The sequence below is a fragment of the Neopsephotus bourkii genome, unplaced genomic scaffold, assembly GCF_033783945.1.
Source record: "Neopsephotus bourkii isolate Nb327-2 ecotype Australia unplaced genomic scaffold, CSIRO-AGI_Nbou_v1 NB_29, whole genome shotgun sequence".
Lineage (NCBI taxonomy): Eukaryota > Metazoa > Chordata > Aves > Psittaciformes > Psittacidae > Neopsephotus > Neopsephotus bourkii.
The window spans coordinates 61,493-133,581 of NW_026900546.1; the positions used below are offsets into that span (position 1 = coordinate 61,493).

Below are 72,089 nucleotides of genomic sequence, written 5' to 3' on the forward strand. Positions count from 1 at the left end.
CCAGTGGATGTTTAGAATTGTACGGAGGCAGCGCTGATGAAAGCATTCGAGGAGTCACAGGTGATGACGGTAGATGACCCATGATTCAGACCCATATAAAAGAGTAGACAATACAATGGCTCTATAGACACTGATCTTTGTACTTTTCTTCAGGTGTTTTGATTCAGAGAAAACTCCAGGAACAAACTTGCCAACAAAATTTTCAAGCTGACAAGCAGGTATTCTTTATTGCGGTGCCGGGAGACACGGGGGATAAATCCTCCTAACTTGTGTCCCCGTATTGCTATACAAGCCATCCTTATATAGTCCCTGGGCATACATACATATTCATGAGGCTTCGTATGGATTACATCATTTTCCAGAGAGTTCCCCTCATGTGTACAGAATTGTGGTGGTGGTCTCTGAGGTTCGTTTACTTCTTCCAACAATCTTCATCACTTCTGGCAGCCTTTGAAGCACGCGCAGTAGATGCTCATACCAGTTTAATTGGTTCGTTAGCACCAGAGACATAATAATCCTCTTATCCTCCTACTTATCAGTTAGTTTAACTGCAGCCCATCCTGGACACCTGCTATTCCCAGATACTCCTTATCCCTGTGTCCTGTTTTTCTAGACTGTTTTTCTTAAAACTAGGCCAACTATAACGATTTATCTTGTGAGAATTCTGAGTATGTTCTCTAGTTGTACTATATTTTTTTTCTCTATGTATCATGCACCTCAGTAATTTTCCATTGCTACTGTTACAAAGCCATCAAACTTAACATTACTTAAAACTACTTATAAAGGTTTCGTATCCCATTTTGTGATTTTGTGCCCCTTTGTCTCAGTTTATTGCACCAGACTCTTTTATGGAGTTTTCCGAAGGCTCTATATGCCTTTGCTATTCTGTTGTCTATCTCTTTGTCGATCGTGGCATCCGAGGAAATGATGCTTCCCAGATAGCTGAACTGCTGAACTGTCTTAAGCTCTGACTCGCCGATGGTAATATGGGGATGGCGATAATCTTCTTGCGGTGCAGGTTGGTAGAGGACTACTGTCTTCTTCAAGCTGACTTCCAGCCCAAAAACCTCAGCCGCCTCCGCAAAGCAAGATGTTAAACACTGCAGAGCTGCTTCTGTGTGGGCAACAAGGGCGGCATCATCAGCAAAGAGCAGTTCACGGACAAGATGGTTTAGGGTCTTAGTGTGGGCCTTCAGTCGCCTTAGATTGAATAGGCTGCCATTGGTACGATATCGAATATAAATGCCGTCTTGTTCGTCGAGGTCTGCCGTAGCCCTTTGGAGCATCATGCTGAAGAAGATTGTGAATAAGGTCGGTGCGAGAACGCAACCTTGTTTCACACCATTGGTTATTGGGAAAGGCTCAGAGAGTGCATCGCCATACCTGACTTGGCCTTGCTGATCCTCATGTAACAGAATAATCATTTTGAGGAACTTGGGGGGACAACCTAATCGTTCCAAGATCAGCCACAGGCCTTTTCTGCTCACAGTGTCAAAAGCTTTGGTGAGGTCAACGAAAGTTACGTATAACCCCTTATTCTGTTCTCTACACTTTTCTTGCAGTTGTCTGAGAACAAATACCATGTCTGTGGTACTTCTATTAGCCCTGAAACCACACTGACTTTCAGGTAGAAGTTCTTCTGCGATAGCAGGTACTAGTCTGTTCAGTAGTATTCTTGCAAGAATTTTACCAGCAATGGAGAGCAGAGTTATACCACGGTAGCTTGAGCAGTCTGACTTGACACCTTTTTTCTTATACAGAGTGACGATGATTGCGTCACGAAAGTCTGACGGTATTTTGCCTTGTTCCCAACAGCACACAACTAGCTCATGAAATTTAGCGTGAAGTGCTTGGCCTCCATGCTTCCATATTTCAAGTGGGACTCCGTCAACCCCAGCTGCCTTGCCAGTTTTCACCTGCTGTATGGCCTTAAGAGTCTCTCCCATGGTAGGGGCTAAATCCAACTCGTTTTTCACCGGATGTTGCAGAATGTGCTGGATTCCTTCGCCTTGGACTACACGATTAGCACTAAAGAGGGTTTGAAAATGTTCAGACCAACGATTCAGGATGGAGATTTTATCTGTAAGAAACGTTTGGCCATCTGCACCAAGTAAGGGGCTTTGAACCTGGAATGTGGGTCCATACACTGCCTTCAGAGCCTCATAGAATCCTCTGTGGTCACCCAAATCTGCACATAGTTGAGTCTTTTCTGCTAGGTTGAGCCACCATTTGTTCTGGATGTCTCTAAGTTTCTGTTGGAGTTTGCTACATGCAAGACGAAAGGCTGCTTTTCTTACATGGCAGAGTGGCTGAGCGAGGTGTGCTTGATGAGCAGATCTCTTTTTTGTCAGCAATTCCTGGACCTCCTGGTTGCTATCATCAAACCAGTCTTTGTTTTTCTTTGAGGAGAACCCAATGGATTCTATGGAGGACTGCAGGATGCTGTTTTTAATATGTTGCCAAAGCGCTTCAGGAGAAGAATCTATAAGTTGGTCTTCAAGCCTCGTTTGAAGGTTAGCGTGAAAGCTGTCCCTCACTGCAGCTATTTGGAGATTATTAACATTGAGCCTCCTCCTTGGAATGCCGCCCCTTTTAGGTTTGGGCTTGAGGTGGAAATTAAGTTTGCAACGCACAAGGTGGTGATCTGTTTGACGTTCTGCACTAGGCATCACTCTGGTCTGGCAGACATCACGAATATTTCTCTGGCGCACTAAAACATAATCAATGAGGTGCCAATGTTTAGATCAAGGATGCATCCAGGTTGTCTTCCAGCTGTCTTTCTGCTGGAAGATAGTGTTGGTGATGGTAAGCTGTTGCTCTGCACAGAACTCTAGTAATAGGTGACCGTTATCATTGCAGCTGGCAACACCGTGCTTGCCTAGTACTCCTTTCCAGGCTTCAAAGTTCTTACCTACTCGATACCTCCTCCAACCCTGCAGTCCACCCCTGCAGTCCCCCTAGCCCTTCCGGGTAACCCCCAGTTATATCTGAGCATGACGTGAATGGTATGGAATAAGGGGTGGATAATGTCCTGGGTTCAGCAGTAGCAGTCATTTTTCTCTTTCTTGGTAGGTGGTGCAGTGCTATGTTTTGACTTTCAGCTGGGAACAGAGCTGAAAAACAATGATGTTTTGGTTTGGCCAAGAACTTTGTGGGCCTCATGCTCTGCCAGGGAGGAGGGGAAGCTGGCAGGAAGCAGAGACAGGACACCTGACCCAAACTTACCAAAGAGGTATTCCATACCACAGCACGTCATGCCCAGGATATAACTGGGGGTTACCCGGAAGGGCTAGGGGGAATGCAGGGGTGGACTGCAGGGTTGGAGGAGGTATCAGTCGGTGCTTGGTTGGGGCTGGGGGGGCAAGTTATTGGTCGCCTGCTGATGGGGTGTTGTATTCTCTTCCCTTGTTATTTCCTTTATCATTACTATTATTGGTGGCAGCAGCAGTGATTTGTGTTATACCTTAGTTACTAAACTTTTCTTATTTCAACCCGTGGGAGTTGCATTCTTTCTGATTCTCCTCTCCGTCCCTCCAGGAGTAAGGGGAGGGCAAGAAAGGGGGGGAAGTGGGTAACAAGCTGTCTGGGTGGGGTGAAACCACGACACTCGGGCATTGAAGTCACCAAGGATTATGATCTTATCTTCTATAGGAACCTTTTGAGTGAGGTGACGCAGGTCGGAGTAGAATTTTTCTTTTTCTGCAGAATCAGCTTGCAGAGTTGGAGCATATATACTGAAAAGAACAACATGTTGCTTATTGTGTAGTGGAAGACAAAAGGAGATGATACGATCGGAATGACCTATCGGCAAATTTTCAAGTTTAGAGATGATGGAGTTTTTAATCATGAAGCTGACTCCAGAAAGATGACTTTCAGTTTTGGGTTTGCCTGACCAGTAGAGTGTATAGCCAGCACCATGTTCTTTGAGGCTACCTTCCTCATGAAGGCGAACTTCACTGAGAGCAGCGATATCGATGTTAAGTCGTGACAATTCATGGGCAATTAGTGCAGAACGGCGCTCAGGACGCCCACTGTTCACTGTATCAAGCATGGTTCTGATGTTCCAACATGCGAGTGTCAATCTGGACACACCTTTGGAGGCAGGTGTATGCCTTTGTCTCTTTGTCTTTAATTGACCGCAATAGAAGATGCCCGTTGGCCGCGGCTAGCCAACCAGGTGGAGGGGGAGATGAACTTTGGTTAGGCCACCTTTTCTAGGCCTCTCTCCATATGGAGCAAGCAGTGCTGTCCTTGAAAAAGGCTGCTTGGTCATTCAGGATGCTGCCGAACAAGACTGTCATCTCCTGGGTCAGACTTGAGCGACCAATGTCCTGAACCGCCTGCATGCAGGGTTGGGTCTGCGACTTCCAGTGCACCTTATCACCTGCCGTTTCGTCCCTCGCCTGTCGCTACAGGGCTTTGCAAGTGTGGGTAAACCCTTCGGGCCTGCGCAGTGGATTTATTTTAGGTGAGGCACAGCGTGCGCAGAACTGGCCTCACCCTTTACACCTGAGGTTTATCTGCCAGGGCCTAGCGAGCTTGGACAGTGACAGCAAAGTCCTCAGGTTGTAGGTTTGATTAGAGTATCCTTCTCTTAGATGGATGGCCTTACAGGGCTACACGAGCTCCATCTGCCCGGGTTTGAAGTTGGAGTTGTCCTCCTAGGATGGTTGCCCGAAGGCTAGTGAGCCCATCCTGCCCATGGACACACTTTGTCTGACCCTTCATTTGAGAGCTGACTGGCATGGGAGACCCTACCGGAAGCATAAGCCACCACCAGCATAACTCCCAACTTCACAAGGGCACGCAAGCTCTTTCCCCACGACAAGGGCATGTCCGTAAAACAGCCAATACCCCCCTAGGACCTCAATAACACCCTCAGGACCCCAAATACCCCCCAGGGACCCCAGATACCCCCCTGTGGCTCCAGTGCCCCCCTGGTGCCCCCCACCGGGCATTGGGCTGCACTGCACAAAAGAGCGGAAAGTATCCCGGGGCACTCCTCTATAACATCTTTACTTGTCTCCCAGGCCCACCTACATACCACCATCTCTCTGTCCCCTTTATAATATCCACAGCTCATAGCAGTTTCCTAAGCTCCTAGTTCTGTCTCTTGGCCATACTTTTTTTCTCAGCACTCGCCTGCTACCTCCAGTTATCACTGGTTAGATGCAAACTGCCACACGGATTTGCATAAAGACCTGACACAGTACCACACCTCAGAAGGTTAAGTGCTACTGTAGAAGTGCTACTGTGCATTTGTTTCTCCTTACCTACAGACACTTGTGGAATTGCAGTAGCTTTGAGATCACTGATGTAATTGCTTAATGTTTGCAAGCAGCTTCAAATGCTGCTGGAGAGGCCTAGCAGAACAATTCCCTATCTTTTCTTTAGGAAATCATGTGGAGACAGTGTTCTCACGGGAGAATGGATAATTGGTACATAAACTCTGAATAATCCTGAAAGATACAGCAAGGCTGTGAGAGGCCCGAGGAAGTTTAAGCAACCAAGATAAGAAGAAGCTGTAATTCACTGAGTTAATGAGAACTGTGGACTGTTGGCAAGCTTTCGAGGTCCAGTTCTCACACCTGTGCTTAGCCAATTATGTGTGTCATGGTTTAACCCCAGCCAGACAGCTTGTGAACTCACTCCCCCTGCCTTCTTGCCCTCCACCTACTCCTGGAAGGACGGAGAGAAGAACCAGAAAGAATGCAACTCCCACGGGTTGAGATAAGAACAGTTTAGTAACTAAGGTATAACACAAATCACTACTGCTACCACCAATAATAGTAATGATAAAGGAAATAACAAGGGAAGAGAATACAACACCTCACCACCCGCCGATCGATAACTCGCTCCCCCCAGCCTGATTAAGCACCAACCAATACCTCCTCCAACCCTGCAGTCCAACTAGCCCTTCCGGGTAAATCCCAGTTACATCCTGGGCATGACGTGCTGTGGTATGGAATACCTCTTTGGTCAGTTTGGGTCAGGTGTCCTGTCTCTGCTTCCTCCCGGCTTCCCTCCTCCCTGGCAGAGCATGAGGCTCACCAAGTCCTTGGCCAAACTAAAACATCATTTTTCTCAGCTTTATTCCCATCCCGAAAGTCAAAACACAGCACTGCACCAGGTACCAAGAAAGACAAAAAATGACTGCTACTGCTAAACCCAGGACAATGTGTTAGTCGCTAAGGGTCTTCAAGACATGTATCCAATCATAATATGCCAAATCACTGTAAGTGCCTGTAAGAAATGGTATATAAGGAGTTAAAGCTTTGTAATAAATTGGCATTCGCTAATCACATTGATCGTTCCTGCGTTGTCCGTGACTCCCGCGTCGACAAATGGCGACCGAACAGGGACCCTCAGATCAGTAACTTGCGGCATGCAAGTTTGAAGGTCTGATCAAAGAAGAGGGGGAAGAGAGCCAGCTGAAATTCAGCGCTGCCCCGGCACTGTGAAGTCAAACGTCTGCAAACTGTGGGATCTCGCCCTGATCAGGTGAGCGGCCGGGGAGGAGAAGGGGCACTTGCTATCCAAAAATGAACAGGCAGTGATGGGGCTCCTCCAACATATTCTCTCTAAGAGAGGACTGCAACATGATAGTGCCGCCTCACAGAGGCTGTTAAAGTGGGCCCCACAGTGCAAGCTACTTTTGAGGTTTCTGAATGGGAATGTATAGGCCTAGCTTTGTGGGATGAGATTAGTAAAGGGACAAAGGAAGCTCTGAAGTATTCTACATTATGGAGATTGATCATTGAGACTTTAAAGGAAATGAAATCGGAACAGGCAGCAGTGGCATCTGTTTTCCTGGCCACTGCTCCTTCACAAAGTCAGTCAGAGGTAGAGAAGAGTGCTATGTCTATGGTATTTATCCCCCACCGTTGTGCCTGGCATGGCATTGCAGAAGCCTCCTTGGCATAAGGGGGAAGATAAACTGAAACGGCGCTTGCGCCCGAAAGTACAGGCAGAGAGTGCAAATGCGGTCGCCTCCGACCCAGAGGAAGGAGACCCCGAATTGGAACCCTCTGCCCCATCCTCCTACAATACAGTAGTAAAGAAAGGGGAGTGGGAGGGGGGTGTTGGCACGGGGTAGGGGATTATGATAATAACCCTTCTAAACGTTGGCCTGGGATGACCAAAGATGCAATTGTTATGGGGGAATTTTCGGCTATGGGTCCCTCCGAATTCTCGGTGTTTAACACTCCACAGGGGGGAATGGAGTGGGAGGCATTGGATTTAAAGGCAGTAAAGGAGGTGCGTCAACCGGTAACATCCTACGAGTTAAAATCATCATACACTCAGGAAAATATCGCACATACTTTTTCTGCATATATCCTAGCGCCATATGATATCTGTATGATAGCTCAATCATTGCTTACTCCCCACCTTCAGATATGGTTTAAAGGGACCACAGCAGAGGAAAAGGCTGGATACATGGGTATTGCCTTCATCACTGCTGTTAAATCCCTTCTACAATAAGGCTAGGGCGATTGTGGGGGTACTACAGGTATGAGATGTTATAATTGTGGACGGACAGGACATTTTAAAACAAAACAGTGTACTGTAAAGGAAATTAGTTCAGCAGCCTGCCCCCCCCACGGTGGGGTTACTGGTTTTGCAGATAAATGTATTAGATATGACAAATTTGGACACAAGACAGTTGAATGTTGTTGCTTTGCAACCTGGCTTGCCTAGCCCCTCAATGATACCTCAGGGTTGGGATTTAATAATTGATTTAAAAGGCTGTTTTTTCCCAATTCCTCTACACCCAAGCGATTGTGAAAAATTTGCTTTCTCTGTCCCAGCAATTAACAAAGGAGAGCCTGCTAAGAGTTATGAATGGGTTGTTTTACTTCAAGGTATGAAAAATTCTCATGTTTGTCAACTGTATGTTGCTTGGGCACTGCAACCGATCCGAGAAAAACTGCAAAAATGTGTAATCTATCACTATATGGATGATATCCTAATTGCAGGCAAAGATTTAAACAAGGACCATTTGCTCTGCCTGCTACAATCAGAATTAGCGAAAGCAGGACTGGTAATTGAACCAGGCAGGGTGTAGCATGAAGCCCCTTGTAAATATCTGGTGTGGATTATTCCCGGAATTGAAATGATGCCTCAAAAAGTTAAAATTACCACACAGATAAAAACCTTGTCTGACGTGCAGAAATTGATGTGTGATAATAGATCTGCCCTTTGTGTGGAATCACAAATGATGATCTCACTGATCTCATGCCCCTTTTAAAGGGTGAGTCAAAGGCAAAATACAGGCCATAGATGGCATCATGACAAAAATCACCACCTCTTATGCTTCTCAATGGAATCCAGATTTATAGGTTATTCTGTTTATTGTCAACAGTGAGTATTATCCATTTAGTCTACTAGCACAGTGGGATCTTCAAAAGACTGATCCTTTATGCATTTTAGAATGGATTTTCCTATGTAAAACTGTAACTACTCGGTTAGTAGTATTTGCTCTTTTGTGCAAGGTAGTTCACGTTGTCAGGAAATTATGGGCTCTGATCCATCACAAATTTGTTTGCCACTTACCAGGGTATGCTTAGACTGGGCACAACAATCTAGGTCTGTTTTTCAGTTTACTCTGATAGGTTTTGTTGGTCCTCTTAATATACGTTTTCCACCTCATAAGATGTTTACAATGCTAAAGAATAATCAGTTTGAAGATGTTACCTTTTATCCTAGTAAACCCGTTGTAGGTTTAACTGTCTTTACAGATGCAAGCAAAATCAATCACACAGCCAGATATGTTTGGCAAACAGACGATGGTTGGAAAGAGCAGAAGATATTTGGTCATTTTTCCAATTCACTACAAACACTAGAGCTAAGTGCTGTTATTGCAGTATTTCAACGATGGCCTGACACCCCTCTTAGTATTGTCTGCGATTCTTTATATGTTGTAAGCATTGTTCAACGTATAGAAAGAGCAATTTTACAAGAAGTCACTAATCACAGGTTGTGGATCTTGTTAAAAACCTTATTATATCTTGTGAATACTCGTAAATGTACATATTTTATTATGCATATTTGCAATCATTCAGGCCTTCCAGGAAGCCTTAGTGAAGGCAATAACAAAGTGGATAAATTAGTTGCCCCACCATGGGCAGGACTCTCTGTAGATATCTTTCAACAAGCTCAAGCATCCCATGCCTTCTTCCATCAATCAGCAAAGATGTTAGTTCAACAGTTAGGACTGTCCCTAACAGATGCCAGAGGCATTCTGCAATCTTGTCCCAATTGTCAAGGCCAAGCAGTAGGTATAGGCCTTGGTGTCAACCCTTGAGGCCTCCAGCCTCTTCAGCTTTGGCAAATGGATGTGACTCATGTACCCTCTTTTAGGAAATTGAAATATGTCCATGTTACTATTGACACTTTTTCTCACTTTGTCTGGGCCACTCCCCTGGCTGGTGAGACTGTGCGCCATGTAATCATATATCTACGTGGTTGTTTTGCAGCTATGGCAGTACCTTTACAGCTAAAAACAGACAATGCATCTAGCTATACTTTCTAGATTTTTGAATACTTGGGGTATTTCTCATATCACTGGTATTCCTCATTCTCCTACAGGACAAGCTATTATCAAAAGAACACATCAAACTTTGAAAGAGATGTTGGAAAAACAAAAAACAGGGGAAGGACTTACACCAATAGCAAGAATACAGAAAGCTGTATATGTTATGATTTTTTTGGGGATTGACAGGAGACTTTAATGACTCCCCTGCTATAATACATGGTCAGGCATTAGGTTCAGGTTATATGACTGAAACTCTGGGTATTCTGGTCAAGTACAAGGATTTGGAAACAGGCATTTGGAAAGGTTCTGTGGAAGTAAAACTAACTGGTCAAGGTAATATGTGTGTAATTACAGATTCTGGTCTGTGGTGGGTGCCAGCTCCATGGGTGAAACCCTGGAAAGAGGCAGCACTGCCCCAGGACACCCCCTTGTCAGTGATTGAATGAATTGAAATTTGAGCTTAAGATATCCATTTTATGGATGTTTTCAGTCTTTCTTAAAGTGAAGGGAGGAACCTTTTCTACATTAAAGTAAAACAAACAAACAAAAAAAAAAAAAAAAAACCACCACCCCCCCCCCCCACTCCCCCTTCCCCAAAACTCCGCTGGTTGCCGCCGCGGCTGTAAAGACTGAGGACAGAGATGAAGATGATCCTTTTGACTCAGGCCCTATTGACCCCAAGAAGGAGCCTGTGCACCTCCATCAGACTGCTGTTGCTGCTCCTGAGGTTCTGATGCCTGATAATTCTGATGCTGACCTGGATGGTCCTTTTGACCTGGAGCCTATTCATCTGGAAAAGGAGCCTGATTTATATCCCCCAGATCCTCATGTTAAATGCACAGCTGTAAAGGGAGAAGTGAGACCAGTGGGGGATGCAGATGTATTGTGTGCTTTCCTGGTGGTGTATGTTCTGCATCAAGACCCGCAGTGGGAAGGTCTCCCGTATGCTCTTATCAGGGGTATTGGGCAGACTGTGATGGACTGTGGACTTATGACCCCATATACAACTCATTTAATACAGTCTCTCTGTGATACTCATGTACTAGATGTTGGTAAATATAAGTATGTCCAGGTTTCTATCTACCTTTGGAGACCTTTATAAATACTGCTAGCCACTTCTTCCAACATAGGCTGGATACCTGTGTCGGAATGAGTGTGTATTTTGGTAAGTATAAAAGCCCAAGCCTCATACGATGTGGGGGAGGCAGAACATCTGCGGGGATGCCCGCTAAGGCTGAGCCTGCCATCTCGCACTGCGATGATGCTTCTCGGAGCTGGTTTCCTGTTAGTCTCCACAGGGTCCTTGTGCCACGTTCTGTATGTGGGATTGTGTAGTGGAAGTAATGATTGTTGGGATTTTGTGCTTCAAATATTGTAGTTGTGTGGACTGTGCTTGTGGGATCCCATATGTGTGTGTGTGTTGAGGGCAGACAGTGTTCTGTGTATCTTTTGTTGTTGGGTTCATGTAAAAATTTTTAACGGGTAGCAGTTTAACATTTTGGGCAAGAAATGGTTAATGCAAAAGTGCAGTTGCTGGCAGGTATTTATGGTTGCTGCTGAAGCAGGCAGGCATTTGTAGCCCTGCAAAGCAGGGTGAGCAACATAAAAAAAAAAAAAAAAAAAAAAAAAAAGTATTTGATGACAGTTTGGTCCCTATGTTCAAAAGCAGCTGCCCTCCAATTCGGCTCCTGGTGCTCCACCAGTGGAAGGGCCAGGATGGACACCAGAGCCGAGGAGTGAAAAAACAAAACAAAACAAAATCAAGCTTAGCATATTTAAAGTAACCTGGGGATGAATCCATGACGTGGAGGAACAGATAGATCTGTTGAAACAAGAACTGCTAACTGAAAAAGCCTTATGAGCTGTCACCTAAGCAGCATCAGGGTGGCAGATCAAAAAAAAAAAAAGGGGGGTGCGGCAAACTGCTCGGTTAACCTGTCTACTTCTCAAGAACTGATAACCTGGAGGGCGGCGTGTATTTGTGTCCTCCTGACTACAGGTCCATGGCGACTGCCTGCAAAGTTTGTCAAGCCTTGCCATGAGCTGGACAGATGAATGGAGGAACCTGATGCCTCAGCTACAGGAGCTGACCATGAATACCCCAAGCAGAATGGGATAGAGGAAGAGAAAAACCAATGATTGCTAAACATCTTTTGGGGGCAACTGAAAAGTAACAGCTTGAATATGTGTGCTTGTAAAGTAGCTATTATTAAAGGCTTTGATTTTGTGAATGAAACCACCTGTATTTACTAGCCGGTTGCTAATAAGAAACTACGCCTTGTACTGTATGGATTTGTCACTTGTAAAAGACATGTCAGAGTATGCAAATTTGTAGTAGCTGCTAGAAAATGCTAAGGCAAAAGATAGAAATATTCTAATACAATGGTACTGTTATAACCAACAACAAACACACCAAACCACACAACAACAAACCCCCCACAAAAAACACCCCCACCAGCAGGCGTGGAGCGGTGGGGACACATGCCATGCCAGACCTTGATGTGAAGAATGGCCTCCCCTGTCACCAGAGAGCCATACAGCAGAAAAAAGGGGAAGGCCCAGCAGCCTGTAGTTGGCATATGTTGAAAATATGATCTAGCCCAAATCCCCTGCTCAAGTAGGGTCATCCAAAAGATATATAAAACAAAAAGGGGGAGATGTGGAGACAGTGTTCTCACGGGAGAATGGATAATTGGGACATAAACTCTGAATAATCCTGAAAGATACAGGAAGGCCATGAGAGGCCCGAGGAAGTTTAAGCAAGCAAGATGAGGAAAAGCTGTAAATCACTGAGTTAATGAGAACTGTGGACTGTTGGCAAGCTTTCTAGGTCAAGTTCTCACACCAGTGCTTAACCAGTTGTGTTAGTTACTAAGGGTCTTCAAGACATGCATCCAATCATAATATGCCAAATCACTGTAAGTGCCTGTAAGAAATGGTATATAAGGAGTTAAAGCTTTGTAATAAATTGGCATTCGCTGATCACATTGATCGTTCCTGCGTTGTCTGTGACTCCCGTGTTGACAAAATTGTACTGAAAATTTCTCACCATTTCTCATGTGAGTGGAGTAGTATGCTGACGAGAAAGAAAATAATAATGACATGTACCTAAACAGCAATTTTCCTCTTTTAATAGAAACAGATATCAAGCTATATCTAGGAGTACCCTTATTTACTTCATCCTATTCCTCCCTTAAAGGATCACAGTATCACAGTATGTTAGAGATTGGAAGGGACCTCAAAAGATCATCTAGTCCAATCCCCCTGCCGGAGCAGGAACACCTAGATAAGGTTACACAGGAACGTGTCCAGGCGGGTTTTGAATGTCTCCAGAGAAGGAGATTCCACAACCTCCCTGGGCAGCCTGTTCCAGTGTTCCGTCACCCTCACTGAGAAGAAGTTTCTTCTCAGGTTTAAGTGGAACCTCTTGTGCTCCAATTTGTACCCATTACCCCTTGTCCTTTCATTGTTTGCCACTGAGAAGAGCCTGGCTCCATCCTCGTGACACTCCCCCTTTATATATTTATATACACTAATAAGGTCACCCCTCAATCTCCTCCAAACTATAGAGACCCAGCTCCCTCAGTCTTTCCTTATAAGGGAGATGCTCCACTCCCTTAATCATCTTAGTTGCCCTGCGCTGGACTCTCTCCAGCAGGTCCCTGTCCTTCTTAAACTGAGGGGCCCAGAACTGGACACAATATTCCAGATGAGGTCTCACCAGGGCAGAGTAGAGGGGAAGGAGGACCTCTCTCGACCTACTAACCACCCCCCTTCTAATACACCCCAGGATGCCATTGGCCTTCTTGGCCACAAGGGCACAGTGTCGGCTCATGGTCATCCTGTCGTCCACTAGGACCCCCAGGTCCCTCTCCCCTACACTGCTCTCTAACAGGTCGTTCCCCAGCCTATACTGGAACCTGGGGTTGTTCCTGCCCAGATGCAGGACTCTACACTTTCCCTTGTTATATTTCATCAAGTTATTCCCCGCCCAACTCTCCAGCCTGTCCAGGTCCCTCTGGATGGCAGCACAGCCTTCTGGCGTGTCGGCCACCCCTCCCAGCTTAGTGTCATCAGCAAACTTGCTGATAGTACACTCAATTCCCTCATCTAAATCATTGATGAATATATTAAATAATACTGGTCCCAGTACCGACCCTTGAGGTACTCCACTAGATACAGGCCTCCAACTAGACTCCGCCCCATAGACTACAACTCTCTGGCTTCTCTCCTTCAGCCAGTTCACAGTCCACCTCACTACCCGATCATCCAGACCACACTTCCTCAATTTAGCTGCGAGGATGCTGTGGGAGACTGTGTCAAACGCTTTGCTGAAGTCAAGGTAGACCACATCCACCGCTCTGCCATCATCCATCCACCGTGTTATTTCCTCATAAAAGGCTACGAGATTGGTCAAGCATGACTTCCCCTTGGTGAAGCCATGTTGACTGCCCCTCATAACCCTCTTATCCTTGATATGCCTTAAGATGGCACCAAGGATAAGGTGTTCCATCACTTTCCCAGGAATGGAGGTGAGGCTGACCGGTCTATAGTTACCTGGGTCCTCCTTCTTGCCCTTTTTGAAGACAGGAGTGACATTTGCTTTCCTCCAGTCCTCAGGCACCTCTCCCGTTTCCCAAGACTTGGTAAAGATGATGGAGAGCGGTCTAGCAATGACCTCTGCCAGTTCCCTCAGCACCCGCGGGTGCATCCCATCTGGACCCATGGATTTATGGATATCCAGATTGCTCAACTGGTCTTTAACCCATTCCTCATCGACTAAGGCAGACCGCTCCGTTGACCTATCTTCATCCGAGGTCTCAGCGGTACAGGGCTCTTCAGGACTGCCTCCGGCAGAGTAGACAGAGACAAAGAAGTCATTCAGTAACTCTGCCATCTCTGTATCTTCTGTCACCAGGGCACCCGTCCCGTTCATCAGCGGGCCTACATTGCCTCTGGTGTTAGTTTTATCTGCCATGTATTTGAAAAAGCTCTTTCTGCTGTCCTTGACCCTTCTCGCCAGCTTTAATTCCAAGGAGGCCTTAGTCATCCTAGCTGCTTTCCTACATCCTCTAGCAGCAGCCTCATATTCTTCCCAAGTGGCCAGCCCTTCCTTCCATGACCTGTAAACTCTCCTCTTCCACTTTAGCATACCCAGCAATTCCGTATTTAGCCACGCAGGTCTCCTGACCCTCTTCCTTGACTTCCTACGTGTCGGGATGCTCTGATCTTGAGCTCGGAAAAAGCAGTCCTTGAACGTCAACCAACTATGTTGGGCCCCTTTCCCTTCAAGCAGCCTATGCTTAGCCACCAAGCTAAGCAGATCTTCTACCTGCTCACACCTCACGCAGGTTGAATGCTGTCCTCCCTCCCCCGGCAGTAGCAGGCTCTGGCACTCCCTGAATCCAGAGACCTGAACAGCCATAGATCATAGAAAGATCATAGAAAGAAGAATCAAGACCTCCAAATCAAAGCACTAAATTGCCTCCCCATCCTGTTCTGTTGTCTGCAGGTGTATTTTATCTGTAATCACTCTGCTTAGACAGCAGCACATAAATCATCTTGGGTAAGCAAAACACAGGTGACTGACTTGTGCAAGATTTGCTGCATTACTTTGATCCTGTTTTCTGCTTTCTTGCATGTTCAGTATTTTAGATGCACAAAACTGAGGGCTTCTGGTCCTTACAGCTGCAAAAAGAAGAAAGAAAATATCTCCAGTGAGAGGAGAGACAATTACCTTGATTTTGTACCTCAGTCCAGTCCAGTGGCACCGGAGGCTTTCTTTTCTGCCACAGCTTATCCATTGTCAGCAGGTATCTAATGTCATCTTTGAAAAGCTAGGAAACAGAAAAACAAAGAACAACAAAAAAAAAAAAAAGCACATTAAAATGAAAGGTAAAAAAAAAAAAAAGGTATATTTTATTTTTAAAATTGCTGTGAAATTGAAAAATCAGTATTAGATTTATGAGGTCTTGCTCTTCTCCTTGAAAATATTTTCAACCACACAGAATCATAGAATGGTTAGGGTTGGAAAAGACCTTAAGATCACCTAGTTCCAAAGCCCCTGCCATAGGCAGGGACATCTCACACTAGACCATGTCACCCAAGCCTCTGTCTAACCTGGCCTTGAACACTGCCAGAGATGAAGCATTTACTACTTTGGGCAACATGTTCCAGTGCCTCAGCACCCTCACACTAAAGACCTTTTTCCTTATATCTAACCGTAACTTGCCCTATTTTAGTTTAAACCCATTACCCCTTGCCCTATTGCTACAGTCCCTGATGAAGAGTCCCTCTCCAGCATCCTTGTAGGTCTCCCTCAGATATTGGAAGGCTGCTATGAGGTCACTATGCAGACTTCTCCAGGCTTAACAGCCCCAACTTTCTCAGCCTGTCTTCATATGGGAGATGCTCCAGCCCCCTTACCATCCTGGTGGCCCTCCTCTGGACTTGTTCCAACAGCTCCATGTCCTTCTTATGTTGAGGACACCAGAACTGCACACAGTACTCTAAGTGGGGTCTCACAAGAGCAGAGTAAAGGGGCAGGATCACCTCTTTCCACCTGCTGGTCATGCTCCTTTTGATGCAGCCCAGGATACGGCTGGCTGTCTGGACTGTGAGTGCACACTGCCGGCTCATGTTCAGTTTCTCATCCACCAACAGCCCCAAGTCCTACTCCACCGGGCTTATCTGAATCACTTCACTTAACCTGTAGCTGTGCCTGGGATTGCTCCAACCCAAATATAGGACCTTGCACTTTGGCTTGGTTGAACTTTACGTTGTTGGCATTGGCCCACCTCTCAAGAATGTTAAGGTCCCTCTGGATGACAGATTTGAAAAACTTCTTATTCCCCATTCTCTAAAACTTACTACATAAGGTACGCTCAGCTCTACTTAATCTGAGGAGTAAAGTAAAAATCAAGAAACAATAATCCAAACATGTGGTGGGTTCATGTGCCTACTAAAGCCATCACTATAGCTCTTCACAGCTCCCCGAGATAATTCTTACCTACATGCCAGTATGCTTCCATGTCTTGGCAGATCCTGTGGTGTTGACCAACCAGGTGGTCTTTGGTAAGTGTGTATCCCAGTGCTTGAAAGATCCCCCACCCATTGCTCTCGGTGTAGTTTTTAACAGCCCATTGTACCTTTCGATTTTCCCAGAGGCTGGTGCATGGTAGGGGATGTGATATACCCACTCAATGCCATGCTCTTTGGCCCAAATGTCTATAAGGTTATTCCAGAAATGAGTCCATTGTCTGACTCAGTTCTCTCTGGGGTGCCATGTCGCCACAAAGTCTGTTTCTCAAGGCCCAGGATAGTGTCCCGGGCAGTAGCGTGGGGCACAGTGTATGTTTCCAGCCATCCGGTGGTTACTTCCACCATGGTAAGCACATGGCACTTGCCTTGGCAGGTTGGTGGGAGTGTGATGTAGTCAATTTGCCAGGCCTCCCCATATTTGTACTTCAGCCATCGTCCTCCATACCAAAGAGGCTTTAACTGTTTGACTTGTTTAATTGCAGCACGTTTCACACTCATGAATAACCTGGGCAATAGTGTCCATTGTTAAGTCTACCCCTCGATCACGGGCCCATCTATATGTTGCTGATTATATGGTGGGGCCTCTTCAGCACGCATCACCTCCTCCTCTGGTGACATTCCAAAATCTTTGCCCTCTGGCCAGTCCATGATGACTTCTAGAATGCCTGGACAACTGGGATTTCCTATTCGAGCTCGTTGTGTAATTAGTGCAGCCCATTTACTCCATGTAGCATCAGCTGCATGATGTGTAGAGGAGACCCTGCCTTTGAACATCCAGCCCAGCACAGTCAACCGGGGTGCCAGGAAGATCTGTGCTTTGGTGCCAATCACTTCCGAAGCAGCTCGAACCCCTTCATAGACTGCCAGTATCTCTTTCTCAGTTGGGGTATAGCTTGCCTCAGATCCTTTATATCCCCGACTCCAAAAACCAAGGGGTCGACCTCGAGTCTCCCCTGGAGCTTTCTGCCAGAGGCTCCAGGTAGGGCCATTCTCCCCAGCTGCGGTGTACAACACATTTTTTACATCTGGACCAGTCCAAACTGGTCCAAGGGCCACTGCATGAACTATCTCGCGTTTAATTTGCTCAAAGGCTTGTTGTTGCTCAGGTCCTCATTTAAAATCATTCGTCTTACGGGTCACATAATACAGAGGGCTTACAATCAAACTGTACTTTGGGATGTGCAGTCTCCAGAACCCCACTGCACCCAAGAAAGCTTGTGTTTGTTTCTTATTAGTTGGTGGAGACATTGCTGTTATCTTGTTGATTATGTCTGTGGGGATCTGTCTACGTCCATCTTGCCATTTTATTCCCAAAAATTGAATCTCCTGTGCAGGTCCCTTGACCTTACTTCGTTTTATGGCAAAACCGGCGTTCAGCAGGATTTGGATTATTTTTCTTCCTTTCTGAAAGACTTCTTCCGCTGTCTCGCCCCACACTATAATGTCATCAATGTATTGCAGGTGTTCTGGGGCTTGCCCCTGTTCCAGTGCAGTCTGGATCAGGCCATGGCAGATGGTAGGGCTATGTTTCCAGCCCTGGGGCAGTCGGTTTCAAGTGAACTGGACACCCCTCCAAGTAAAAGCAAACTGTGGCCTGCACTCTGTTGCCAAAGGAACTGAGAAAAATGCATTGGCAATATCAGTCGTGGCATACCACTTGGCTGCCTTTGACTCTAATTCATACTGAAGTTCTAGCATATCCGGTATGGCAGCACTCAATGGTGGTGTGACTTCATTCAGGCCACGATAGCCTATTGTTAGTCTCCACTCTCTGTTAGACTTTCGCACTGGCCATATGGGGCTATTAAAGGGCGAGCGGGTCCTGCTGATCACTCCCTGACTCTCCAGTCTACGGATCAGCTGATGGATAGGAATCAGGGAGTCTCGGTTGGTGCGATATTGCCGCCGGTGCACTGTTGTGGTCGCAATTGGCACTTGTTGTTCTTCGACTTTCAGCAGCCCCACAACAGAAGGATCCTCTGAGAGACCAGGCAAGGTGGACAGCTGCTCAATTTCTTCAGTCTCCAAAGCAGCAATACCAAAAGCCCATCGGTACCCTTTTGGGTCTTTGAAGTACCCTCTCCTGAGGTAGTCTATGCCAAGGATGCATGGAGCCTCTGGACCAGTCACAATAGGGTGCTTTTGCCATTCTCTCCCAGTCAGGCTGATTTCAGCCTCCAGTACAGTCAACTCTTGGGATCCTCCTGTCACTCCAGAAATATAGATGGGTTCCACCCCTTGACAGCTCGATGGCATCAGGGTACACTGTGCACCGGTATCTACTAGAGCCTTATACTTCTGTGGGACTGATGTGCCAGGCCATCTGATCCACACAGTCCAGTAAATCCGATTGTCCCCTACCTCCACCTGGCTGGAGGCAGGGCCCCTCTAATAGTCATCACAGGATTGGACACTTAAGTCATGTTGAAAGGGATTATTTTTAGTTATCACAGGAGCTGGAGTAAAATCAGCTCTTCCACTCCACCTGGGAAACTGCTCACCAGAGACTGAAGCCATAGCTCTCATGGGACGATCAGTCTTGGCCTTTGCTCCTCTTTTCAATTCACTCACCCGTTCCTCCAAAACTGAAGTAGGTTTTCCATCCCACTTTGTCATGTCTTCTCCGTGATCCCACAGGTAAAACCATAGGGTAGACCGTGGTGTATACCTCTTGTATCTCCTTTCTCGAACAGTGGGACGCCTTTTGTTAATAGCTGAAACGTGTGTTGGTACACGCGAGGAGTTGGATAAGTCAGATATATCGTCCCTCAATTGTTTGAGATCCTGGGACAGTTTTTCCACAGCTGAGATGATGGAAGGGGTGAGATTGTCTTCGAACTCTCGGAGTTTATGAACCATTTCATCCACTGTTAGTGGTACTATGTCATTCCAGGTTACTGTTGCCAATGAATGGGCATATGATGACGGTGCAGCCAACTGTTCATAGCAAGAACTGTAAAAGCTTGTCATTGTAGCAGTGAAACTCTTTCTGTAATGCCTCTAATTTACATCTTTATCTCTTAGACTTCACTCATGCTAGCCAAGAAGGAACTAACTCAAAAGGATTTAATTTCACAGTGAAATAGTATGCCTCCAAACAAGCCATTGCATGACTTACCTAGAAGAAGAGATAAAAAATTAATTGAATTAATAGAATTATTGTTTTGCACTGGATTGACAATTTAACACCAGCGATGATATGGGCTTTGTATCAGACAGAACCGGATGCAGGAACCAAAACCGATCAAGATGCTTGTATGCGTTTGCTGGTTTGTTGTTTTTTTTTACATTATCAGAGTAACTATTACAGGGTGCAGCAGCATGTTGAAGATGCTGATGCCAGCAAGGAACTATCCAAAGAAATTTCTTACCAGTGGAATTCTCTCACCCTCTTAATTTGTTCCATTACCTGTTTTATAACACTACCATTGTATTAGAATATTTCTATCTTTTGCTTTAGCATTTTCTAGCAGCTACTACAAATTTGCATACTCTTACATCTCTTTTACAAGTGACAAATCCGGCATATGGGTCCCTCGGCATTCCCTGTGTTTAACACTCCACAGGGGGGAAAGCAGTGGGAGGCATTGGATTTAAAGGCAGTAAAGGAGGCGCGTCAACCGGTAACTTCCTACGGGTTAAAATCATCGTATACTTGGGCAATTATCGCACATATTTTTTTTGCATATATCCTAGCACCATATGATATCTGTATGATAGCTCAATTGTTGCTTACTCCCCACCTTCAGATGTGATTTAAAGTGAGCACAGCAGAGGAAAAGGCTGGATACATGGCTACTGCCTTTGCTGCTGCTGTTAAACCCCTTTTACAATAAGGTTAGAGCGATCGCGGGGGTACTAAAGGTATGAGATGTTATAATTGTGGACGGACGGGACATTTTAAAAATAAACAGTGTACTGTAAAGAAAATTAGTTCAGCGGCCCACAGCCCTGCTTTGTCAATGATTGAATGAATTGAAATTTAATCTTAGGACATCTGTCTTATGGATGTTTTCAGTCCTTAAGGTGAAGGGAGCAACCTTTTTTACGTTAAAGTAAAAATTCTGCATCAAGACCTGTAGTGGAAAGGTCTGTGATGGACTGTGGACTTGTATACAACTCACTTAATACATTCTGTCTGTGATACTCATGTACTAGAAGTTGGTAAAAATAAGTATGTCCAGGTTTCTATCGACCTTTGGAGACCTTTATAAATACTGCTGGCTACTTCTTCCAACATAGGCTGGCCACCTGTGTCGGAATGAGTGTGCATTTTGATCAGTATAAAAGCCCAAGCCTCATGCGATGTGGGGGAGGCAGAGCCTTTGCGCGGACGCCTGCTAAGTTTGAGCCTGCCACCTCAAACTGCGATGATGCTTCTCAGAGCTGGTTTTCCTGTTAGTCTCCACAGGGTCCTTGTGCCATGTTCTGTATGTGGGATTGTGTAGTCGAAGTAATGATTGTTAGGATTTTGTGCTTCAAATATTGTAGTTGTGTGGACTGTGCTTGTGGGATCCCATATGTATGTGTGTGTGTGTATGTTAAGGGCAGACGGTGTTCTGTGTATTTTTTGTTGTTGGGTTCATGTAAAAGTTTCTAATAGATAGTAGTTTAACATTTCAGACAAGAAAGGGTTAATGCAAAAGTGTGGTTGCCGGCAGATATTTATGGTTGCTGCTGAAGCAGGCAGGCAGCTGTAGCTGCTGCCGAGCAGGCAGGCGTTTGTAGCCGTGCAAAGCAGGGTGAGCAACTTAAAAACAAAAAAAAAGGTTATTTGATAAACGTTTAGTCCCCATGTTCAAAAGAAGCTGCCCTCCGATTCGGCTCCCAGTGCTCCACCGGTGGAAAGACCAGGATGGACACCGGAGCTGAGGAGAGAAACAAAACAAACAAACAAAAAAATAAAACAAAACCAAGCTTAATATGTTTAAAGTAACCTGGGGATGAATCCAAGACTTGGAGGAACAGATAGATTGGTTGAAACAAGAGCTGCTAATTGGAAAAGCGAGAGGGGTAGTGCAACCACAAACCTTACGAGCCGTCACCTAAGCAGCATCAGGGTGGCAGATACAGAACCTATCTACTTCTTAAGAACTGAAAACCTGGAAAAGGGGGTATATTTGTGTCCTCCTGCCTACAGGTCCATGGCAAATGCCTGCAAAGTTTGTCAAGCCTTGCCATGAGCTGGACAGACAAATGGAGGAACCTGATGCCTCAGCTGCAGGAGCTGAATGTGAATATCCCAAGCAGAATGAGATAGAGGAAGAGAAAAGCCAATGATTGCTAAACATTATTTAGAAGCAACTGAAAAGTAACAGCTTGAATATTTGTGTTTGTAAAGTAGCTATTGTTAGAAGCTTTGATTTTGTGTATGAAACCACCTGTATTTACTAGTCAAATGCTAATAAGAAACTACACCTTGTATTATACGGATTTGTCACCTGTAAAAGAAATGTTAGAGTATGCAAATTTGTAGTAGCTGCTAGAAAATGCTAAAGCAAAAGATAGAAATATTCCAATACAATGGTAGTGTTATAAAACAGGTAATAGAACAAATTAAGAGGGTGAGAGAATTCCACTGGTAAGAAATTTCTTTGGCTAGTCCCTTGCTGGCATCAGCATCTTCAACATGCTGCTGCACCCTGTAATAGTTACTCTGCTAATGTAAATCTGTGTGTGTGCCTTGCCATAATAACAACTTGTTATTGAATGAAGCAGGTGAAACTGCATTGACAAGGTGCAAGGACTGAGGCTGACCAAATGCCTGCTACCACAATCAAGGGCAAGACTGGGTTGGCCTCTGCCTGCCACCAAGAAGAACCTTTAGCTCCGCTGCTGGCTGCAACCCAGCAGGCGTGGAGCGGTGGGGACACATGCCATGCCAGACCTTGATGTGAAGGATGGCCTCCCCTGTTACCAGAGAGCCATACGTGTTGCATGAATCTATCAGGCCATAGTAGCTCTATACACAAGGAGATGCAACAACTCAAAGACAACTTGCACAAATTAAAAGAAGGTGACTCATGGGACCTCACCTCCTGGTTAAGATCACTGTGACAAGGATCCTGGCTAAGCAGTATTTTAAGTCATTTTTTACCTGTATGCATCTTGCTTTTACTTAACTTAATTTGTTTGCCTTGTATTATTCAACGTATTCAGCAAAGCCTTATGAAAATTGCAACAAATATGCTTGAAAAAGAAAAAGGGGGAATTGTGGAAGCGTGGTTGGCAGGCAAGGGTTACATTCCCATGGCTGAACTTGGCCAGGGACCAGTTTTGTAAAAGTCAGTGAGAAACCCAGCTCGGTAAAAAACACCAGCTGTGCAGGGGGGTAAACTGACCTTGTAGTTAATGAGTATCCTGAAGGGAGGAATAAGGAGGTTACAAAACGGGATTTGCCTGTAAATAATAAAACCACAGAAGTTTCCCAAGAATATGTGTGAATAACAGCCTAGCTCTATATAAACCCCAGGCTTGAGCAGAACAAATGGATCACTTCTATCAATCATATTGGTTGTGCTGTGTTCCCTCCGCATCGCGACGACATAAAGTCTCTGACATTATACCTTAGTTACTAAACTGTTCTTATCTCAACCCATGGGAGTTGCATTCTTTTTGATTCTCCTCTCCATCCCTCCGAGAATAGGGGGAGGGCAAGAAGGGGGGGGAGTGAGTGCACAAGCTGTCTGTCTGGGGTTAAGCCACGACAGTTCTTTTTGGCGCCCAACGTGGGGCACAAGGGGTTGAGATAACGACAGATCTGACCGGCTTAATAGTCAGTCGTCACAATGCTGATTTATTGGCTCTCAGAGTTGTTCCTCTTGATCTCACAGCTTCAGAATGTTGTAAGTTACTTAGAACCGGTATTTGCTGTGTTAGTGTTTACCAAGTGTGGAGCTTGGGTAAGGTTCCTGTCTCACTGTACTTTATGGCAATGACTTGTATTGCGGGCGGGTTCCAGCAGCAGGGTGGGACGGATGTGGCCGTGTACTTGTACTTGGCCGTTCTGCTGCTCTTCACTATCCTGGGCCTTGTCCTCGCCTCCATCTCTGTGAGGCCGCGGGGAGCCGAGGGGGAGCGGCTCCGGGAGCCGGCGGCTGCTGAAGCGGCCCGGGAGAGCGGCCCCGGGGACCAAGCGCCGGCGGGAGTGGGGCTGGAGGCTGCAAGGGGACAGCTGCCGGTGGAGGAGGTCGGGGCGGGCAACGAGTGGAAGGAGGCGGCTCCCGAGCAGCGGGAGGAGGCGGCGGAGGAGCCCAGCCCCGCGGCAGAGCCCAGCCTCGTGAAGGCCAAGAGCATTCCCCGGAAGCCGCCCGCCAAGCCCCAGGAGGACGCAGGAGACCCCGCAGCATTTCCCAGCAAGGCAGAGGAGGAAGAGCTGGACTCAAAAAAAGAGAAGCTGGTGGTGGGAGAGCCAGCAAGCACAGCAGCTACACCAACCCCAGTGACAAGTATAGCAACATCGTTTGAGAGTTCTGAAGGTTTTGGACGGCCTTTGGGTATCATTGGGACCTGCCTGATGATTGTGATGGGGATCAGCAAGCTGGCACACATACAGACTGTGTTTTACCCACCACCATTTTGTCTGATCCCGAAATTTAAGCAGTCAGGTTTGGGTCTTGTCTGGGGTTAGACAACAATATAGGAGGACCAAGAGGTTTTTCCCAAGGCTGGACAATCATGAATGGCAGGGCATGTGGGACAGTATGGGCAAGTATCTAGTTCACTGGGCCCCTCCAGTGCTTTGGAAACATTGGAGATGAAAGGCAGCTGTATGGAGCCCCCAGCAACAAGCTGCGGAAACTGCTGGAGGGGACAGTGAATTATTTTGAGCCTGGTGGGCCCATGGCATTTCAGGCCAACAGAGCAGAGACAGAACATCGGGATGGACTCATGATCGAGGGGTGGACTTAGCAATGGACACTATTGCACAGGTTATTCATGTGTGTGAACACTGCACACAGCCCCTCCTGCTCTGAAAGACTGTTACAAGAGATGGAGCCTGACATCATGGACTCAGCAGCTTTATAGGGACTGGCCCATGCACTACGATAAGAGTGCACTTAAATAAGAGTGATGGTATATTGAAAATGTGGGATCTGAGCATGACGTGAATGGTATGGAATAAGGGGTGGATAATGTCCTGGGTTTAGCAGTGGCAGTCATTTTTCTCTTTCTTGGTAGCTGGTGCAGTGCTGTGTTTTGACTTTCAGCTGGGAACAGAGCTGAAAAACAATGATGTTTTGGTTTGGCCAAGGACTTTGTGAGCCTCATGCTCTGCCAGGGAGGAGGGAAGCTGGGAGGAAGCAGAGACAGGACACCTGACCCAAACTGACCAAAGAAGTATTCCATACCACAGCACGTCATGCCCAGGAGGTAACTGAGAGTGAGCCGGAAGGGCAGAGGGACTGCAGGGTTGGAGGAGGTATCGGTCAGTGCTTGGTCGGGCTGGGGGGGCAAGTTATCGGTCGCCTGGTGATGAGGTGTTGTATTCTCTTTCCTTGTTATTTCCTTTATCATTACTATTATTGGTGGTAGCAGTAGTGATTTGTGTTATACCTTAGTTACTAAAGTGTTCTTATCTCAACCCGTGGGAGTTGCATTCTTTTTGCTTCTCCTCCCTGTCCCTCCGAGAATAGGGGGAGGGCAAGAAGTGGGGGGAGTGAGTGGACAAGGAGTCTGGCTGGGGTTAAACCACGACAGTGTTGAAAAATTTTTATGACTAGGCTAAAACTGTTTCTCTTCCAAAAGAAAAAAAAAGTAGTTACATGAAAAGTAGATTCTATGAAATAATAATCTGTAAGTATTTATGAACTATGTTTCTACTGCATTTAATATATGGAATTCACATGGAAAATCTGCAGAGTTATTGAAATGAGAGCTTTAGCATCAAGAGAAACAGACACAAATTATTAAGCCAATGGGTTGGTATTTACTTGGAACAAAGGCCTTAAAATTAGTCTAGTTCTGGATATTTTTCACATCCCAAGATAATATGCTCTTACTGTATTACATCATCTAAATCATTTTGTGAAGGGGCATTTGCATGTTCAGTCTAACTGTATAATTTCATCTTGCTCTTCTGTCTGCTCCGTACACACTCTCTTTGTACTGACACACTCTTTATCTTCTAGTTTTCTCTTGCGAGTTTTGTTTTCTATATCATCCTCAACATCGCTTGAAGTACCTTCATCTTCAGAATCAACAATCAGTAGATCATCTGGAGCTGCAAAATGTTTTTAATTCAAATGGATACTGTAAAATTTCATACATAAAAATGTCTCTAATACAACAAATCCACCTTAGAACATTCTTTATCCATATTCTTTGTCACTTAACTGCAAGAATATTTTGTAAAGTGTGAAGCAGAACTAAGAGATATTTAACTTACATCTGTCAACAAGTACTCAGATTCATATGCTACCCCTATAAAACAGTATGTTTCTGGAACATTAGACTTCTGTTCTTAAGCATCCTATATTGATTTAAGTTAAACTACTTTGAATATGTTCATGTCTTCTATATTAGGAACGTGATGGTACTTCTTCCTGAATAGGAAATACTATTTTCTTACCATGCTTTGCTTGACAGGTGAAAAAGAATTATTGTGGAAGCAGATAATAAAGATTTTATTTTGTTAATTTAAAAAGATGTGATCAAAGACATCCAAAGTAATTTTTAATCTGCAGGGAGAAAGTCATAAATTTGATTGATTCTCTTTTGTCAAGCAATAGCATGACCATCAGATAGAATGGGTCTATTTAAAACACTGTACAAATTGATGTATTTAAGATGACACCCCGCCAAACCCTTGCAAGTTAAATATAATTTCAAGGTGTATTTACTGTAAGTCTTTGTAATAAGATTAAATGTGCATTCTTTAACAATTAAAAATGTGCATTTTTCTATTTAACATTTTATTTATGCACAAAGACAATTTAAATGCCTTTTAATTCATGTTGGCAAAGTTAAGTCATAAAACCGAAGACAACTATTCTAATTGGACTGCACTACCAAAACTCTCTTTAATTTCATATTTATTACTGTTATTTACCTGTTGATGTTGAGGGCTGTGCTCCATCATCACTACCATTGGTAATGTGTCTGGATGTTGGTTCTGATGGTTTAGGGCCAACTTTTTCAGGGTTATCATCAACAACTTCAAATTCTACCTCTTTTTCTAGGTCTTCACTGCAGAAGAATACATATGCTTTTAAACAACCAGGTAAAATTTAAAAAATCCTGTCTTTTTAACAAAGAAAATATGTCATTCCAGTGTTAGAGCACCCTGCAACTGTGACAAAATGAGAAAAACATTAAAAAAAGAGGAAAATCTGTTCAGTCCTCCTGTAGGATTTATGCTTTGGTTATTTATAAACACTGTTCCACTCAGTGCCATGACTTAAATGCATTACCAGAGCTTACCTTTCTTCCTCAATGTCACATTCCTATTCTCACTCAAAGTGGAGCATGTCAAATTACTGTATAAAAATGTATATTACTTATCCAGGGTTAAATACACACATCAATTATTCCAAGGTAACTTCTATTTGCATTGCTGTATCTGAACACAAGTAGTGAAACAGAGAAATTACTACCCCAACAGGCTGGGTGGTATTTTTGCCTTAAAAAAAATAATAAAAATAATAAAATGTTAACAGCAGTTTCTCACTTGTTGGCTGCCCCAAAAGTAAACTTGTTTTCCACACTGTATTTTTATGTTGTGTAATGATAACTTATTAAATTAAACATTTTCCAGTTACTCTTGGGAAAAAGCCCTAAACAACCTAAACACACTGAACTCCATAAATTCATTAAAAAATTAACAATTCCTCTTCTACCTCTTTATTTTCTGTCCACAACTTAATCTTTGAGCTTTATTCATTAATTTAAAATTTTGAGTTGGAAATTCCCTGTGGAACTGTTCTACAGCTATATACAAAAATAATTATTTCAGAATCCTTACCTATGAAGCACATTGATTAACAGTGTATAGTCCTGGAGGAAATCATCTGCTTGTAGTCGAGTGCCATTTCGAATTCCGAAGTCTGATAACTTTCTGTGGTTATTCGCTATAAAAAATGTGAAAGCCTGCAGTGTATACAGCTATTTATGTAAAAATCCATTACACCTGATTAAGTAGGATGAAATGAGTATGTCAGAACTTTTATGTAGAAACCTAAGATTAACATTTATTAGCTATATTTAAAGTAAAAGCTATCCATCAGGAGTTAAAACTACATTTAAGCCTATCAGGAGTTAAAACTACATGTTTGACTTATTTATCCCTCATGCATCATGTTCAAGCACTTCACTATTATAACATTTAGAAACATTTTGGAGATATTTGTATTACAATAGTGCTTACAAGCATCATAAAAAGACCACAGTCTAAGAACAAGAAAAAAAGGGGGCTTGCAAAGAGAGGAAAATGACTGGTGCACTTTCATAGCTGAATAAATACTCTTGAAAGGAATCCTGACAGTCCAGGTGAAAAGTACTTTAAATAGGAAAAACTGAGCTGGACATGGAAGCTTGTAGACAATACCACTAAGCTATTCTCAAGCCACGTAAATACTTGCAAATCCAGTTGTCTTCAAATACTAATCTACAGGATGAACGTGAACATTTGCTATACTTCCATTCTCGGTTTCTTCCTAGTTTCTATCTTACTCTTACCTAAAAAGCTTCAGTATGCATACCTTCTGTTTCTCCTTCTTCTGAAGAGATAAGGATGGTTCCTTTTCCATCGTCTATTTGTACATCTGGTGCTACCATAGCAAATTTTTCTTTCACTATCTGAAAAGATGTAGATGATTATTTAATTAATCAGACTTAAAAACGCTTATAAAAAAGAACCTTGAATTATGTTGATTTTCTTATCCTGGCTCATTTTCAGACATCTGCTGAAAGCCTATAAAACCTATACCTTTTAATTTTTTAATTTTTTTTTATTTCCAGGAACAAAAGAATTATATTTTTCACTATCTGAAATCTACAGGTTTAGATATGCTGAAAAAAAAATTGAATACTTCATAAAATGGCAGAAATACAAATCAACTGTGACCATACAGATGTAATGTGGCTACTGAACAACTGAAATACAAATTTAGTTTTTTGCTGTTAGATATGAACAGGCTTTGAAACCATCAAAAGGTCACAAAATACAAACATTCTTTCACAACATATAAAAGCGCATACGTGCAAGAAGCATACTGGCTAATCTAGGTTTTCCTGTTGCTCAGAGAAATGCAAAATGTAAAGCAAATACCAACAGTTGGTGTTCAGTCAAAATACATTGAACAAAACCCTAACTTTAATAATTTACAGTAATAGAACAATAATGAAGGCCATAGCCAATACTTAAGACTTACCTTATCTTGGAGCATTAACACAGTAACTTTGTGTACATTAAGTTTCACAGTCACTTCTGGCTTACTTGCACATACATAACAGTTAGGATTTGGTGGATCCAAAGCACAAGGAACCAATAGTTTCTTTCTGGGATTTGGCTGCTTGTTCAGAAAAATCTTGAGGACAAACAAGAACAAAACAAGTTATTCTGTAACAGCACTCATAAAACATGTTTTCCTACAGATTTATTTTTAGTCTCACAGGTTTTCCTGTTCCCTAATCCTCCTTGACATGCCTGCTTAACAGGAGAAAGTGCATATTACAGCCAGTCCACAATAACACCTGTGCTGACTGACCAGCTGCTGCCAAATTAAGAAGAAACAACCATGTTTCAAGTGATGTCAGTTTGTTTCTCTCCTATCCAGCAACTAATTTTCATTAAATCAGAGGAATTTAATGTTGCTTAAGACTTCCACATCTCTTTTCATTGTGACTGAAAGTTCCCAGCACATTCAGGATCTACCAAAAATCTACCAAAGCAACAAGTGAGAGACAGTAAAACTACACAACAGCTAAAGCAAATTAAAATTACTTCTTAACAAATAATAACTAACAAGTGAAAGTATCTCATTCCCACTTACCGTTTTACACTGATCTATTTTTCCTGATAAAATCTTCAAACCCTGCAGCACTATCAGACCAGCTATTACCGCATTAGTAGTAGCTATAGCTGGGATAATATTTCCTGCCATTGCTGCAAAATAAGCAAGAGTATGCAGATTTTTAACAGTAAATTAAAATAAGATGTTTAAATAATTATTTAAATAAAAAATGTTGTATTTTATCCTTACACTTGATGTCAAATCTGCTCTTCATATTCATACCAAAAACATGCATCCTGAGGTTCGCAGCAGAAGTGACAAAATCCAGTGCAGAAGGATCATCCTTGACAATAAGTTAATACACAAAGTTTTTAAAAATCAGATTAGTCACTGGAAAAAGTTTGCAACACACACATAAACCTTAAAGATTAAAAAAAAACAAACAAAACCAAACACACACCTCTGCAATATTCCATTTCAAAGTCAATATACTTCCTCTTTCAGATAGCATGTTTATAGTCAGAGCAGTAATACTTTAAATACACATTTCGAAATTGTACTTAGTATTTTAGTAGTGTATTAGTGTCAATAAAATGCCTTGCATGTTCAAAAAAACCCCCAAATCCTAAATCTTAAAATGTTTTATTCTCAGTTTCAAAAGTCAGTGTTTCAGAAAGAATTATTTTTACTAATTGTTGTAATATTATTTTATTATTTTGCCCCTCCTATATTTATAGACTACTTTTTTTATTTATTTATTCTAAAAGGACAATGGCTGCAGGAGGATTACACTGTGGTGCTGAGAGAAAATTCTTCTTTTTCTTCAGTGAAACTAGTAATATATCACATACCTATCATCAGAGCTAATTTACAAGTTACAACGCAGTAGAATTAGCTACAAACCACTGTTTATGAGCATGTTTTAGAGAAACCTAAAAAGGAAAAAATTAAGTTGTATTATTAAAATATTTTCAAAAGTCAAAATACGACAAGTACTTCTGAATTTATGCTTTTTGAAGTTGATGAATTATTTTACATCACAATAGTTAACCCTTACACGCAGCAAGTTACAAAATATAGTGTTAAAGTATGTATTTGTTTACATATGCAAGGTGCTTTCAGTGAGGTGCCAGACATCCTTAGCAGTACTATTTTTGAATGAAACCAAATGAGTCCAATATTTATACTACATATGTAGAGTATAACTGGTTCATATGTATTTGGTAGACTAACTTTATCCCATATTAGCTCTGCTCCATGACCCTTCTCGGCCAGGTGAAGTCTCAGGGTTTCAACACTCTTTGAAAATAAGTGTGCATAGCTCTTGACATCGAGAACCTGCTGATCCTTCAAGACTGCAGAAGACTCACTGTGTTTGTCAGATGTGTTTTTCTCTTTGGGAAAAGAAAAAATAATTAAGATTAGAAAGACCTAAAAATCTCACAAAAGATCTCTCAAAGAGAGATGAATTTTCCAATTCAGCAAGACTTTTCTAAATTGAAGAATATCTTTAAACTATAGTAGCCCCAACATTTTACAACAAATCACAAATCTGAATTTAAAACTGCAACTACATTTACATCAATCACCTACATGTGCACAAATTATATACTTTTACAGCAAAACTCAGCTGTCAGAGATAAAATGTATCAGTGCTCCTGGAATAAGCTGATATGTAATATTGTGAAATGTGAATTTTCTGCAATTGCTTGAAGAGGCCAAAGTTTGCCCTGCTAAAGTCCAGGGTTGCAATTCTACTTGCTATTCTACTAGCCCTACTACACAAGATCCTGAATTCCACCATCTCATGGTCGCTGCAACCAAGGCAGCCCTCAACCTTCACTCCTTCAACCAGACCCAGACCCTCCTTGTTAGTGAGGATGAGATCGAGCAGCGCACCTCTCCTGGTTGGCTCATCCACCATTTGCATGAGGAAGTTATCATCCATACACTGGAGGAACCTCCTGGACTGCGGCTGGGTTGCCGAGTAGTCCTTCCAGCAAACATCAGGGAAGTTAAAATCCCCCACAACGACCACGGCCTGTGACTGTGAGGCCGCTCTCAGCTGCCTGTAGAAGGCCTCGTCAACTTCCTCACCCTGATCCGGTGGCCTGTAACAGACCCCCACAACAGTATCGCCCCTGCCAGCCTGCCCCTTAATTTTCACCCACAGACTCTCAACTCGCTCATCATCTGTCCCCGGACAGAACTCAACGCATTGTAGCTGCTCTCGCCCATAAAGAGCAACCCCACCACCCCGCCTGGCTGGCCTGTCTTTCCTGAAAAGGACATAGCCCTCCATGACTATATTCCAGTCATGTGAGCTGTCCCTCCACGTCTCTGTAATTGCCACCAGGTCATAATCTCCTGACTTAACACAGGTTTCTAGCTCCTCCTGCTTATTTCCCATGCTGCACGCATTGATGTACAGACATTTCAGGGAGCGAGCTGAGCACACCGATTTCACCCTGGGATTACAGGAGGCCTCCCAGACTTCATCAATTCTGGAGCGCTGTCCCACTGAGGCAAGCCCAGCTACAACCCCATCCCCCTTCGAATCTAGTTTAAAGCTCTCTAAATGACCCTGCTAATTCGTGCCCCAGCATCCTTTTGCCTCTGTGAGATAAACCTTTCCCACATCCCATTGTCCAGACTGGTGCCCTATAAAACCAGCCGTTATCAAAGAATCCAAAGCCTGCCTGCAGCACCAGCCTTGAAGCCAATCGTTTATGGACTGAATTTTCCCATTCAGTCCCACATCATCAACAGAAGATGGAAGGAGTGAAGAGAAGATCACTTGAGCCCCAGAGTCTTTCACCATCCGCCCCAAGGCCCTGTAGTCTTTCTTCATCCCCCTCAGACTGCGGGAAGCAGCTTCCCCCTCACCTGTCTGGAAGACCAGCAGCAGGTAGTAGTCTGTCGGGTGCACCAGGTTGGGGAGCGCCCTGGTGATATCCCTGATCCAGGCTCCAGGCAGACTACACACTTCCCTATGATGAGGGTCAACTCTGCATATCGGGCCCTCTGTTCCTTTCAGAATGGAATCACCTAAAACAATGACCCTTCTTTCTTTCTTATCAGAGGCAGTCTTGAGGTGTGAAGTCGACGGCTTTTTCCTATGTGGCCTTGTAGGTGGGCCTTGCACCACATCCTCACCTACCTCTCCTTCAAGATCCAGGGCCTCAAACCTATTACAGAGGGACACCTGGGGAAGCGGGGCAGGAAGGGAGGAGGGCTGCCCATGACGCCGAACCGGAACTTGCTTCCAACCCTCATCATCTTTTTGGTCCCCTACCTCTGGGCGACAGCTACAGGGCAGGGGCTGTCTCGGGCCATCCCCCTCTGTCTGAGAGGGCAGGGGGTCCATCCCCTTTTGGGGGGTATCTTCCTGGAGCCGTTCCAACTGGCCAGCCAGCGAGGTACTCCACCAGTCGATCTCCCTTTCACACTCCCTGATGATCCTCAGCGTCTCAACCTCCTCCTTAAGTTTAGCCACCAAGCTAAGCAGATCTTCTACCTGCTCACACCTCACGCAGGTTGAATGCTGTCCTCCCTCCCCCGGCAGTAGCAGGCTCTGGCACTCCCTGAATCCAGAGACCTGAACAGCCATAGATCATAGAAAGATCATAGAAAGAAGAATCAAAATCAAGACCTCCAAATCAAAGCACTAAATTGCCTCCCCATCCTGTTCTGTTGTCTGCAGGTGTATTTTATCTGTAATCACTCTGCTTAGACAGCAGCACATAAATCATCTTGGGTAAGCAAAACACAGGTGACTGACTTGTGCAAGATTTGCTGCATTACTTTGATCCTGTTTTCTGCTTTCTTGCATGTTCAGTATTTTAGATGCACAAAACTGAGGGCTTCTGGTCCTTACAGCTGCAAAAAGAAGAAAGAAAATATCTCCAGTGAGAGGAGAGACAATTACCTTGATTTTGTACCTCAGTCCAGTCCAGTGGCACCGGAGGCTTTCTTTTCTGCCACAGCTTATCCATTGTCAGCAGGTATCTAATGTCATCTTTGAAAAGCTAGGAAACAGAAAAACAAAGAACAACAAAAAAAAAAAAAAGCACATTAAAATGAAAGGTAAAAAAAAAAAAAAGGTATATTTTATTTTTAAAATTGCTGTGAAATTGAAAAATCAGTATTAGATTTATGAGGTCTTGCTCTTCTCCTTGAAAATATTTTCAACCACACAGAATCATAGAATGGTTAGGGTTGGAAAAGACCTTAAGATCACCTAGTTCCAAAGCCCCTGCCATAGGCAGGGACATCTCACACTAGACCATGTCACCCAAGCCTCTGTCTAACCTGGCCTTGAACACTGCCAGAGATGAAGCATTTACTACTTTGGGCAACATGTTCCAGTGCCTCAGCACCCTCACACTAAAGACCTTTTTCCTTATATCTAACCGTAACTTGCCCTATTTTAGTTTAAACCCATTACCCCTTGCCCTATTGCTACAGTCCCTGAGGAAGAGTCCCTCTCCAGCATCCTTGTAGGTCTCCCTCAGATATTGGAAGGCTGCTATGAGGTCTCTATGCAGACTTCTCCAGGCTTAACAGCCCTAACTTTCTCAGCCTGTCTTCATATGGGAGATGCTCCAGCCCCCTTACCATCCTGGTGGCCCTCCTCTGGACTTGTTCCAACAGCTCCATGTCCTTCTTATGTTGAGGACACCAGAACTGCACACAGTACTCTAAGTGGGGTCTCACAAGAGCAGAGTAAAGGGGCAGGATCACCTCTTTCCACCTGCTGGTCATGCTCCTTTTGATGCAGCCCAGGATACGGCTGGCTGTCTGGACTGTGAGTGCACACTGCCGGCTCATGTTCAGTTTCTCATCCACCAACAGCCCCAAGTCCTACTCCACCGGGCTTATCTGAATCACTTCACTCAACCTTTAGCTGTGCCTGGGATTGCTCCAACCCAAATATAGGACCTTGCACTTTGGCTTGGTTGAACTTTACGTTGTTGGCATTGGCCCACCTCTCAAGAATGTTAAGGTCCCTCTGGATGACAGATTTGAAAAACTTCTTATTCCCCATTCTCTAAAACTTACTACATAAGGTACGCTCAGCTCTACTTAATCTGAGGAGTAAAGTAAAAATCAAGAAACAATAATCCAAACATGTGGTGGGTTCATGTGCCTACTAAAGCCATCACTATAGCTCTTCACAGCTCCCCGAGATAATTCTTACCTACATGCCAATATGTTTCCAAATTACTCCTATCAACATTACATTCTATACAAATTTCCTCTGTTTACCCACTTTCAGCAACTATTTATAGTTTGTGTTTTCTCATGCCAGAGCCTGATTATACACAGATAACTGGTAGCTTTTTAGGTCCTCAGACTGGTTCTGATTATGCCCAATGAAACTCCTATATAATTCAGGTTTACCTTTTCATATTAAAAGAAATGTGAATGAAGTTTTTTCTGTACAGTACAGACAAGCTGCTGAAGCCATCTGTACAGATGTAGACGGAATGCTGTAAAACAAGTGTTGTAAAAGACCAAGACTACAGCAATATTAGTGGAAGCTGTAACATAACTACATAATAGATAGCTAGCATTAAGTGTCCAACTAGGGTTTGAGAACTTTACAGCACCTCATACACTTCAAATAAAGACATTTATTGCAGATAAAGAAGATACCTTAGTAAAAAGTTTAACTGGATCATATCCAGTTGATTTAGCCCACTCCTTAGTTGAAACACGTTTAATCTCACCATCTTCATTGGATGCTCGTGCTCTGGCTTCTGCTGGCTCCCCTATTAATAAAGTGTTAACCAATATTTTAAGACAATTTAAAAAAAAAAAAGAAAAAAGAAAAAAAAGCAGCAAGCAAAGTCCCATCCAAACATTTCCCCTGGTGTCAATAACAAAAATTATGCAGGGACCATAAAATGGATTTACTGTGCCCAACAACGCTGAATTAGACACAGTGTGACTCCTCTTTGCTTCTGCAACTGCAACTCACTAATTGATGTAACCTCTTTTATTGGCAGAAACAGCAAACAATTGTTCTCTAATATTCTCCACATTATGTTGTGATTTCATAAATGTCCAATGATTCCCTTTTAGTATTCTCCTGTCTTAATCAGGTTAGAACTTCAACACAAAAAACCCAAACCAAACAAAAAAAATTAACCCAATATAAAACAAAAACACCTTACCTCTGGTTATTTCTATAGAAAAAAACATTCCATGCATACAGATGCTATTCGTTTTGTGTTTCTTTCCCAGTCACATCCAGCAATTGCTATCACAATTCCTAATAAGCAGCAGGTTGACGTTTTCATAAAACTATCTATTAACATCTTGACTGAATGAGAAAAATCAGAGACCATCCTTTATATGTAAACTTCTGAACATTCCCCCCCCCCCCCGAACACATGATTTGCATCGCTTCATATTTACCTGCACCAAATCTACCTAATGTTACATAGCCAAGTCATTCCACATTGTGCAGCTTCCTACTACTTTTTGCAGTTGGTCCTCATTATCCTGAATGACTTTGCCTAATCTTGTGTGCTGAACAGCACTGGTCCCATCCCCAAGCTGAGACACTCCTCTAATCACCACTGATCTCTATCATTTAAGTAGTTTATCCACTTCAGGATCTCCATCCTTTTTTCTCCCATGACTGCTGAGCTCCTTCAGGTTCCTCACAAGAAGTCTGATATTCAGAAGTGTAAACCAAATATGCTTGTCCACAGGTTTTCCAACTCCTTTAAAGGACCTGTAGAGCCCTGCAAGGCATGAATTCCCTTTGCAAAGGCTGCACTGACTCTCCCCAATACACCATGTATGTCCACTGATTCTAAACAGCATTATCACTATGAACAGTTTTCTCATTAAGAGGCTACAGCTCAGGCCCTCCTATAATTGCCCTAGTATCTTTGTTTAAATAAGTGGCATTGTGTCTGCTACCTTCCAAGTATTCCAGCAGCCACTGTTTTGAGTGATTTTATACACCACTGTTTTTAAGGCTCAGCTTTTTCAGTCTGCACATCCTGTAGGAACAACCTGTTGAGTGATCACTATCTGATGTTCAGAGAATCTGAAGAGTTGGATGATCCTCTAAGCTCCCTCTCCCAAGTCCATTCATCTATCAAAGGACCCAAAAGAAGAAACAATGATGCTTATTCACCTGCACAGTAACTACAGTTACTGTCCTTACAGAAAAATATTGAATAGCTACAAAAAAATAATAATAAAAAAAAATCACTCAATATTTCCTATGCAGATTAACACTTAAGTGTTTCAGGCTAGAAGAGTTCAAATACAATCCTGGTATTTCCTTGCAACCCCTCGTCTAAGAGTGGAAAATGTAGAGTGACTACAAATATCACTCAGTTCTCAGTTCAATAGAGAAGCCTCCCAGCTGCAAGGAAGGAAGCGCTCCATCAAATCCAAATATTTAAGGGGGGAAAATAGGCACTTCAAGCTCACTTTTCACCTCAAGTTTCTGTGCACATGGGGAAGACAGCTTGCTACAGAGGGAACAGGAGACTCCCAACAGATACAAACCTATTCATCTAAATTACAGAACTTACACCTGGATGTGTTAACTGGAACTTTATGATTAGCATACTGATTGTGTTCCTCACAGCTGTTCTACCCACACTACCCGAGAACAACTAGTAAATACCAGTGAGCAATCTTACACTGTATTAAAAAGCCTTCACACCAACTGAAGAACTGAAGTAATCAGCCCCACAAGGACTACAGTTCTGACAGGTGAAACCATTAAACTGTTGTCACTTCGCAGATTTGGTGGTGGTTTTTTTTGCACATTCTCCATGCAAAAGCCTCTGGTATGCACTATGCATCAAGTTAACTAAAACCATGGAAATTGGTTCAAATATCTTATAAGTAGCAGTATGAGGGAACTAAATTATACACAGTGTACATGAAGATCTGTTAGGCAAACTGCTGTGAACACACCCTGAACTCTTACTGCCCAGGGGCACAACAAATGGAATCCTCTTAAAAGAAAACATAGCTTAACTCTCTAACCTTAAGAGATGTATAGAAACAAGAACAGTTCAGTAACAGTGTAAGCTACCAGGTTATTTCACACTCACAAGCAGCTTCAGGATCAGCTCTGTCAGGAGAGACTTCTTGATCAGCATCTTCTTCTCCAAACAACTGGCTGTACAATAATTAAGAACAACACCACCACACTAGAATTTCATGTCTTGTTAAAGACTGAAATATTTGCTAATGGATATATATCCACTTTAGAATTCTTGCTATCAGAAAACCATTTCATACACTGCTTTTTAAACTGTTTGGATTAATCACACACAGTCTTAACACTGACAACATATAACATCCAATACAAAAATGAATTTAGCAAGCCAATTCTGTATAACTCAATAGTTCACCTAGCACTGTATTTATACAGCAGTACTGAATGCATTGGTTATAACCCTCCAAGATCCCAGCAAACTTTACATCTGCTAATACATGCATTAAATTGAAAAATGTGTTAATTTCACACACAGGTGAAGAATAAAGTAAACTTAACCTACACTACAGTGCCAAACTGCCAGATTTTCTGCAATATTAAAGCAAGGCCTAAGTACTAACCCACATTCCATCTTCACATTGAAAAAAAAAAAAACAAAAAAAAAATCAAACAAAAAAACAAACCCCACACCACACAAACAAAAACCACACACAAAAAAAAAACACCCAAAAATAAAAACACCCCCCCCCCAAAACCCCACCAAATAAAAACCCACAAACCTGCACCCCAAAACCCAGATCAAAGAACTGGAGATTTTCCCTATAATCCATATTCATTTGAAAAAGTAACCAAACCAAAAAGTATATGTCCACTTCATTTCTCTGCCTGTAGGTTTAGCAACCAGAAGAGTAAACCACAGTACCCGTTTTCTTTTTAAATAAATTACTTACTTGAACAAATACTTAGCCCACACAATGCAGTGGATAGGTTCCGATGGCGTATTTCGGATTGTGCAGCCTGGAAAAGTCTTCTGAGTTGGTTTGGGATGACATTCATAACATTCTGTCACTCCCTGGTGAAAAGTGAAATATTTACTTGTCACACTGTGAAGGCTACTGATAGCATATGCTACTACCAGCTGAACTATAACTGTATCTCAAAACACCCAATGCCCTGTTGTCTAAAACAGCCAACAATTTAAACTTAAAGTGACAAGAGTAATAATACACAAACTAACCTTTTTGATAACCGTTACTTGTCCAAGGTAGCCTGCGGTTCCACTCTCTATAAGAGGAACATCAGCAGCCAGACACATCCTGTTCACATGGTTACGGGCAACTGCAAATCCAAGAGTTTTTAAAGAAAAACTCAAATAATTAGAAAAAAAGTTTTACTTCTCCAAATTCAAACTAGCCTCCTAGGCAAACATGTATCCTTAATCTGCCTTATTTCATTATAGAGCACTACACCTTTTTCACAATTTTCCAATTAACACAAAATACATCAACACATATATAGCAAACTCAACTGAATAAAGTTACATACATACACACAATAATCATCAGTTCACATAAAGCAGCAGCACAGCAGTTAATATTTACTTTCTAAACCCCTGTCAAAGCACTAACTACCCTTTAAGTTTCTAGTAAAGCACACAACCATTAGAAGAAGTTAAGAGAATACTTGTTATTTAACTGACATTGCAGAAGTACTAAAAGTAAAACACATTAAAGGTCTGTTTGTATGAACAAGCAACAGTATTTTTATCTCCAATATAAAATCATGGTGAAAACTTCACCTCTGTTATCCAGAGCATTCATAACCAACGTAAACTGGCGGAAGAACTCCACATTATAGTCAGGGCTACAGGAAAAAAAAAAAAAAACAACAAAAAACACAAAACCACAATACTCAAAATGGCATATAAAAGTTATTATTATGCCGTAACAGAAACAATACACATGCAAAGTGTGGACTGATGTTCCTGTGAAAAATTACACATATTATGAATTTACTGCTAGCCTTTAACTGCCCCATTTGCCTTTTGCCCATTTTAAAGCTGGATGAAAGTTGCTGGAATGAAGCTATTGCAATTAGTACTAATTTGACTAATGAAACAGGCAGACAACTAAGAAGTGATTATACTGTTCTGACCTAATGAGTAAATTGGCTGAGCTGTGGTAACAGACCTTAAAAACCACCAGCTGAGGCTAAAACGTGCACACTGTAATTACCATAGATCCTCAGACTGTTGATAATTCATTATACTGTGATAGCTCAATTAGTTTTGATTGTGCCTCCATACTCTTAGGAGCCAAGACACAGGATTTTAAAATCTTGATGCTTCAGTATGTTTACGCTGCATTTTTCTGATTTAAAGAAGGTGACAAGAGAGTACAGAGGAAACAGGATTAACGGCTTTACAGTTTGAGAAGGAGGCAATGAGTCAGTGTTTCAGTGGCTAATAGAAAATTCAGAGTTCAAACCTTAACATAACAGAATATCAGTTTTAAAGAAACCAGAGAAATGTAAAACATGGGAAACAGCTAATGAAAATCTACATAATCCTGTACTTATTGGTTTCGGATAATAAAGACTAAATTTTAAGTTTTCTGCACGTATAAATGACAGTTACCTAAAAAGGACTTTTTTTCATTATAGACTCAACATTCACATTTATTTTAATCTAATTATTGCTCAAAACATCAGGGCAGCCTTACAGTGTAGAAACTTATATAGTAAGTATCGCTAATAAAATAGACACAAACAAATGACTACAACTTAATATCAGAGCCTAAGAAAACTCATTCAAAATCCACACTCCCACTCAGTTTTGTGGTAGTCTCACATTTACAGCTTTTTCTTCTTACTGTGGTAGCTGTGTAAAATATCTTAAAGCACCCCATCATAGCACTTAAATAACACAGTATTTGCAAACCAAAACATGCAATTAGAGCATAAAACCAAACATACTTCATGATGCTATCATGGTAAGCTATAATATTAGCCTCTGGATAAAACTGTAACACGCTTTCCTTGGCAACCTAGAAACAAACAAAACAAAACACAAAAACAAACAAACAAAAACAAAACAAAAACAAAAAATTATTATTTCTTCCTTCCTTCTAAAGATAGACTTCATACCAGTTGAGTATCAAGTTGACTACCTTTAGAGATTTAAATACTTTTGTAATGAAATGCTGGGGATAGTCATGATCAACCAACCAACATTTCCCTCTTCACAGTAGAAACAAGACTGTGACATATTTCTAACACTCAAGTATTATTTTGTGGACCATAAGACATAACCTTTGACTTTTTCCTCACCTGTGATTTTGATCTTCCAACATGTTTCTTTTGAAACAAAAACTGCCTGTTGAGATTGCTGACATCAATAGTATCCAAATCAATCTATAAACACACAAGAGACAGCCATTTAACTTTTACAGAAACAAAAGGAACAAAACCATTAACAGAGTTTGAAGCAAATGCGACTGACCAAAATGCATAAACTTTAAAGAAACTTTTTCAGACCTGCATACAGCGGTTACATCTGTACTATAACAGCTATGGAGGCACAAGTAATTACCTAATCATGTTCAGGAATCCAGACATTTTAAATAATTACTAACAATGGAGCCACATGTAAAAAGTTAAGGATTACACAACAAACTTTCTGAATAAAGAATCCCTACTAAAACCACAAGTGAATTTTGAGATACATATGCACAGTAGTTAGAACAATCGGTTACTGACCTTTTACTACATACCACAGAATAAAGATTTTAGTGAGAACTTATCAAGAGCACAGTGTACAGACTCAGAAGGGACACTGCAGAAATTGGTCTAGATAAGTCCAGTCACTCTACATATGACTAACCACCCTGAACACTGGCTCTGTTCCACAGTTCCCCAAGGTTGAAGAAAAGCTACTCAGCAAACTAATTAGTACTTCTACTTTACATTTGAACATGGCTTTGAGCAACTGAATCAGTACACTGAGAACTGCACTGTCTTCTAATTCACACACTGCAGAGCAAAAGGTTTTACTGGTTGTCACCAGGACTAACTGCTTAAGCGTATATTAAAAACTTACGAAGTCTACTTACAGAAAAAAAATAATCTAATCATGCAATTAAAATGTCTAAAAACCTTTATCACATCTGTGATGAGCAACCTCAAAGGATGCCATAACTGTAACCCTCGTAACAGCCACGACTTTATTAATACGTGCACATGAGCATCAGAATTTCAAATGTGTTTATCTCCTACCACAATAATTGAGATATAATTAGAACTTTGAGAAGATTTATTCCTACTTCTGATGCCACTATTTTTCCTTTAAACAATTTCTTTGATCAACCACTCTTTCAGAAGTCCATTTCTGTCCCTAACATTTTTAACTAGAAATAGAAACAATTTTTCTGAGCACGAGATATTTCTCCCCAATTCCCAAAGACAATTGTCCAGGGTTCAGATGTACCAATTACTTTTCTCCTGTCCTAATAGCTAGTGCAGTGCTGTGTTTTGACTTTAATCTGAGAACAATACTGATAACACACTGATGGTTTAGCTGTTGCTAAGTAATACCTACTCTGATCAAGGACATTCTCAGTTTGATGCTCTGCCAAAATGAGGGGCACAAGAAGCCAGGAGAAAGCAGAGATGGGACACCTGAACCAAACAAGCCAAAGGAGTATTCCATATCACAGCACATAATGCCCAGTATATAAACCAGGGGGAAAAGACCCAGAAGGGCAGATCTCTGCCCAGGTCAGGCTGGGTATAGGTCAGCAGGTGGTAAGCAATTGTATGGTGGATCATTGGTGTTTATTAGTGGGCTTAAACCATAATATTTCTTTGTGGCACCCAACATGGGGCACAGAGTGTTGAGATAATGACATAGTGTGTCTAATAGTATTTGTGATAAGCATCTGATGTTTTGGATTAATAGTCAATCATCAAATTGCTGATTTCTTGGCTCTCAAAGTTGTTGCTCTTGATCTCAGAATTTCAGCATGTCATAACTCACAGCCTGTGTTTGCTGTATTAGCACACTGAAACAACTTGTAATACAACGAACTCATTGATCATGAAACTGATCTAGCTTGCGTTACCAGTGTGGTGACCACCTCTATACTTTAGGAGGTATATAATAGAAGTGTTTAGAAAATACACAACTTTTTTCCCCTCCTTGGGTGATGAACTTGTGAAGGAGTAATTCCCTTAATTTCCCAGCCTCCATCCTCCCCTCAGACTACTTACATCATTTGAGAGTTCTGAAAGTTTTGAATAGGCCTTTGGGTATCCTTGAGACCTGCCTGCTGATTGTGATGGGGATCACCATGTTCGCACACATACAGAGTGTGCTCCACCAACAACCATTTTTTCTGATCTCGAAAGATAAGCAAAATCAGGTTTCGGTCTTGTCTAGAGTTAGACGACAAAATATGAGAAACAGGAGATTTTCCCAAGGCTGGACAGTCATGAATGGCAGGATGTGTGGGATAGTATGGGCAAGTCAATTGGCATGGTGTGTGGGGATAGTATAGGCAATGGTCAATTGCTGAGGTGAGCAGCTCGAGAGAGGACCCCTTCAACACCGGAGGGGGGGGGGAGATCAGCATCCAGGAGCCTCAACTCAGAGCACCAAGAGCCACCGAGGGAGGCTCAAGTCCTCGACAGGACCTGCCCAGGAGCCGGCAGCTCAGCTGACACAAGCAGCTGACTCACAGGGGGCGGAGCCAAGGAGCAGCGGCACCAGCCCTGACTGGTTAAAAACCTGCCCCAGGGAGCGCGAGCGGCCAGGAGCACGGCAAGGCAGTTTGTGCAGGCAGGTGAGTGGGATGGTGAGCACTCATCGTTACGACCAGGGCCCGGTCTGGGAGCTCTGCTCTCACTGCCCCGGCGGTGGCCACCGTAGGCACCCAGACAGAGCAGATGACATGGGAGGCTGCAGTGCAGAGCTCAGGCTGTAGAGAGTGCCTGCACTGGTCTTGCGAGGGAAAGGTACACAATGGGCATGGCTGCACTCGGTGCTCCCTGGTGGAGGTCCTCCTGCAGCAGGTAGCTGAACTGCAGGATGCTATTAATAGGCTGCAAAATGTCAGGGTAGCTGAGAGGAAGCATGGCTTCACTAAGGGGAAATCCTGCCTGACCAATTTGGTGGCCTTCTATGATGGGGCTACAGAACTGACAGACAGCGGTAGAACAGTTGATGTCATCTACCTGGACTTGTGCAAACCGTTCGACACTGTCCCACACAATATCCTTGTCTCTAAATTGGAGAGACATCGATTTGATAGGTGGACCACTCAGTGGATAAAGAATTGGTTGGATGGCCGCACGCAGAGAGTTGTGGTCAGTGGCTCAGTGTCCAGCTGGAGACCAGCAATGAGTGGTATCCCTGAGGGATAGGTGTTGGGACCGGTCTTGTTTAACATCTTTGTTGCTGACGTGGACATTGGGATTGAGTGCACCCTCAGCAAGTTTGCCGATGACACCAAGCTGTGTGGTTCGGTTGATATGCTGGAGAGAAGTAATGCCATCCAGAGGGATCTTGACATGCCTGTGAAGAGGGCTGAGGCTAACCTCATGGAGTTTAACCATGGTAAGTGCAAGGTCCTACAGCTGGGTCAGAGCAATCCCAGGCACAGCTACAGGTTGGGCAGAGAAGAGATTCAGAGCAGCCCTGCAGAGATGGGCTTGGGGGTGCTGGTTGATGAGAAAATGAACATGATCCGGCAGTGTGCACTTGCAGCCCAGAAAGCCAACCATATCCTGGGCTGCATCAAAAGGAGCATGACCAGCAGGTTGAAGGAGGTGATCCTGCCCCTTTACTCTGCTCTTGTGAGACCTCAGCGTGCAGTTCTGGTGTACTCAACATAAAAGGGACATGGAACTGTTGGAACAAGTCCAGAGGAGGGCCACGAGAATGATCAGGGGACTGGAGCACCTCCCGTATGAAGATAGACTGAGAAAGTTGGGGCTGTTCAGCCTGGAGAAGAGAAAGCTGCATGGAAACCTCATAGCAGCCTTCCAGTATCTGAAGGGGGCCTATAGGGATGCTGGGGAGGGACTCTTCATTAGGGACTGTAGTGACAGGACAAGGGGTAATGGGTTAAAACTTAAACAGGGGAAGTTTAGATTGGTTTTAAGGAAGAAATTCTTTCCTGTTAGGGTGGTGAGGCACTGGACTGGGTTGCCCAGGGAGGTTGTGAATGCTCCATCCCTGGCAGTGTTCAAGGCCAGGTTGGATGAAGGATTGGGTGAGATGGTTTAGTGTGAGGTGTCCCTGCACACAGCAGGGGGGGGTGGAACTAGATGATCTTAAGGTCCTTTCCAACCCTAACTATTTTACGATTCTATAATTCAAAAAGTGTACCAACGGGCTTTTGATATTGCTGTTTTGGAAACAGGAAACTGTGGAGCTGTCCACCTTGCCTGGTCTCTCAGAGGATCCTTCTGTAGTGGGGCTGCTGAAGTTAGAAGAACAAGTGCCAATCGTGACGACAACAGTGCAACGGCGGAAATATCGCAACAACAGAGACTCCCTGATTCTCATCCATAAGCTAATCCGCTGACAGGAGAGCCAAGGAGCGATCAGTAGGACCCACTCACCCTTTGTACTTCCTCCACCATCCTCCAAACCAAAGAGGCTTTAACCTTTTAGTTTGCTTAATTGCAGCACATGTTTCACAGTCATGAATAACCTGGGCAATAGTTTCAATTGTTAAGACCACCCCTCAATAATAAGCCCATCTGTATGTTGCACCTCTGCCCTGATGGCCTGAACTGTCATGGGCCCAACAGGCCAAAAATAATTCGCCTTTATGTTGCCAAAGTAAGTCCATGTGAGCCACTTCAATCTTAGCAGCTTTATCCACTTCCTGGTTGGGTTGGTGTTCCTCAGTGGCCCGACTCCTGGGTACATAAGCATCTACATGGCGTACCTTGACCAGCAAGTGCTGCACCCAGGCAGCGATAATCTTGCCACAGTGCAGCAGCTCAGATGGGTTTACCTCTGCATTGCCAGTTGCTCTGCTTCCATTGCTGCAACCAGTAAAATCAGCTCTTCTGCTCCATCTGGGAAGCTGCTCACCAGAGACTGAAGCCACAGCTCACATGGGATGATAATCCTTGACCTTTGTTCTCCCTTTCAATTCACACACCTGTTCCTCCAGAGCTAAGGACCCTTTTCTATCCCACTTCCTCATGTCTTCTCTGTGATCTCACGGGTAAAACAATAGGATGGCCCGTGGCCTATACTTCCGATATCTTCTTTCTCGAGCAGTAGGACACCTCTTGTTAATAGCTGAGATGTGGGTTGGTACACGTGAGGAACCTGATAGATCAGATAGATCGTCTCTCAATTGTTTAAACTCCTGGGTCAGCTTTTCCACAGCTGAAATGAGGGAAGGGGTGAGATTGTCTTCAAACTGTCAGAGTTTATGAATCATTTCATACACTCTTGGTGGTACTATGTCATTCCAGGTTATGGTTGCCAATGAATGTGCATATGATGACAATGCATTCCGTGTAAATTTCCGCCACATGGGTTGTGTACATACGACTTCATCTGGATCTACAGGTGCATTCCTAGAATCCAGCCTGCAACAGATCATCTCTACAATGGCTGATTCCCTCAGAGACTGGATGACTTTCTATAGCACGGTCTACTTGACTGAACAACTCAAAACATTCTCCTTGTACAGAAACCTTTCTTTTCATAGTGTCCTGGTTTAAGCCCAGCCACAAAGCTCCTTCACTCACTCCCCCCCTCCTCCCTCAGCTCCCAGAGGGATGGGGAAGAGAATCAAAAGAATGAAACTCCCACAGGTTGAGATAAGAACAGTCCAGTAACTAAGGCATAACACAAACCATTGCTGCTACCACCAACAGTAATAATGATAAGGGAAATAACAAGGGAAGAGAATACAAACGCTCACCAGCCACCGAACAATACCCAGGCTGACCGAGCAGTGATCTAGCCCTTCCGGGTAACTGCCCTCAGTTTTACTTCTGGGGTTTTGGTCCTTTGTCAGACTAAACATGACTTAGCAATGACTAAAAACATCGGTGTTATCAGCTTTGTTCCCAGGCTGAAAGTCAAAGCCACAGCTACTACAAAGAAAAAAAAGACTGCTGCTGCTGAACCCAAGAGAGTATCCACTCCTTATTCCATACCATTCATGTCATGCTCAGATCCCACATTTTTCAATATACCATCACTCTTATCCATATACATATATATACATATCCACGGAGAGAGGGAGAGAGGGAGAGAGAGCATCTCTGCCCTGATGGCCTGAGGTGTCATGGGCATACCAGGCTCAAAATAATTCACCCTCCCCTGCAGCAGTTTCTGCAACTTGTCCTTGGGAACTTCACACAGCTGTCTTCCATCTCCGATGCTTCCAAAGCACTGGAGGAGCGCAGTGGACCAGATACTTGTCCACACTGTCCCACACACCCTGCCAATCGTGACTGTGCAAGCCTTGGGGAAGATCTCTCGGTCCTCCTATATAGACGTTTAATCCTAGACAAGACCCTAACACGACTCTGCTTAACTTTATAGATCAGACAAAATGGTCATGGGTAGAACACACTCTGTATGTATGCCAACATGGTGATCCCTATCACAATCAGCAGGCAGGTCTTGGGGTACCCAAAGGACATTCAACTCCTTCAGAAGTCTCAAATGATGCTGCTATACTTGTCACTGGGGCAGGTGCAGCTGCTGCACTTGGAGTCCAACAAGTAGCTGCATTATCTGTTGTAGTCAGAGTTTGAGTAGCTGCTGCACTTGTCACTAGGGTGTGTGGCAATGTCTCCCTCATAGGCTGACCACCCGAGGAGGGGTTATTGCTATTATATACCTCCCTAAGTATAGAGTGGTGACCACACTGGGAACACAAGCCAGATCAGTTTCACAATCAATGAGTTCATTGTATTACAACTCATTACCATGAAGTACAATGAGACGAGAACCTTAGCCCAAGGCCCTCAGCCGATAAACACTAACACAGCAAATACCGGCTGAAAGTAAAGTGCGACATGCTGAAACTGTGACATCAAGAGCAACAATCTTGACAGCCAATAAATCAGCCTTGTGAGGAGTGACTCTTCATCCAAAACAATGAATGCTTATCATAAATAGAATTAGACACACTCCAGTCAGATCTGTCATTATCTCAACCCTTTGTGCCCCTGGGTTTAAGCCCAGCCACACAGCTCTCTCTCTCTCACTCGCAGTCCGTCCGTGTGTCATCCCCCCCCGCTCTCAGAGGGATGGGGAGGAGAATTGAAAGAATGGAACTCCCATGGGTTGGGATAACAACAGTCCAGTAACTAAGGTATAACACAAACCGCTACTGCTACCACCAATAATAATAATAATAAGGGAAATAACAAGGGAAGAGAATACAAAAGCTCACCACCCGCCGACTGATACCCAGCCTGACCGTGCAGTGATCTAGCCCTTCCAGGTAACTGCCCCCAGTTCTACATCCTGGGCATGACGTGCCGTGGTATGGAATACCTCTTTGTCTAGTTTGGGTCAGATATCCTGTCTCTGTTTCTTCCCGGCTTCCCCTAATCCCTGGCAGGGCATGAGACTCACAAAGTCCTTGGTCAGAGTAAACATGACTTAGCAACAACTAAAAACATTGGTGTTATCAGCAGTGGTCCCAGGGCAAAAGTCAAAACCACAGTGCTGCACCAGCTACTAAGGAGAAAAATGACTGCTACTGCTGAACCCAGGATGCTAAATAACACTAAATAAAAGCACTTGTGGATATAGAGCAAACAGAAGATGCACAATGCTTTAGGCAAGTATTATAAAGCAGACTCTTTTTTTACCCATAGGATCCTAGTAACTACTCACAGTCTTGCATCTTTTAATGAAAATGGTATTTGTGTGAAAACACATTTCTACCCACTTTCCTTTCTCATAAGACACACTAAAGCTTGCTTAATCCAAAGCCAGGAAGCCCGAGAACCTCAAGTGGTAATTATCAAGTGCATCGTTAAAACTTCCATTACCCAGAAAGCTTTCAGGATTTTAACTCGAGATGATAACAAATGACATAAACCACAACTGGTAACAGTACTACCGAGACGAAAAGAAGCAAAGGAATTTTTTCTCTAAAGAGAATAATTGAGACCTGCCCTGAACCCAGGACAAGACCTCAAGAGAAGCTTCTATCTAGCTCAGAATGATCAGAACATAACAGTTCTCTTATTAAAATAACTTTTACGTTGTTCTAATTTTTGTACTTTACAAGGAAAAGCCTCAGAGCTTCCTAAGAAGATATATATATATATATATATATATTCACTTTCAGACTTGGATTTTGAAAATTTAATTTTGTTCTTCATAAGGACAAAGGCATTGCCTTTCCACAGACTATACTTGTTGAAATCACTTATTTGCAAGTTGACTGGCATTCAAAAGTACTAGGTTTTAAAAATAGTATTAACGTTGTTTCCAAAACTAATTCACAACTCATAAAAATATAAAGCATTTTCAGGTGTCCAAGTTTGTTAGTATTTAATAACCATGAAAACCCTCAATACCACCAATGCTGATGAAAGCAATTTATTGTTCCAATAGCCAATTCCCTTTCACCATAACAATTCTCTTTCTGCTCTCACCTTGTCTTATGCCCACCCACTCTGTACATTATCAAAACATTACTGTCTTGCATAAAACATTGTCAATAATATTTTTAAATTAATAAGGCTCTGATCCAACATGTACTTGAGTCCAACTTGCCCTGAAAGATAATTTAAAAAAATATAGTAAAAAAAAATAATCAAACTATAGTAAGTGAAACAATAAGCAAACTGCAATGAAATTTATACCTAATGACTAACTGAAAAATCAGGAGATATTAAATGGACTGCAGGAGTACCACGAATGACATATTAAGGTAGGAAAAAGGGGGGAAAAAAACAGAACTGCAGAAAATGCAGGCTTCCACTCTTTTGCACACGTTTACTTCACCAGTAAAATATTAAAATTTAATAGGCTCTTGGCAGCAGGCTGAAATCATGGGATAACCTGGAATTACACTTAAGCATATCCTACAAGTTTTAAAATAGTATTTCACTAAAAGGCCTTAAATGTCTGAATAATAAAGCAAATCCGTAGCTGTAGTCTTCTACAAGCTGATATAGTTTTAGATAAAAACTGTTTCTAACATACTTTGCTCAACAAGTCTGACTATAAAAAACTCACAACTTGTCATGCAAAACTCTTAGATGTGACTCCTAGCCAGACACACACAAGGGAAAACATATTCAAGGAAACAGACCTGTGCTCCAGCTAGATTTGTACTCCCATAAGGTCATTAAACAATATACTTTTCATAACTACAACAAGAAATTATTAATAAATGTCTGGAAACCAGATAATGAGAGCTTTGCTAACTGTATTTCTCTCCAACCTGTTTTCACTATTCTGCCCTTCCCATACACACTCAGAGAATAGCATCCGGAAGCAAAACTGAAAGCACGGCCAGCGGAAGCTGTCGTGACCGGAGTCCTAGGACTGTTTTACAGATCGGTATCTGAAAACACAGTTCACCTCGCACGAATTTTGTTTTTTGCAGCAATCCATCACTGGGCTATTACCCACAGTATTAGCAAAGGCGGTATTAGACAAAAACTAAGACTTTAAGGATCACTCGTAGGAGCAGCTAACACTGCACGCCTCTGTTTCCCGGGAGATTTAATCCACGGGCACCCCGAGAAGCGCAGCCACTCCCCCGCCGAGCTACGGCGGGACACGCCGCTGGCCTGGGAGCGCGGCCCGGCCGCCAGGGGAAAGCGCTCACTCCGTTAGGGAACCCGAGCACAGCTCGGGGCGGCCCTCTCTGAGACGAGGGCGCGGATGGCGCCCACAGATCGCAGCCCCCTTGCGGCGGAGCCCATCTCCGACGCACCCAGCCGTTTTGGCGGGCCGGGAATAGTTTGAAAACACGCAGATAATGCGGCTGGCGGGAGCGGCAGCGCCGCCACAGCGCCCCGACCCCCGCTCCGCTCACGACATCCCCAGCCGCGCCCCCAGCCCCCCCCGGCCCCCAGCCCCCTCCCCCGGCCCGCACCACGTCGATGTTGCCGAAGCCGGTGAGCACCAGGTCCTTGAGAAGCTCGCAGCCGATGCCGCCGGCTCCGACCACCAGGAGCCGCGTCTGGGCCACGGCCTCTGCCAGCTCGCTGCGTAAGGGACCCGACACCGAGCCCGACACCGACATGACGATGGGCAGACAACAGAGCGACGCACACAGCTCTCTTCAACCAGGCCACAAGCAAACCAGCGAGCCTGGGCAAAACCGGAGCGACAACGACCCACAATCCCCTCTATCGAACATAAGAGACTCAAACCTCACCCACGCACCGCCCCGGAAGACTGCAGCACGGTTAGACCTCGGGCGGGGCGGGGCGGGGCGGGGCGGCGCGGCCCGGGCCCGTCGCCACTGTCTGGGCCCGCCTTGGCTGGGGGTTTCCTGTGGTTCAGGGAAACTGGCCTTTCCCTGCCTGCTGTAGACAGGGCTTGAACCACGAACTTCGCACCCGGGCTACCGGCTGTAGTCGAGGAACAGAGCAGGTGGACACCCGCAGAAAACAGGGGTAGCGTTCTGGGCTGAGCACGAGATTTGTGTATCTGCCAGTCTAGTCTGACTTGCCCCCTGCAGCCGACACGGTGAGCATTCTTCCTTTAAAAAGTAGTTTTGCTAATACATTCTGTAATTTTAGCCCCCACCTGTCTCCTTTTTAAATCCACACTTTTAGTGCATTGTTTTATGCAGCAGCATTAAACCTGTACAAAACGCTTCAAAGACACTTAAATTACTCTTCCATTAAGTCAATTAAAATACTGCAATTCAGCCTAAACTAACAGGGAACTCCACAGAAGACTTGAGATTGATTTAAACTAAAGCAGCTTGATGAGTCTGTGAGGACCAGACTGTGGTAACAAGGCAGGTGCTATGCCTACCCCATCACTACCTGAGAGGGGAACAAAAGCTCCAACAAAAACCTCCACCCCTTCCCCATCCAAAGAAATGTGACTGTCAGAGAACGTTTCAAGCACATTTCACCATGCAAATGTAGCTTATTCCTCATCAGAAAAACAGAGAGAAAAGCTTCATGATATGAAGACTGCAGTGACAGTGATGCAGAGGGTTGATCAATGTACAGGGGGTTGTACACAGGGGTTGTACAAGGGGGTTAGAGGAATTCTCTTGCTTAAAGGTATTGTCTGTACCTATCATGCCTACTAAGCAGAACAAAGGCACTAACTATTGATAAGGAAAAGCAGACACCTGATTCTATTGACAAGGAAAAGCAGATGCCTGATTTTACTGATAAGTAGCTATTGATAAGGAAAAGTAGACACCTGAATCTACTGTTAAGGGGGAGAAGCAGATGGTTTATGGCTGGGACCAAACCCTAAGGCCATGTGTGAGGACTAAAACGTGACAAGTTCAAGAAGAGGAAGACTCATTTACTTCATCTTGAAGACCCCTACCCACAAGAGGAAGACTCATTTACTTCATCTTGAGACCCCTGCCCATGACCAGAGGGGGCACTACGCAGGTGCAAAGGCCCTTCTAGCTCATTGTAATACGAAGCGGGGATAGGATATGAATATGTATAGGCGTATGGTGCAACCTTATAAATGTAGAGGGAAACAACGAGGCAAGCATGACTTTGAGGAATTATCTCCATGTGTCTCAGCGCTGAATAAAAAGCATACCTACTTTACAACTTTAACGAGTTGTGGAGTCAATCCATGCATCAACAGCAAGGCTCCTTCAGCCATTACCCTCTGAGTTTTCAATCTGTGGTCAAAACAAAGCAGATTTGTTTTTTTAAACTCAAACTTATGTTAAGTTCTTCACTGCTAATAATTTCTAAAAACTGCATCCTGTTTGGCTGATGAATGTTAACAGTCTGTCTCATTTCAGTTAGCTATACTTTCTGCTTTATTCTCCTCCCCAAATGTTAAGTGTAACTACAATCAGGTGAAGACTGAGGTTGATTGAAAATAGGGTTGTAAATAAGTAACCTCAAGATGTTAGGCTTTGTTAGCACCTATAGAGAAAACAAAATTACTAAGATAAGCTTTGCCAGAACCACCTGGTGGTTACTGATATGGCAATGATCCTAAAACAAAGTGATGGAGAAATAATCACTGGGGGTCTAAAAGCCCACTACCACATTTTTGTATGCATACAGGAGGCATTGTCTAAGAAGTATGATGTAATGTATGTAATCTAATGAATGTGTATGTTTAAGGACAATATAATCACGGCCTCATTGATGCCTGGGAGAGACACGCTTGGAGGAGCTATCCCCCGTGTCTCCTGGCGCTGCAATAAAGAATACCTGCTTTTCAACTTAAACTTTGTTGGCGAGTTCCTGGAGTTTTCTTCAACTCATTTGGCACCCCAGATGGGAACCTCTCTGCTTGGCTGCAGGACCCACTGAGGACACGGCTCCCTAGGGCCCTCGGGAGTTTTTCCCGGAGGGACCCCTCGACTCATTCGGATCACTGCGGGAGCAGACAAGGACTATCTCATAAAAGGTATTCTTTTCTTTTATATAGTCTGTAAGATGCAGGTGGCATCGTGGTTTGGTAAATTGGTTTGGTAAGCGTATGCATGGTTTGGAAGCCTTCCATAAGTTGAGATAGGGAATCTCGTAGGTAAAGGCATATACCCAGCTGCTAGTGTCCGTTTGGTATACACCCACAAGAAGCAGAGGGCATCTTGTGGTTTGTGTCCTGCAAGACACAGTGGGTGTCTTGTAGAAAAGGTTTTGGTTTTTACTGGTATACAATCACAAGAAGCAGGGGACATCTTGTGGTTCGGGTCCTTCAAGACGCAGTGGGCGTCTTGTACAAAAGGTTTTGTGTTTTATTGGTATATACGCACAAGAAGCAGAGGGCATCTTGTGGTTTGGGTTCTGCAAGATGCAGTGGGCGTCTTGTAGAAAATGTTTTGAATTTTACTGGTATCTGACTTATGTTGTGGCTTGTTATAGTTATGATTTTGGTCTTGTGATTTTGGTATTGGTGACAGACTTTTATAACTCTTAATTGTTAGTTTGATACAATGTTAGTCTCTGTCTCGAGTGTTGTAAGTGTGTGGACTGTCTGTGGGATCCCGTGTGTGTGTATGCGAGACTGATAATGGGAAATCAGCAGAATGGAGAGATCTTGAAAAAGAGTCCTTTAGAGTGCATTTTGGCACATTGGAAAGAACTGGGAGGTTTTCCTGGGGGCTTGGTAAATGAGAAAATGTTGATAAAATATTCTAACCAATGGTGGCCTTTGTATACTTTGGAAGATCAGGAAAAATGGCATAAAAATGGAACTTTGAACTATGATACATTGTTAAAATTAATGTTGTTATGAGGAGGCAAGGAAAATGGGATGAAGTAATGTATGCAGATATGTTTCTCACTTTAAGAAACAGCCCCAAGTGACAGATGGAATGCGAAATGAATATAGCTCCACCAGATCCCTTAATTTTGGGCTTTGGAGAAGGACAGGAAAAACCTGAAAGCTAAGATGGAGAGATGTTGCTCAGATTGTGATACTGCGGAAAGATGCTTAAAGTTAAGGAAAACCAAGGGGAAAAGTAGGGGAGCTCGGGCAGCTCCTGTGTTTGGGCGTGGGATGAGTGCTGGGGGGATGTCGGACGGAGGGGGAGAGGATTCTTCTCCTATGGAACCAGAGAGTTTTGGACGTTAGAAGTGAGACTGCCCAGGGGGGGAGTGCCATGGGGTGGCTCCGGTGACTGAATTAGAACTAGACTGACAGGGACCTGGAGAATCTACCCTAGCAGATCCACTGATTAAATTAAAACAAGGAACTAGAGGAAAAAAAGTGGAATTTTTAAGTGGATACAGAAGCAACTTATTCAACATTAAATCAGGGAAAATAAATTGTTACAGATGTGGGAGATACTGGCCACAAAGAAAAAAAAAAAGAAAAGGAAACAAAACAAAAGAAAAGCATTCTTTCTGAAACCTTTAGAGTATAAATTGGGAAAACAAATAGGAATGCAAAAATTTTTATACATGCCAAATCCTCCAAAAATTTTTATTAGGGTGAGAAGCTGTGGAGACAGTGTTCTCACAGGAGAACGCATAATTGGTACATAAACTGAATAATCCTGAAAGATACAGCAAGGCCATGAGAGGCCGGAGGAAGCTTAAGCAAGCAAGATAAGAAGAAGCTGTAATTCACTGAGTTAATGAGAACTGTGGACTGTTGGCAAGCTTTTGAGGTCAAGTTCTCACACCTGTGCTTAACCAATTGTGTGTTAGTTGCTAAGGGTCTTCAAGACATGTATCCAATCATAATATGCGAAATCGCTGTAAGTGCCTGTAAGAAATGGTATATAAGGAGTTAAAGCTTTGTAATAAATTGGCATTCACTGATCACATTGATCGTTCCTGCGTTGTCCGTGACTCCTACATCGACAAATGGCGCCCGAACAGGGACCCTCAGATCGGTAACTTGTGGCATGCAAGTTTGAAGGTCCGATCAAAAGAAGAGGGGGCGGAGAGATGGTCGAAAGTCAGCGCTGCCCTGGTGCTGTGAAAGTCAGGCGTCTGCAAACAGTGGAATAACAGTGGGATCTCGCCCTGATCAGGTGAGCGGCCGCAGAGGAGAAGGGGCACTCGCCTTCCAAAGAGGAACAGGCAGTGATGGAACTCCTCCAAGATAGTCTCTCTAAGAGAGGACTGCAACATGATAGTGCCGCCTCACAGAGGCTGTTAAAGTGGGCCCGGGATCGTGGCTTTATCCCTACAGAGCAAGCCACCTTTGAAGTTTCTGAATGGGAACTTATAGGTCAGGCGTTGTGGGATAAGATTAGTTAAAGGGACAAAGGAAGCCCTGAAGTATTCGTTATTGGAGATGGATAATTGAGACTTTAAAGGAAATGAAATTGGAACAGGCAGCAGTGGCATCTGTTTTCCTGGCCGCTGCTCCTTCACAAAGTCAGTCAGAGGTAGAGAAGAGTGTTACTGGTTTTGCAGATAAATGTATTAGATATGACAAATTTGGACACAAGACAATTGAATGTTGTTGCTTTCCAACCTAGCTTGCCTAGCCCTTTAATGATACCTCAGGGTTGGGATTTAATAGTAATTGATTTAAAAGACTGTTTTTTCACAATTCCTCTACACCCAAGCGATTGTGAAAAATTTTCTTTATCTGTCCCAGCAATTAACAAAGGAGAGCCTGCTAAGAGATATGAATGGGTTGTTTTACTTCAAGGTATGAAAAATTCTCCTGTTCTTTGTCAACTATATGTTGCCTGAGTATTGCAACCGATCCTATAAAAACTGCAAAAATGGGTTATCTATCACTATATGGATGATATCCTAATTGCAGGCAAAGATTTAAACAAGGACCATCTACTCTAGGTGATACAATCAGAATTAGCAAAAGCAGGACTGGTAATTGCACCAGACAGAGAGCAGCATGAAGCCCTTGGAAGTATCTGGGGTGGATCATTTCCAGAACTGAAATTAGACCTCAAAAAGTTAAAATTACCACACAGATAAAAACCTTGTCTGATGTGCAGAAATTGATGGCTGATATTCAATAGATCTGCCCTTTGTGTGGAATCACAAATGATGATCTGACTGATCTCATGCCCCTTCTAAAGGGTGAGTTAAAGGAAAAAAAAAAAAAAAAAAGCTCTATTAAAAGCTCAGAATGAGCCCTTAGATCACATCATGACTTTCAGGATTTTAACTCGAGATGATAACAAATGACATAAACCACAACTGGTAACAGTACTACCGAGACGAAAAGAAGCAAAGGAATTTTTTCTCTAAAGAGAATAATTGAGACGTACCCTGAACCCAGGACAAGACCTCAAGAGAAGCTTCTATCTAGCTCAGAATAATCAGAACATAACAGTTCTCTTATTAAAATAACTTTTACGTTGTTCTAATTTTTGTACTTTACAAGGAAAGGCCTCAGAGCTTCCTAAGAAGATATATATATATATATATATATATATATTCACTTTCAGACTTGGATTTTGAAAATTTTTTTTGTTATTCATAAGGACAAAGGCATTGCCTTTCCACAGACTATACTTGTTGAAATCACTTATTTGCAAGTTGACTGGCATTCAAAAGTACTAGGTTTTAAAAATAGTATTAACGTTGTTTCCAAAACTAATTCACAACTCATAAAAATATAAAGCATTTTCAGGTGTCCAAGTTTGTTAGTATTTAATAACCATGAAAACCCTCAATACCACCAATGCTGATGAAAGCAATTTATTGTTCCAATAGCCAATTCCCTTTCAGCAATTTAAAAATTTAAAAAAATATAATAATTTAAAAAATTAAAAAAAATATAGTAAAAAAAAATAATCAAACTATAGTAAGTGAAACAATAAGCAAACTGCAATGAAATTTATACCTAATGACTAACTGGAAAATCAGGAGATATTAAATGGACTGCAGGAGTACCACGAATGACATATTAAGGTAGGAAAAAGGGGGAAAAAAACCCAAAACAGTGCAGAAAATGCAGGCTTCCACTCTTTTGCACACGTTTACTTCACCAGTAAAATATTAAAATTGGATAGGCTCTTGGCAGCAGGCTGAAATCAAAGGGACATCCTTTTTCAAGGCCAGGTTGGACGAGGCCTTTGTTGATATGGTTTAGAGAGAGGTGTCCCTGCCCATGGAAGGGGGGTTGGAACTTGTCCTTTCCAACCCTAGCTATTCTATGATTCTATGAGTTACACTTAAGCATATCCTACAAGCTTTAAAATAGTATTTCAGTAGAAAGGCCTTAGTTGTTGAATAACAAGGTATATCAGTAGCTGTACTCTTCTACAAGATAATATAGTTTTATATAAAAATTGTTTCTAACATGCTTTGGTCAAGAAGTCTGTCTATAAAAAACTTCTCACAACTTATGCAAAACTCTTAGATGTGACTCCTGGCCAGACACACACAAGGGAAAACATATTCAAGGAAACAGACCTGTGCTCCAGCTAGATTTGTACTCCCATAAGTTCTTTAAACCATATACTTTTCATAACTACAAGAAATTCTTAATAAATGTCTGGAAACTGGGTAATGAGAGTTTTGCTAACAGTATTTCTCTCCGACCTGTTTTCACTAACAACCTCACAATTCTGCCCTTCCTATACACGCTCAGAAAGCAAAACTGAAAGCACAGCCAGCAGAAGCTGTCGTGACCGTAGTCCAAGGTCTGACAGTTTGTAAAAGTTGGGACTGGGCAGGACTAGCCCTGTTGGCAGATCCTCTCGTGTTGACCAACCAGGTGGCATTTAGTAAGTGCGTATCCCAAGGCTTGAAAGTTTCATCACCCATTGCTCTCAGTGTAGTTTTTAACAGCCCTTTGTACTATTCAGTTTTCTCAGAGGTTGGTGCATGGTAGTGGGTGTGATATACCCACTTGATGCTCTTTGGCCCAAGTGTCTCTAAGGTTGTTCCAGAAATGAGTCCCATTGTCTGACTCCATTCTTTCTGGGGTGCCGTGTATCACACACAGTATCACAGTATGTTAGGGATTGGAAGGGACCTCCAAAGATCATCTAGTCCAATCCCCCTGCCGGAGCAGGAACACCTAGATAAGTGTAGCCACAAGAACTGTTTCTCAGTGTCCAGGATAGTGTTCTGGGCAGTGGTGTGGGGCACAGCATATGTTTCCTGCCATCTGGTGGTTACTTCCACCATGGGAAGCACATGGCGCTTGCCTTGGTGTGTCGGTGGGAGTGTGATGTAATGAATATGCCAGGCCTCCCTGTATCTGTATGAGCTTCTACGCGGCATACCTTTGCCGCAGAAAAAATATGGACTTGGTCAGAGATCAATATGATCAGACAAAAGGTGTTTATTGCAAAGCCTTAACTTCTTATATACTATTGCTTACATGCACTTACAGTGATTTGGCATATTATGATTTGATAATATCTTGAAGATCCTTAGTGACTAACATATATTTTGTTATGCACAGGTTTGAGAACTTAACCTCGAAAGCTTGCCAACAGTCCACAGTTTTCATAATTCAGTGAATTCCAGCTTCTTCTTATCTTGCTTGCTTAAGCTTCCTCGGGCCTCTCGTGGCCTTGCTGTATCTTTTGGGATTATTCAGGGTTCATGTACCAATTATCCATTCTCCTGTGAGAACACTGTCTCCACATACCTTCACCACCAGGTTCTGCACCTGGAAGGGAAATATTGCCACAGTGCAGCAGCCCAGATAGGTTTACTTCTGCGTTTCTAGTTAATATGCTTCCGTTGCTGCAGCCAACCCCACAGGGCATTTGCCACCATCCATGAGACAGTATAAAGTACTGGCCATTTTTCTTGTTCAACAATGTCCACGGCCAGCTGGATGGCTTTCACCTTGGCAAACTTACTTGATTCACCCTCTCATTCAGCAGTTTTCGTAACTTGTCATAGGGGACTCCATACAGCAACCTTTCCATCTTTGATGCTTTCCCACAATACAGCAGGACCCATCAGTAAACAACGCATGCTGTTTCTCCCTTTCTGACAGTTTATTGTATGGTAAGGCCTCTTCAGCATACATCACCTCCTCCTCAGGTGACATTCCAAAATCTTTGCCCTCTGGCTAGTCCATAATGAATGCTAGAAGTCCTGAATGACTAGAATTTCCTATTCGAGCTCGTTGTGTGAATTAGTGCGGCCCACTTACTGCATGTAGCATCGGTTGCATGATGTGTAGAGGAGACCCTGCCTTTGAACCAGTCGGGTGACTGGGGTGACAGGAGGAGCTGTGCTTCAGTGCCAATCACTTCTGAAGCAGCTTGAACTCCTTCATATGCTGCCAGTATCTCTTTTTAAGTTTGAGTATAGCCAGCCTCGCATCCTCTGTATCTCCAACTACAAAAACTAAGGGGTTGACCTCAAGTCTTCCCTGGAGCTTTCTGCCAGAGGCTCAAGGTAGGACCATTCACCCCGGCTGCATTGTAGAGTACATTTTTACATCTGGCCTGGTCCAGACTGGTCCAAGTGCTACTGCATGAACTATCTCTCTTTTAATTTGTTCAAAGGCTTGTTGTTGCTCAGGGCCCCATTCAAAAGCATTCTTCTTCTGGGTTACTGTTGTGGTTTAAGTGCATTCAGTAACCCACGCTGCCTGCTCACTCAGTTCCCCCCTTTCTCCCCCTCCACTCCTGGAGGGACAGGGAGGAGAATCAAAATAATGTAACTCCCACAGGTTGAGATAAGAACAGCCCAGTAACTAAGGTATAACACAAAACCACTACTGCTACCACCAATAATAATGATGATAAAGGAAATAACAAGGGAAAAGAATACCATACCTCACCACCCGCTGACCAATAACTCGCCCCCACCCTGCCTGACCAAGCACAGACCAATACCTAGTCCAACCCCGCAGTGAAATAGCCTTTCCGGGTAACTCTCAGTTACATCCTGGGCATGACGTGCTGTGGTTTGGAATACCTCTTTGGCTAGTTTGGGTCCAGTGTCCTGTCTCTGCTTCCTCCCGGCTTCCCCTCCTCCCTGGCAGAGCATGAGAGTGAGAAAGTCCTTGGTCAGACTAAATATTTGATCAGTAACTAAAAACATTGGTGTTATCAGCATTGTTCCCAGGCTGAAAGTCAAAACCACAGCGCTGCACCAGCTACTAAGGAGAAAAATGACTGCTACTGCTGAACCCAGGACAGTATCCATCCCTTATTCCATACCATTCATGTCATGTTCAGATCCCACTTTATCAGTATACCATTGTTCTTACATATATACATATATTTATACATCCACACACACAGACAGAGATCATTCCTTAGTGTATGGATCAATCCCTATAAAGCTGCTGAGTCCATTCGGGTGGTGAGGCACTGGAATAGGTTGCCCAAGGAGGTTGTGAATGCTCCATCCCTGGCAGTGTTCAAGTCCAGGTTGGACGAGGCCTTGGGTGATATGGTTTAGAGTGAGGTGTCCTTGCCCATGGCAGGGGGGTTGGAACTTGATGATCTTAAGGTTCTTTCCAACCCTAACCATTCTATGATTCTATGATCCTATGATGTTAGGTTCCATCTCTTGTAACAGTCTCTCAGCGCAGGAGAGGCTGTGTGCAGTGTTGGATTATCTTTGTTTTGCTAATCGATCTTTACCCTTCATTGTTCTCTTTACAGTTCCCAAGGCTTAGGCCCGAACATGGTATTAACACCTGGTGTTTTCTTTACTGTTCCCAGGGCTTTAAGCCAGACCAGGGTGATAATGCCTGGATCCATTTCGTTAACTATTTCTATCCATTACCCACATCTCCCCCTTTTTTTTTTACTGAAAGACAGCTTTTATAGATTTATGATTTGCTTTTGCCAAAGTTTCTATATTCTCCATTAACTATTGTAGTAATCCAGGTACACAGATTAGAATACCTAAAAAGATTAACAAAATGATTAATCCAAACAAGGCACACAGATTAGAATACTTAAAAAGACTAACAAAATTAGTAAGATAAAATAAAGCCATTCGGTAATGCTCAAGTCAGAAAACAGTTTGTTCAACCAGTTCAGTCCCTCATCTTACTAAAGGTGTGCTGTCCTTGTTATTATGTCCGGAATGCTTTTATGGATGATCTGATAAATTTATGCAGCCCATACCATCAAAATCTTCACACGCATGGTCTTGAGCTAACAATAAAAATCAACAGCCGTTGAACAGAATCAGCATCTAAAAGCAACCCTGTTATCCAGTGGTACCCTTTCCAGGCTTAAATGTTCCCAGTCTATTACTAGTGGCAAAGTCCATTTGCGATATGCTCCCACATGGAGGCACTCTCTGTTGACTGTTTTTCCAAAAAGAGACCAGTTGACATTGTACAGTTCCTACGGGTTAACTTCAGCGATGAATCGGCATCAGTCTTCATTGGCAGCTGTCGCTTGTATAAACGGACAGGTACATCGAGCAAGGATCCATCGGGGTCCTCGTTCTGTAGAAAAAAGCATAGCCTCTTCTCCAAGTTATTAACCTAAACAGACTTTCTGAGTTATGATTTCCAAAGACTTTATCATTACCATAAAGGGGAACTCTCTGGAAAATGATGTAATCCATATGTAGCCTCATGAATATGTATGTATGCTCAGTGACTATATAAGGATGGCTTGTATAGCAATACGGGGACACAAGTTAGGAGGAGCCATCCCCCGTGTCTCCCGGTGCCGGAATAAAGAATACCTGCTTGTCAGCTTGAAAACTTTGTTGGCAAGTTTGTTCCTGGAGTTTTCTCTGAATCAATTTTTCACCCCAGATGGGAACCTCTCTGCTCGGCTGCAGGACCCGCTGAGGACAGGGCTCCCTAGGGCCCTCGGGAACTTTTCCCAGAGGGACCCCTTGACTCATTCGGATCTCTGCAGGAGCAGACAAGGACCATCTCATAAAAGGTATTCTTTTATTTTGTATAGTCTGTAAGATGCAGGGGGCATCTCGGTTTGGTAAATTGGTTTGGTGAGCGTACACATGATTTGGAAGCCTTCTGTAAATCAAGATAGGAAATCTCGCAGGTAAAGGCATATACCTGGCTGCTAGCATCTGTTTGGTATACACCCACAAGAAGCAGGGGGCTTCTTGTGGTTTGGGTCCTGCAAGACACAGGGGGTGTCCTGTGGAAATGGTTTTGGATCTTGCTGGTATTTCACTTATTTTGTGGCTTGTTATGTTAAGGATTTTGGTATCAGTGACAGACTGTTATAACTAAGCAGGGGGCATCTTGTGATTTGGGTCCTACAAGATGCAGGAGGTGTCTTGTGGAAATGGTTTTGGGTCCAGTGTGCTATCAACAGCCCATAAGGGATTTGATTCAGTGATGCTGTCATCATGGATCCCTGAATAGGTTAGTCGAATCACCTGCCGATACAGTGGGCTGTCTAGTATGGTTCCCACAGCGAGACGCAGACAGGCTGGTCAGACACAAGGGTCTCGTCCTTCTTGGGACACTGACAGGCTGGTCAACTATAAAGGGTTCAAGGAAACCCCCCTATTAATGTTACAATATGATCTGAGCCATAGAGGTTAGGAAGTATTGCTTTTGATTCTATTGGTATTTGTCTTATTTTGTGGCTTGTTACAGTAATGATTTTGGCCTTGTGATTTTGGTATTGGTGACAGGATGTGATAACTGTGTTATTAACTGTTGCTTGTTTGGCTGAATTCAAGTATCTTTGTCTCAAGTATTGTGACCGTGTGGAGTATGTCTGGGGGATCCCGTTTGTGTGTGTGTGTGTGTGTGTGTGAATATGAGATTGATAATGGAGAATCAGCAGAGTGAAGAGATCTTGAAAAAGAATCCTTTTGGGTGCATACTGTCACACTGGAAAGAACTTGGAGGGTCTCCTCGGGGCTCGGTAAATAAGAAAATATTGGTAAATTATTGTAACCAATGGTGGCCTTTGTATACTTTGGAAGATGAGGAAAAATGGCCTAAAAATGGAACTCTGAACTATAATACATTGTTACAATTAATGTTGTTTTAAGGGGGCAAGGAAAATGGGATGAAGTAATGTTTGCAGATATGTTTTTCACTTTAAGAAATCACAAGGAGAGACAGACTGAATGCAAAGTTAATATAGCTCCACCAGATTCCTTAATTTTGGCTTTGGAAAAGGACAGGGAAAAACTGAAATTTAAGCTGGAGATGCTCAGCCTGTGATATTGGGGAAAGATGTTTAAAGTTAAAAACAGAGTAATCAGGAAGACAGGGTGGAAAATCACGTGCCACAGGTACCTCCGAGAGGAGCACCCACTGCATCTGTCCTATCTGATATTGATAAAGAGGAAGAGATTTCTGTCACTGGCAACAAGCGGCACAGAATCACAGAATCCCAAGGGTTGGAAGGGACCTCAAGAGATCATCTGGTCCAACCCCCGTGCAAGAGCAGGGTAACCTAGAGTACATCACACAGGAACTCATCCAGGCGGGCCTTGAATATCTCCAATGTGGGAGACTCCACAACCCCCCTGGGCAACCTGTTCCAGTGCTCTGTCACTCTCACAGTAAAGAAGTTCTTCCTGTTGTTAACGTGGAACCTTCTATGCTCCAGTTTACACCCATTGCCCCTTGTCCTATCACTGGATATCACTGAAAAAAGCCTAGCTCCATCATCCTGACACCCACCCATTACATATTTGTAAACACTGATGAGGTCACCCCTCAGTCTCCTCTTCTCCAAGCTGAAGAGACCCAGCTCCTTCAGCTTCTCCTCATAAGGGAGGTGTTCCACTCCCTTAATCATCTTTGTGGCTCTGCGCTGGACTCTTTCAAGCAGTTCCCTGTCCTTCTTGAACTGAGGGGCCCAGAACTGGATGCAATATTCCAGATGTGGCCTAACCAAGGCAGAATAGAGGGGGAGGAGAACCTCTCTTGACCTACTAACCACACCCTTTCTAATGCACCCCAGGATGCCATTTGCCTTCTTGGCCACAAGGGCACATTACTGGCTCATGTTCATCCTCCTATACACCAGGACCCCCAGGTCCCTTTTCCCTTCACTACTTTCCAGCAGGTCAGTCCCCAACCTGTACTGGTACATGGGGTTGTTCTTCCCCAGATGCAAGACTCTACACTTGCCCTTGTTGAATTTCATCAAATTTCTCCCCGCCCAACTCTCCAGCCTGTCCAGGTCTCGCTGAATGGCAGCACAGCCTTCTGGTGTGTCAGCCATTCCTCCCAGTTTAGTGTCATCAGCGAACTTGCTGAGAGTACACTCGGTTCCCTCATCCAGGTCGTTGATGAAAATATTAAACAGCACTGGTCCCAGCACCGACCCCTGAGGGACTCCACTAGTCACAGACCTCCAGCTAGATTCTTCCCCATTGACCACAACTCTCTGCCTTCTTCCTTCCAACCAGTTCTTGATCCACCTCACTACCTGATCGTCAAGCCCACACTTCCTTAGCTTATCTATGAGAATGCTGTGGGAGACAGTATGAAATGCCTTACTGAAATCAAGAAAAACCACATCTACTGCTCTACCATCATCCCTCCACCTAGTCACTTCCTCATAGAAGGCTATAAGGTTGGTCAAGCATGACTTCCCCCTCATAAAACCATGTTGGCTGTTCTTAATAACCCCCTCATCCTCGATATGCCTAGAAATGGAGTCAAGGATAAGTTGTTCCATCACCTTTCCAGGGACGGAGGTAAGACTGACCGGTCTATAGTTACCTGGGTCCTCCTTCTTGCCCTTCTTACAGACTGGTGTGACATTTGCCATCCTCCAATCCTCAGGCACCTCTCCCGTTTCCCACGACTTACCAAAGATGATGGAGAGTGGCCTAGCAATGACCTCTGCCAGCTCCCTCAGCACCCGTGGGTGCATTCCATCCGGACCCATCGATTTATAGATGTCCAGATTGCATAGCTGATCCCTAACCGAATCCTCATCTACCAAAGCAAACTCCTCCTTTGTCCTGACTCCTTCTGGGGCAACAGGAATCTGGGGCCCCCGGGGAGAGTCTGCAGGAGTAAACACAGAGGCAAAGAAGGCATTCAGCACCTTTGCCTTCTTTATATCCTCTGTCTCCAGGGCACCCACCTTGTTCAGCAGTGGGCCTATATTGCCTCTTGTGTTAGTTTTATTTGCTATATATTTGAAGAAGCCCTTTCTATTGTCCTTAACCAGACTAGCAAGATTAAGTTCCAAGGAGGCCTTAGCTGTCCTAATTGCCTCCCTACATCCTCTAACAACTGTTCTATATTCCTCCCAAGTGGCCAGCCCCTCTTTCCATAATCCATAGATTCTCCTTTTCCACTTGAGTTTGCCCAGCAGCTCCTTGTTTAACCACGCTGGTCTCCTAGCTCCCTTACTTGATTTCCTACCCATTGGGACGCTCAGATCCTGAGCTTGGAAGAAGCGGTCCTTGAATGCTGACCAACTATCTTGAGCCCCTTTACCACCTAGTACCCTTTCCCATGAGACTTCTCTTAGCAGTTGATTGAACAGGCCAAAGTTGGCGCTTCAGAAATTTAGAACTGTGGCCTTGCTAGGTATTCTATTCCTCCCACACAGGATCCTAAACTCCACCATCTCATGGTCACTGCAGCCAAGGCTGCCATTGATCACCACCCCTTCAACCAAACCCTCCTTGCTGGTGAGTACTAAATCTAGCAGTGCTCCTCTCCTAGTTGGTTTGTCCACCATTTGCATTAAGAAGTTATCATCAATGCACTGGAGGAACCTCCTAGAATGTGAATGATTGGCTGTGTAAGTCTTCCAGCAAATATCGGGATAGTTAAAATCCCCCGTGAGGACTAAGGCATGTAGTCGCGAGGCTACTTCCAGTTGCCTGTAGAAAGCCTCATCAACTCCTTCATCCTGATCAGGAGATCTATAATAGACCCCCACAACTGTATCACCCGTACCAGTCTGTCCCTTAATTCGTACCCACAGACTTTCCACGTGCTCCTCATCTGGCCCCGGACAGAACTCAATACAATCTAGTTGCTCTCTCACATAAAGAGCAACTCCACTGCCTCACTTTGCTGACCTATCTTTCCTAAAAAGGACATAGCCATCCATGACCACATTCCAGTCATGTGAGCTGCCCCACCATGTCTCTGTAACTGCCACTAGATCATAGCCTTTCAACTGCACACAGACTTGTAACTCCTCCTGTTTATTCCCCATGCTGCGTGCATTGGTGTACAGGCATTTCAGGGAGCGAGCAGAGCACGCTGATGGCTCCCTTGGGAGGCAGGAAGCCTTCTGGTCTTCATTAATACTATCACAATAGTCCTCCCTAGTCCGCCATCCTTTAAGCCCTTGTCGTGGTTTAACCCACCCAGACAGCTTGTCCACTCACTCCCCCCGTCTCTTCTTGCCCTCCCCTATTCTCGGAGGGATGGAGAGGAGAATCAAAAAGAATGCAACTCCCACGGGTTGAGATAAGAACAGTTTAGTAACTAAGGTATAACACAAATCACTACTGCTACCACCAATAACAGTAATGATAAAGAAAATAACAAGGGAAGAGAATACAACACCCCATCACCAGGCGACCGATAACTTGCCCCCCCAGCCCGACCAAGCACCGACCCATACCTCCTCCAACCCTGCAGTCCACTCTAGCCCTTCCGGGTAACTCCCAGTTCCCCCCTGGGCATGACGTGCTGTGGTATGGAATACCTCTTTGGTCAGTTTGGGTCAGGTGTCCTGTCTCTTTTTCATCCCGGCTCCTCCTCCTCCCTGGCAGAGCATGAGACTCACAAAGTCCTTGGCTAAACCAAAACATCATTGTTTTTCAGCTCTGTTCCCAGCTGAAAGTCAAAACACAGCACTGCACCAGCTACCAAGAAAGAGAAAAATGACTGCTACCGCTGAACCCAGGACAGCCCTAGCATGTTTCTCATGGGCTTGTCCCTAACAGGCCCAGATAAATCCCCTCCCCCCTTCATATCTAGTTTAAAGCCCTGTCAATAAGCCCTGCTAACTCCTTCCCCAAAACTCTTTTCCCTCTCTGGGACTGGTGTATCCCACCTGCCACCAGCAAACCAGGTGTCTCATACAGCAGCCCGTGGTTGAAAAACCCAAACCCCTGCCTTTGGCACCAGTCACGTAGCCATACATTCATCTGCAGTCTCTTCCTATTTATCTCTTCACCCCTGCTTGTAACAGATATAGAGGCAAACACCACTTGTGCACCAGACCCTTTAACCAGCCGTCCCAGGGCTCTGAAGTCTCTCTTCATTGCCCTTGCCCTCCTTGTAATAATTTCATCACCACCAAGCTGAAAAACCATCAGCGGATAGTAGTCAGAGGGCTGCACCAGATCAGAGAGTTTCTTTTTAACATCTCTAATCTGAGCCCCAGGTAGGCAGCAGACTTCCCTATGGGATGGATCCAGTCTACAAATAGGCCCTTCTGTTCCCCTCAGAAGGGAGTCACCCACCACAATTACTCTTCTTTTCTTCTTGGTTGGTGAAGTTCTAAGGCATGGGGGTGAGTGGCAAGCCCTAGGTGACTCACTAGATAGATTTACCTCTCCATCTCCATTTACCTGGCCCTGTAGTTCCATGACCTCATACCTGTTATTCAAGGGCAACTGGGAGGGAGGAAGGGATTGCGAGGGTTTTCGCTTACCTCTCCGAGGAGGGACCACCCTCCATACATCCTTGTCCCTTAAGTTCTCTCCTTCTGTCTGATGGTAGGAGGGAAGGGGATCCATCACTTGTTCAACCACTTCCCTCTGCCCTTGCCTTAGGGTGTGGCTCCAACAATCTATTTCCCTTTCGCATTCTCTGATGGCTCTCAACGTGTCTACGTCCTCCCTCAGTTCAACCACCTGCCTGAGCAGATCACTTATTTGCTCACAGCTAACACAAGCAGTGCCACTGGCTCCCTCCAATACAAGTGCCAGGCCCAGGCATTCGCTGCAGCCAGAGACCTGCACGGCTGCATGACTGCAGAAAGGCTCAGTCTGGATACCCACATTATTGCTCACTACAGCTTTTGATTGCGTTACAACCATGATCTATCTGATCCATCAATCCGTCTACGTCTCTCCACACAAACAGCACTCTTTCCTCCTCCTCCACTCCAGGTGAGCCCTCTTGATGAGGCGGTTAGCCTGCTCACCTGCCCGCTCACCTGCCCGTGCGAACTGCCGCGCAAACTGCCTCAACCTGCTCTGTTCGCCGTGCTCCCTGGGTAGGTTTTTTAACCACTCACAGCTGGTGCCACCAAGCCTCCTGGCTCCGCCCCTGGTGAGTCAGCCCCTCGCGGGAGCTGAGCTGCCGGCTCCTGGGCAAGTCCTATGGAGAACTTAAGGCTTCCTCCTCAGTTGCTCTTGTCACTCTGACGTGAGGCTCCTGGACGCTGATCTCTCCCAGCACCGCTCTGGTGTTGCAGGCGTCCTCTCTCAAGCTACTCACCACATTCACATTCAGAGTTAAGAAGAGGTTAAACCACAAGAGGCAGGCATCTGCAGGCCCTGCAGAGCAGGGGGAGCCGCTGTGAGAAAAAGAAAAAAAAAAAAAAGGAAAACCAAGGGGGAAAGGAGGGGAGCTCGAGCAGCTCCTGTGTTTGAGCGTGGGAGGAGGGATGTCGGGAGGAGGTGGGGGAGTGGGCTCCTCTCCTGTGGGACCGGATCGGTGTGCGTGCTATGGGGGGTTTTGGACGCTGGAAGTGAGACTGCCTGGGGAGGGCAGAGCCATGGAGTGGCTCCGGTGACTGAACTGGAACTAAACTGACGGGGACCTGGGGAATCTACCCTAGCAGATCCACTGGTTACATTAAAACTAGGGACTAGAGGAAATAAAGAGGAATTTTAATGGATACAGGAGCAACTTATTTGGTGTTAAATAAGAGTGTAAGAAACTCAGAACTAGGGATATTGTTTATTAAGACTTATGTTAAGCTCGATGTAAAAGTTAGGCAATAAAAGATATGAAATTGCTTCTGCAAACAACCACCAGACATAGCCTGCACAAGATGAGATAACCGCAATCGCTTACACCGACTGGGAGCGACCGAGCACCACCGCCCACAGAGTCGAGGGGAAGCCCTCGGTCTGTAAGATGAGATAACCGCAATCGCTTACACCGACTGGGAGCGACCGAGCACCACCGCCCACAGAGTCGAGGGGAAGCTCTCGGTCTGTCGATCCTGTCCGTGTCTGGGCCGGACCAGATATCGCTTCTGCAAACATAAAAAAAATGCTGTGTAATGCTTCTACAAGCATAAAAGATGTATAAAAGGGGGCTGTTTGAACTGCTCAGGGCGGCAGTTGGCGGAGCGCAGACTCCCCTGTCGTCCAGCGCTGTTTGCTCATATTCTACTTGCTATAATTAATAAAATTTTAATTGGATTATGATCCGTTGTGGTCTCAATTTATAACAAGAGAGAAAAGAATTTGTTACAGATGGGGGAGCTACTGGCAAGCAAGAAAAAGAGAAAAAAAAAAGTCATTCTTTCTGAAACCTTTAAAGTACAAATTGGGAAAACAAATAGGAATGCATAAATTTTTATGCATGCCAAATTCTCTAAAATCTTTATTAGGGCTAGAAGCAACATTTAAGGAAGGCAAAATGGAATTCAGAGTTAAAAACAATCAATTAATTGCAGTTTTGAGTTTATCTCTAATTCAACAGAAAAGCAAAAAGGAGGACCTCCCTGAAATAGAAGAAATCCTTAATCGGATATATGTGGGAGTATGGTCATCTGAAGTTCCAGGTAAGGCGAAAAATGCTTTGCCTGTTAAAGTGGAAATAAAAAGGGGGGCCTGCCCAATTAGAATAAAACAGTATCCCTTAAAATTAGAAGATCAAAGGGAATAAAAAAAATCATTGATAAATTTTAAAATATAGATTATTAATTGAATGTGAATTGGAATATAATACTCCTATCTGGACAGTAAAGAAATATGATGGGAAAAGTTGCAGATTGGTTCACGATCTCAGGGCAATCAACAAAATTGCAGAGGATATTCGTCCAGTAGTTGTTAATTCATATGAATTATTGACTAAATTGAATAATAATCAGAAATGGTTTGCCGTCCTGGATTTAAAGGACACTTTCTTTTGCTTACCATTGGCCAATTTGCTTACCATTGCTTTTGAATGGGAAAATCCTGAAACAGGAAGGGAAACTCAATTAACTTGGACAGTATTATATAAAGGATTTAAAAACAGTCCAGCAATTTTTGGAAATCAGCTAGCATGAGAACTAGAATCATGGAAGCCACCTACTCAGATGGGGGACTCTGTTACAATATGTGGATGGCCTGTTAATTGCTACAGAAACAAAGGAAGAATGTATCCAGCGGACAGTGAAATTGTTAAATTTTCTGGGAATGAATGGTTATCGGGTATCCAGACAAAAGTCCCAACTAATCCAAACCCAAGTTTCCTACTTAGGATATAAAATAACAGGAGGACGGAGAGAACTTGGAATTGCTAGAAAAGAAGCCATTTGCTAGACTCCATGACCACTGACTGTCAAGGAGCTCCGGACATCCCTGGGAAAGACTGAATGGTTCAGACTTTGGATCCATGATTATGGTGTTCTGGAACAATGCTGATTCTTGCTTTACTGATGGTAGTAGCTTCATGAAAAATGGTAAACGAAAGGCAGGATATGCCGTTACCACCACTTCACCTTTGAACACACAAGGGAAACAGATTAACCATGCTACAGAAATTCTACAATTACTGGAAGCTGTTCAGCTACCTGAAGAAGTAGCTGTTATGTACTGTAAAGGACATCAACAAGGTGACTCTGGTCAGGAAACTGGAAATAATTTGGCTGATTTTGAAGGCAAATGAGCAGCTGAACAATTTCAAATCATGTTCTTAATCCCTGATGGCAAACTAACAATTAAAAAATCTAAACCTAGGTATTCAAAAGAGGACACAAAATTGAGTGAGGATCTAAAAGGACAGGAAAATAAAGAGGGTTGGGTTCATATACCTGATGGGCAAATTGTAATCCCCTATAACCAGCTCTGGAAGTTAGTTCAGGAAGAACATCATAAAACTCCTTTGGGTAGCAACTCTTTGCATAAATATTTAGACAAACAAATTGTAGGAAGGAATCTTGTCCTGGGCTTAGCAGTAGCAGTCATTTTTCTCTTTCTTGGTAGCTGGTGCAGTGCTGTGTTTTGACTTTCAGCTGGGAACAAAGCTGATAAAAATGATGTTTTGGTTTGGCCAAGGACTTTGTGAGTCTCATGCTCTGCCAGGGAGGAGGGGAAGCCGGGAGGAAGCAGAGACAGGACACCTGACCCAAACTGACCAAAGAGGTATTCCATACCACAGCACGTCATGCCCAGGGGGGAACTGGGAGGTACCCGGAAGGACAGGGGGTCAGCCGGGTCGGACTGGTGGTTCGGCGTGTGGTATTGTACTCCTTTCCTTTGCTATTTTCTCTTACTGTTGTCGTTGGTGGTAGCGGTGGTGATTCGTATTGTACATTAGTTGCTAGACTGTTCTTATCTCAGCCCGTGGGAGTTGCATTCCTTCGATTCTCCTCCCCACCCCTCTGGAAGGGGAAAGGGGGGGGCAGCCCCTGGGGAAGGGGGGGGGACGGACTAACGTGGGCCTCGATTGCTTCCAGCCTGGCACCACTCACTGGGAGTAAGTGCACAAGCTGTCTTGGTTGGGGTTAAACCACGACAGTTCTTTTTGGTGCCCAACGTGGGGCCCGAAGGGGTTGAGATAACAACAGATCTGACTGGATTAATAGTCACTCGTCACAATGCTGATTTATTGGCTCTCAAAGTTGTTCCTCTTGATCTCACAGCTTCAGAATGTGGTAACTTACTTAGATCTGGTATTTGCTGTATTAGTGTTTTTCAGGTGTGGGGCTTGGGCTAAAGTTCTTGTCTCAGTGTACTTTATGGTAATGACTTGTAACACAATAGAATTATTGATCATGAAACTTATCTGGCTTATGTTCCCAGTTTGGTCACCACCTTTATACCTTGGGAGGTATATAATAGAAGTGCTTAGCAGTTACACATATTCTTTCTCCTTCTCGGGTGGTCAACCTGTGAAGGAGGCATTCTT

The 72,089-nt window shown here is 43.8% G+C and overlaps 1 protein-coding gene across 1 annotated transcript; it reads right to left on the reverse strand.

Annotated features, from left to right (window-relative positions):
* Positions 1-25,318: 25,318 nt before the first annotated feature.
* Positions 25,319-50,940, reverse strand: LOC133224625 (SUMO-activating enzyme subunit 2-like). The gene is made up of 17 exons (XM_061376255.1): positions 50,620-50,940; positions 40,838-40,921; positions 40,484-40,554; positions 39,309-39,373; positions 38,748-38,848; positions 38,461-38,582; positions 37,623-37,690; positions 35,188-35,303; positions 33,458-33,557; positions 30,763-30,923; positions 29,779-29,872; positions 29,569-29,681; positions 28,948-29,103; positions 28,276-28,372; positions 27,540-27,645; positions 26,628-26,764; positions 25,319-25,799 (listed from the first exon to the last, which is right to left on the reverse strand). Exons 1-17 carry the CDS (start codon positions 50,767-50,769, stop codon positions 25,624-25,626), a joined length of 1,917 nt encoding a protein of 638 aa, XP_061232239.1. The 5' UTR covers positions 50,770-50,940; the 3' UTR covers positions 25,319-25,623.
* Between the last annotated feature and the right edge of the window lie 21,149 nt (positions 50,941-72,089).

Excerpts from the sequence above, each read along its gene's own strand:
- LOC133224625 (XM_061376255.1), bottom strand. The coding sequence starts at position 50,769 with ATGTCGGTGTCGGGCTCGGTGTCGGGTCCCTTACGCAGCGAGCTGGCA. Across the intron at positions 40,555-40,837 it reads TTGGAAGATCAAAATCACAG|GTTGCCAAGGAAAGCGTGTT; the intron begins GTGAGGAAAAAG and ends GTTTGTTTCTAG. Across the intron at positions 30,924-33,457 it reads GACTGAGGTACAAAATCAAG|AGAAAAACACATCTGACAAA; the intron begins GTAATTGTCTCT and ends CTTTTCCCAAAG.